We start from the raw sequence: 72089 nt of genomic DNA on the forward strand, positions 1-72089 counted from the left end.
AGGTGGCAGATGTTACAAGTCAGTACAAGATTTGTAACTATAATTATGCCCCCGCGGCCTCTCCTGAGCCTTATGTGCCTCCTGCCCAGCCCGAGCTCGAGGGTGAGATTGTTTTCAAAAGGCAGATCATTCCTGATGGGGAGGAGAGCTCAACTGCAAACGAGGAGGTTAAGGTGCTCGCTTGCCGCGACCTGCCTACCTCGCTGACTCAAAAACATCTGGCCGAGCACATTGAGCAGTTTCAGCTCGAGGGCCATATTGTCTTGCCCCTACCTCATATGAGATGTTATAGATTCAATCACTCGAAGAATGGAGGCAGGGTGCCTCGCATGGTCTTGTCCACCTTCCTATTAAGGCTGGGAATCTCCTCTCCTCTTCATCCCTTCATCAAAGATGTTTGCGAGTACTTCCAGCTCGCACCCCTTCAGATCAATCCAAACGGATACCGGGCCGCCCTCGCATTGTACATCATGTACCACAAATGCGGGTACCCTTCTCTAACCGCGAGGCAGCTGGGTTACTTCCTCCATTTGAAGCATTCTCCTAACGACTTTGGATATTTCTACTTCTCTGTCTGGCCGTGCTTCAACAAGAAGAACCTCATCCACAACGGGCCGAGCAACTCAGGGAAGTGGAAAAGCCCTTACTTCTATATCCACGAGGTGCCTCGAGTCCAGACTCATTTTTATTATAATCCATGTAAGTTTTCTCCTGCCCGCTCTCGTCTCTTCTACCATAGCTCTTTCCTTTTAACAAGAATTTCTTTCATCTCCAGCCACCCCGCCTCGCACTGTCCTTGTGGGACAGGAAAAGATAAACGCGGACAGTCTTCTAAACCTTCCTAAGGCGGACCGGGACATCCGAAAACTCATAACGACCTCCAATCTGGTCGCATGTGGGTTTTTGAAGGAAGGAGTGAGGCTGACTCCTCAGAAGAAATCTAGGAAGAGATCCAGAAAGGGTAAGAATATCGGGCCCGCACGTCCGGGCCTGGCTGCTCGCATGCGTGAGCTCGTGTGCTCACTTTTCCTGCATGCATCTTGTTTCACATCGCACTTTAATTCTCCGTATTTTTCACCTGCTCGCATTACTTCTTTCCTTTGCATCATGCTGCGACTAATCTATTGCTTTGTTGTTTTTTTTTTTTTTTTAGAAATGGCCATTTCCCCTATCCCCTTCATGGAAGAGGCTGAGCAGGCTGCGGCCTCGGGCCCAGTTCAGCCCGCAGCTGCGAGCACAAGGGCTCGATCTCAGGCCAATCCTCCGGCCCGCATGACTACTCTCTCCGAGCATCTCAAGGATTCAAGGCCCTCTCCTCGACTAAAGAGACATAGAGGTAAAGAAGGAAAAACTGGCGAGCCTGAGCCAAAAAAAGCTGCTCCCTCTGATGCTCCTCTTCCCTCTTCTTCTTCTGCCAATGCGGTTGCGACCACATTCGGCCGGCTCGCCCAAGGTCACATCAGCGAGCAGGATTTAAAGGATTGGTCTTCTTCTGCTCTCGAGGTTAACCAGGATGCACTCTCCCGAGCCGCGGCCGAAGTATACTATCGTCAGTTATCTAAGGCTCGAGAGATGCGAGCCCTCAGCCAGACCAACACAAAGCTCGAGGCTAAAGTCAAGTCCCTTCAGAGTAAGGTCGCTGAGCACGGGCAAGAGAAAGTTACGCTGGTGAACAACTATAATCAGAAGATAGTTAACCTGAACGCTGCTCACGACAAGGCCCTAAGGGAGCAGAAGGAGGCTCATGACCTGGCTGCTGAGGCATGTAAGAAGGAGAAGGATGCCCTCGAGGAGAGGGTGCTCGAGCTGGAGGGATCAGTTTCTGCCCTGACCGAGGGCCGTGAGGCCGCCCTCGCTGATGCTAGGAACCTGGGGGCCAGGAATTTCATGAAAGTCTTTATGAAGAAGGTTCCTGACTTCGATTGGGCGGCTCTGGGTGCGAGCACAGCGAGGCATGCTGACAAGTTGAAGCTGGAGATGGAGAGGGATGCCCAAATTACTGAGGAGGCTAGGCTCGCGGCCGAGAAGGCCCAGGTCGCTGGTGAAAATCGTGAGGGAGCAGAGGCTAATAACCCTTAATGTAATTTTGATTAGAACTAGACTTTTGACTGGGTAAGCGGGCACCCCTCTCGCCTCGCGCTTGTATTTGAAATATTCTGCCTCGGGGCATAACTTATTTAACTTTTGTTTGTATAAAATGTCTAAGTTTTTTGTGCCCGCGTATGTCTTTACGGTGCTAGCTGTTTTTTTTTTGTTTTTTACCATGCTTCTACTGACCAAAAAGTAATCATAACTCTGGCCGCTTATGGCGAGCGTTACCCCTTCACTGCGAGCCCAATTTATTCAGCTCGTGTCATTTGTTCAATCAAACAACCATTGAAAGAGAATGCCAAGTGGAACAAGCCCGCATCGACTCGCAGGTGTTATAGGTGTGCTCGCACTAGGAGCTTGCATGTGTCTTCTCCTCGCATCATGCGACTTTGAGTATGTTTGATGGAGGGCTGGGCCCCCTGGGTCGCATTTATGGTTTTGAGGGCCAGGGTATGGGCTCGCATCGCGGGCCTATATCTCTATCCACATCTTTTATCTACTATGTGTTCGTATTTGCCTAAGCGGGCCGTGGCCCGGCTCGTTTCATGTTCTTGGCATCAAGCGGGTCGGGGCCCAGCTTGATTTAACATGTTAATAAAACAACTGTTCTGTCCTCGCATGGGTTCCCAAGGATGGGGTCCTCTGCTGGGTATTTAATCTATTAACAGAAGTTAAAATATCAAGTGCACAAATAGAGATCAATCGTTTATTCATAGATAATGGGAAGTGAAAGGAATACATGCTTGTGGTCTCAGGGAGGCACCTATATGGCACTACCCCCCGAGACTTAGGAATATTTGAAGATAATACTAAGTCTGAAAAGAATAATATTACTGATAATACTTGCGAAGGTATTCCGCGTTCCAGGCTCTTGGGATCAACTTGTCTTGCATATCATTGAGGTGGTAGGTTCCCTCCCAGAGCACCGATTTTATCTTGTAAGGGCCTTCCCAATTTGCTCCCAAGACTCCGTGACTCACCACCTTGGTATTTGGCATGACCCGGCGCAGAACTAAATCTCCCACCTTGAAAGTTCGGGCTCGAACCTTACTGTTGTAATGCCTAGCTGTCCTCTGCTGATATGCCGCAATCCTGATCTGAGCCTCTTCTCGAGTTTCTTCGATCATATCCAAATAGAGCCGATGATTGACCTCGTTTGCCTCTGAGTCATAGTTGTCTCTTCGAAAAGATCCTGCTCCCACTTCAACGGGCACCATAGCTTCACACCCATACACCAGAGAGAAAGGGGTCTCTCCAGTTGTAGTTCGGGGTGTAGTGTTGTAAGACCATAGGACCTGGGCGAGTTCTTCTGGCCATGCTCCTTTCTTCTCTTCAAGCTTTGCCTTTAAGGTATGCTTAATGATTTTATTAACAGCCTCTGTCTGCCCGTTACTCTGGGGGTGGCAGACTGCGCTAAAGCTCTTCTGAATCCCCAGCTGCTCACAAAACTCTCGCATCTCCTTGCTATCAAATTGTTTCCCATTGTCAGATATCAGCTTGTAAGGGATGCCATAGCGACATACAATAGCCCTGTATACAAACTCCCTGAGCTTTCTCGCTGTGATAGTGGCTAGGGGCTCGGCCTCTGCCCACTTAGTGAAATAGTCTACCGCAACTACCGCATACTTGACGCCTCCCCTGGCCTTCGGGAGTTCCCCAATCAGATCAATTCCCCACATGGAGAAGGGCCAGGGGCTCATGAGGGATGTGAGAGAGGCCACGGGGTTGTTGTAATAATTGACATATCGCTGACACTTATCACAAGCTCGGGAGAATTCAAAGGCGTCTTTTTTCAGCGTTGGCCAGTAGTAGCCTTGACGGAGGATTTTCTGAGCTAGAGAGCTACCCCCCGAGTGATTGCCACAAATACCCTCGTGTACTTCCCTTAGGATGTAGTTGCATTCCTCCCCATGTATGCATTTGAGAAGAGGAACACTGAACCCTCTTCTGTATAGAATCTCGTCGTATATCACATAGCGGGCTGCTTTGTATTTTATTCTCCTTGCCTCGTTCTTTTCGTCCGGAAGTGAACTTTCTCTTATGTATGCTAGAATAGATGTCATCCACGTGGGGCCGAGCTCATTATTGAGGCTGCCCACCTCGTGCTCGGGCACACTAGGTTGCCTCTGTATATCAAGGGGCACGGTCCCTAGCAAAGTGCTCTCGCGGTGTGAGCCGAGCTTAGCTAGCTCGTCCGCGCCTTCATTCTGTCCACGCGGGATTAGTTCCAGCCTCACCTCGTTGAATCTTGCGATTATCCTCTGTGCGCACTTCAGGTAAAGCTCTGTTCTCGGCCCCTTAGCTTGATACCCCCCATTTATCTGATAGACCACAATCATGGAGTCACTAAACACATTCAAATTCTCGACCTTCATTTCTAAAGCTAGCTTGAGACCGTTGATCAGGGCCTCATACTCAACATCATTGTTGGTTGCATGAAAGGCCAGATGGGTCGCATGTCTGATTTTGTGAGCCTCTGGGCTGATTAGCTCGATTCCAGCTCCTGCTCCATCACCGTTAGAGGCACCATCCACATATAGGCTCCACCATGGGGCACTATTTTGTCTTTCCAGTCCAACTTCTTCTGTGCTAGGTATAACAATAAGGGCTCCCGGCTCCACTTCTTGATGTGGGGGAAATTCTAGCACAAAATCGGCCAGGGCTTGGCCTTTGATCGCAGTCCTTGGCTTATAATCCACCTCGAATTGGCCGAGCTCAACCGTCCACTTCAACATTCGACCAGAAGATTCTGGTCTATGCATCACTTGTCTGAGGGGGTAGGAGGTTCGCACTTCTATCTTATGTGCCTGAAAATAGGGCCTGAGTTTTCGGGAGGCCAGAATCAGAGCATACGCTAGCTTTTCGAGGCTTGTGTATCGAGTCTCGGCATCGGCTAGCCTTTTACTCACATAATATACCGGGAGCTGGACACCATCCTCCTCTCGGACTAATACTGCACTTATTGCAAAGTCGGAGACGGCCAAGTATAGGATCAAAGTTTCTCCTGCTTTTGGGTTGGACAACATGGGAGGGCTACTGAGATGCTTCTTTATGTTCTGAAAGGCTTCCTCACATTCTTCGGTCCACTTAAAGTTCCTCCCCACTCCTTTGATTGCTTTGAAGAACTCTTGGCATTTATCGGAGGATTTTGAGACGAAGCGGTTTAAGGCAGCCACTCGTCCCGTTAAGCTTTGAACATCCTTCACCCGTCGAGGGGATCTCATCTCGAGTAGGGCTTGTATCTTGGCTGGGTTGGCCTCAATGCCTCTATGGTTGACAATAAATCCCAAAAACTTCCCCGATTCAACCCCAAACACGCATTTTTGGGGGTTGAGTTTCATTCTGTACTCCCTTAGGATCTGGAACATTTCTGCCAGGTGGCGGACATGATCCCTCGCTTCTTTCGATTTCACCAGCATGTCGTCTACATAGGCCTCCATAGTCTTCCCCAATTGATGTTTGAACATCTTATTCACCAGCCTCTGATAGGTTGCCCCCGCATTAAGGAGCCCGAAAGGCATCCCGTTGTAACAGTAAAGGCCCCGATCAGTAATAAAGGAGGTGTGCTTCTGATCTGGCCCATACATAGGGATTTGGTTATATCCCGAATAAGCATCCATAAAACTAAGCAGCGCGTGCCCAGCCGTGGAATCAACCAGCTGGTCGATTCGGGGTAGAGGAAAGCTGTCCTTCGGGCAAGCTTTGTTCAGGTCGGTGAAGTCTACACATGTCCTCCACTTGCCATTGGGCTTCTTGACAAGCACAGGGTTGGCCAACCACACGGGGTAGAAGGCTTCTCTTACAAGTCCTGCCTCCATTAATCTATCCACTTCTTCTCTGAGGGCCTCTGCCCTCTCTCCACTAATCGGCCGTCTCTTTTGCCTAACCCCCTTCTTTTTCGGGTCCAAGTTGAGCCGGTGGCACATGACATTTGGGTCAATCCCTATCATATCGGAGTGTGACCATGCAAAGACATCCAAATTCTCCCTTAGGAAGCGGGCTAGATCCTCTCTCAAGTCAGGACTTAGGTTAGAGCCTATTCTGAGTACCTTGGAGGGATCATTTGAGTCTACCAAGATCGGGATTGTGTCCTCTGCGGCCCCGGCCCTCTCGACCATTGAGGGCATTCTCGGGTCTAGATCTGCTCGAGCCTCGCTAGTTTTTTCCATTTCCGTGATTTCCAAACCTTCCGCATCCTTGAGCTCGGTTTGGTGAGCTTGGGTCGGGTTTATCAAGCGTTCAGAGGTCGCAGTTACAGTTCTAGTGATTCCGTCGGGTGGGTCCATAGTGATTGTTGTTTCTTTGTGTGCCCACTTCCCTCTCCTAAGTGTTGCAGTGATTTGTTCTGGGCTCTCTTCTTCATCACTTGCTTCCTCTACAATCCCCTCTTGTATCAACATGATGGGCTGAGATGCTTCCATTAGTAAGGCCCCTGGGCGTGGTTCCACATGAATTCCCATGTGCTCGAAGTAGTTCTCGGGCAACTCCTCAATTGAAATCAAATTACAAGTCTCGTGGCCCTCAGAACGTATTCTTTTCCTGCCCTCTGCCTCTTCCATGGGGATGTCGCACTCACCTGCTTCAACTATCTCCCTTGAGGCATTTCTTGACTCGGCCGCTTTGAGTGCCTGGTTGTAGCAGACCCTGGATTCGTATTGACAGCTCTTCAAGATGCCTACCCCCGTGGGGGTTGGGAATTTTATCGTCATATGATGGATCGAGGTCACCATCCTCATTTCTCTCATAAGGGGTCTGCCCACTATAACATTGTAGGCACAAGGCTGGTCTACGACTGTAAACATAGCGATCTGGGTGGCCACATGAGGCTCCTCTCCTATGGTCACCGGGAGCCGAATTGTCCCTTTCACTCCGATCGAGTCTCCCGTGAACCCGTACAGGTGCCCACCTATTGAGGTTAATTCTCTATCCAATAATCCCAGTTTTTTGTAGGCATCATAAGTCAAAACATCAGCCGAGCTCCCGGTGTCCACCATTGCTCGGTGAACATTCACCGTCCCAATCTTCATTTTTATGACTAGGGCATCGGTATGAGGGTAATGCACCCATTTTGCATCATTCTCTTTAAACACGATATCATCGACCTCCCTTTCAAAGAGCTCTGGGGGCCTTTGGCTTAGATGATTGACATTGGTGAGCGGCTTGTCCTTTGCTTCCCGGGCATATCTGTCCATCGCCTTCCGGCTGTCTCCACCAATGTGAGACCCGCCTAGAATAATATGAATACTACCAGCCCGAGGGATCCTTTCTTTGTCTTCTGGGGGTGGAGGAGGGACGGTATGATAATCCGTCCTGTGTCTTCGAACCTCCTTGACAACCCACTCCGTAAGTTTCCCTTGTCTAATCAAAGTCTCGATCTCATCCTTTAGTTGTCTACAATCAGCTGTATCGTGTCCGGTGGCCTCATGGTATGCACAATACTTCGAAGTGTCTCTTTTATTGTAGTCTGTGAGAGGAGTTTCCTTCCTGAATACCCCCTTCCCCACATATGTAGCATATATGTGGTCGATAGAGGCTACCAGAGGGGTGTGTGTCTGCCATTTGCTTGTATAAGGTCTTCCCGAATCTTTAGTGGTCTCTTTGCCACGGGCAGACTTTTTCGGGCTCGAACTACGCCGATATGTCTTCCTCCTTTCGTCAGGGCTTGAGGATCGGTCCCTCTTGTCTCGATAGCTTTCGCTGATTTTCAGCTCTCTCATCGATTTCTCTACCCTCTTGAAGGGTTCGGCTTGCTCATAGAACTCGGCCAAGGTCCTCGGCTCACTCGCTTGGAGGCTCTTCCAAAATTTTGATCCTTCTTTCAGCCCTGCTATCAAGAAATTTTTGATGGTCTCCTCACTGGCTCCTCTCACCTTGGGGACCTCGGCGTTGAACCGACAAAAGTATTCTGCCAAGGGCTCCCCCTCCCTTTGCTTGATGTTGGCTAACGTGGCCACATGAGGCGAATAGTGGAGGGTCGACTGAAATTGTCTGACGAACAAGTCCTCTAATTGCCTCCACGTTCTTATGCTAGCCGGTCCCAACTTGGAGAACCATTGTTGGGCACTACCTCTGAGTGATGCCGCGAAGAGTCTGCAACGGGTCATCTCCGGCACCTGATAGACTTCCATCTCAGTGTTAAATTGAATAAGGTACTCCGCCGGGTCGGCTTCGCCGTTGAATAGAAGGTCGGGGTTGTGCCTAAACACCCGAGGTAGGGGGATGATCGGATAGCAGCCGTAAACGGAGAGGGGGCAGCAGAAGCAGGGGGCCCTCTCTTATCTTGCTCCATCTCATCTAAGATCCTTCTCAGGTCCCTTACTCTAACAACTTCTCCTTCTCTGTCACCTCCCGCATTACTCGAATGATGTGAGCCCTGAGGTCGTTCGCGGCGTCCCCCTCCTCCAGCTCGGTCCTGCGACTCCTCTTCACGATTGTATCTGCGTCTATGTCGCTCCTCCCTCCTGGGTGAGGTGTGTTGATGTCTTTCCGGAGGGGTCGTTGCCCGTTCCCTTTTTGAGCCTCCTTTATCCATGGGCTCTTTCTCTTCTCTCTCCTTCTTACAATTCTCCAATTTGAGCCTGAGGTCATGTTCGCTTAGTTTTCTACCCACTCGGTCTAGCACGCTAGTTGACCTTGCCTCAGATGAAGCTGGCTTCGGCCCCGATCTCGTAGAGATCTGGCTGCCCCGCTCATCATGGCCTTGGGGTATATCTTCCTTTTCGCGTGATGTTTCTTTCTTCTGTTTGGTCTCGGTTGCCACGTCATCAAAATCGTGGATCAGCTTCTTCTGAGGGCCTTTGCCCTTCCAGCTACGCTGTGAGACCTTGAGGCGGCGCGCCTTACGCTTGGCGTTCCGGACCGAGCTTCTTTCTACCTTTGACATTCGGGCATTGATCTGATTCATCTGATCGGCCAGCCCTTCGAGATACGTCATCACAGCCTGCCCGTCCACGGTTGCAATTGGTGGAGGTGGCGCCTGATTCTCTGGGGGCGTGTGTTCGAAAGTAGGGTCCTTCTTGCCTCCGCTCCCTGGTGTCGTCGCTTGCTTGCTTTCTTTGGTCATCTTTCTCCCTAAGATGAACAGCCCCTCCTTCTAGCGCCAAATGTTATAGGGAGAATTTCGTATAACAATGTTGTGGAGGTTAATGGGCGGAACAAAGATCAAGGACAGTGTTTGAGGGTGGAGGAAGGTTGTTTGGTGGTGGCTGAGCTTGTATGTGGACTCCTTAAGAAAGAATAGGGTTTGTTATTCTCTATCAAGTGTCGACTCATGTCTCATACAAGTGCCTACGTACCCTATTTATAGGGATCAAGCCTTACGTAGTTCTTGGGGAACAAGTCACGTAGGCTAGGGTTAGGACTCTTCAGCCCGTGCGGCCCAAGCCCACGATAAAGTCAGGCCTTCAGCCAATTAGTCACGTAAATCTCGATCGGCTCCACACGCTTCCTACAATCTCGCGGCATCTCCGCAATCCTTCCCGTGATCGTAGGAACAACCCGTATCGACCCCGAAATCTACGAGCAACTCAGTCATCTATGAGTCACTTTCCATGTTGCACACAAAGTCTTTCGATGCGGCCCGGCCTGGTCACCTCGGCCCGCACCGCCTTCAAATAATAAATATAATGTTACCTCTGTTTCTATAAGATGTGGGCTCATGAGCTCAGCCCGCGTATGGGCAGCTAAGCCCACCTCGCATGAAGGCACCTGAGCCCACCTCGCGTGGGCACAACCGAGCTCAGCTCGCATATGAGAGCCCAAATGACAAATATGAGCTCACCTTACATGTGTGAGCCCAACTCGCATGTCCTCACTTGAGCCCAGCTCGCATGTTTGAGCCCAGCTCTCATGTCATGAGCCCAGCTCGCATGTAAACTCAGCTCGCATGTTACGAGCCCAGCCCGTATGTGAACCCAGCTCGCATGTTGCGAGCCCAGCCCGCATGTGCTGGCCCAAGTCATATAAATCCATGGTTCTAGCCCACACACAAGAGTCCAGCTATTTAGTGCACCCACAGGGACCTGTTTAGGGCCCATGGCCGAAAGCGGGCATAACATATACACTTTGCAATGGAGAAGGCTGGTGGCAAGTCTTTGGATATTGTGGTTTCTAGTGTGGTTTCTAGTTTGTTGTTTTAGTTATTTTTTAGGTTGCAATGTTTGGCCCCACAGGGGTTTTTATTTTTCTGCATTGCAACCAGTTGCAACTTATTATGCAAATAAATATAATTTTCAAAAGATTTTTTTAAAGTTGCATTTCTGGTTGCATATATGGTTGCTAGCAGTTGCAGATATGGTTGCATATGTAACCACCGTATTTTTACAAATATTTTTTGGAACATAGTATATTTGCAATTTGTTTTAAAAAGTGACAGTATTTTTGCAAAAATTCTTTTAAACTTGGTTATTTATGAAAAAAGCCCTATTTAATGTAAGGGTTTGTCTAATTTTTGTGCACGTATATCATTTATTTTTTTGAATAAAACATACTTGCATTATTTACAGAATATCTGAATTTAATACATGATAAAGAAAATCAGGTGGAGTATTATCCTACTCCACGATGCCTGTCAAAGAATATGCGGCTTTTTCTAATACATGCGCCACATTATTCGCCGACCTTAAACGAGCTATACTAGCACGTGATCAGGGTGTTTCATTAATAAAATAAATCCCTAACTTTAATATAAAAATAAATTGTTCCCCAATTTTTATTGTCGGCCACAACAAGCTTCCTCAAATCTATCTAAAAAACACGATGATGAACCTTTAATTCCTTAGTCCAAGATAGAACCTCCTTCAGACTTAATGCTCATCCTTACTTGGATGCCAAGCCCCCTCAATCCGAATACATTTTGCCCATATGAACTGACCAGTGAAGTCACGCATACTAATTCCCACTCCAATGCAACCATCATGGAACGTGACAGCATCAACATTGATTTCACTCCACCCTACTGGTGGTTGTTTCCAAATCCTTGAACCTATGCTATCATGACTACTACGTACCATACCAGTAATTTGAGCTTCTCTTTAATCTCTCAATAAATTTATAGCAGCAGCCCACACACCAAAAACTGATCCATTTGCCTTATTCCAAACCCAATTATTTCGTCTATTCCATATGCTCCAACAAAGCATTCCAATCAACACACTATGTTCTCTCTGGTACCCTCTGAATAAGCTCTGGTCTATCATCTATTTATTATACTATTATCTCATATATTAAATACAAGTTTTGGTATGTTTCTTGTTTTTTATACGTTAAATTTACCAAATTGTCCTAATATATTTTTTATAAAAGTAATTTATTAGTTATAATTAATTGATTACCTATTACAACTACAATAACGATTACCTTTTCCAACTAGAACTTATTAACTTTTCTTTTATCTCAACTATCTAATAATAATAATATGGTTATTAATAGTTAACCAATTATCTTTTTGTAGTTAAAAAATATTACCTTTTTATTTTTTCTTATCAAATCTATCGTTCTTCTCTGTTAGGCCTTTAAATAGACTATAGAGGGGATGAATACAATTATAACCATCAAATCGAATTAAGTACTCAACAGTGAAGAACAATTTTTATATTAATTAATAAAAACTGATTACAATACTCTCTCAATGGATGAACAGATACTTGAGAGCTGCTAGGTTATATGTATGATAAAACAATATTCGACACATATAGTTCCCGTTTGGGAAATCTTAAAATAAGTAGATTATGACTTAAAATGAATAAGGGACTTATAAGTGATAAGTACATGGATATTTATAAGTTAAATAAGTGGCTGGTTAAATGTCAGAATTTTTTTAACTCAATTAAGCTAAAATAAATAAATTTTAAATATAATTATCTTAATTCGTAAATTTTAAATTAGAAATACATGTAAAAATATAAATTTTAAAACAAAAGTTAATAAAAAATGAAAAATCAAAATAAGTTGAGAAAAAGTACGTCGTTGCTAACATTCAACTTATCAGCTTATAAGTTATAAATTCAACTTATAAATTGGGTCGACAAACACTCGTCGATAAGTACTTACTAGCTTATAAGCGAATAAGTAACTTATCTGTGTGTAGCCAAACAAGCCCATAGTGTTAACCTAATATGTGCTTATATACTACAAAGTTACACAATCAATTAGTTGATATGATATACATGAATAAGGAATCCTAATATAAAGTTCTACATCAACACATCTCTGGAAATATATCTTCCTTCAACATCTCCTGATTTCCAGCTTGACAAATATTGATATGAACAAATGCTGATGTCAAGTTTTGATCAGCAAATACTGATGACAAATGTTAATGACGTCATCTTTCTCAAACTCTGATGACAAACTCCGATAGTTATATACTGATATCATCAGTTATATCTAACAATTTCCAAAAATAACATCGACAATGCTATAGAATAAAATAATAATCTTATAATTATTAATAAATCAAAAAAATTCAATTAAAACACATTATCAAAATCCAGTCAAATCAATGATATAATATAATATTAAAAAAATCAATTTAAATAAAATTAAAATATAGTAAAGAAAATTTGTGGATCGCATGGATTTTAAAATAATATTTATATTGAAAATAAACTTATCAAATGCATATGTTGCAGTAGATTTGTGATTGTACCATGTTTGATTATATACCGAACGAGAATTTTAGAAGAGTTCTCAGTATTGAGTCTAATTCTAAGAAACTAAAGTAGGGATGTTTACGTTGGTACGGGCATCTGAGACGAAGATGTATTTCAGCCTCGGTTCAACAAGTTAAAAGTATTTCAGTAAGGGGAAGAGAAAGAGAGGTAGACCGTGTATGACACATGGCAAAACCAATTAAGTTTGGATATGGCGGCTTTAAATTTCTTAGGTGATATATGACACTAGACAGTGCTCCTTGGAAAGAGCGGATTAGGTATCGTATGAATAACGCCACGAGTCAAGATATTGTCTTGAAGTTATCACATACTATTTAATGTGTTATTCATTAAGTCAGGGCCTTCACGGAAACAATCTCCCCTTACTTTATGGGTAGGGGCAGAGTTGCGTACATTTTGCATACATTTTATTTTTTTCAGACATTTTAAGCGAGTTATACTTATATGAGGTACCTTTGATTTGGTTTAATTTTATTACTGGAATGAAAAGAAAATAAAGTGATTGGAACCAAAATTTGGTAACGTGGCATTGCTGACAATTTAGTGTTGGCTCCAGCCCATGTGAAATTTTAGCGAGCCATTAAAATTCTATATATGATTTCCGCTTGTTACAGTTTAGCCCAGTTAAATATTTGAGAGGCCCCACTTATATAGGCACAAACTAGAAAAAAATACAGGCACACGTGCTGGGGTTACACTTATCATATTGTTCATTAATCTGATCGATTTTTCTTCTTTAATGATGTAAGTTATTTATTTATTTATTTGATCAGTTGGGTTGATTGATTTATTTTATTCCTTTTTTTGAAGTTATTTAGTTTTTTTTTTATATAATTGAAGCTAATGCAAGTGATTCAATGTGAGTATCAATATAACATTGAATTAAATATGTGTATCTTTTAATTTTAATGCACTTAATGAGTGTTATGTCAAATATTTATTTTTATTCTTACTAAATCTTACTTTATTTTTCCACCGTAAATTAGTACTTTATTACTTATATTTCTTGAACTCTGGGATTTTGCTTTTATATGTATATGCTAGTTTGCTTCCTTATCTTTATATACTGAATTATTATTTATTTTTTGCCTAATCCCCGGTAAGTTTAAAATCCTGGGTCCGTCCTGATCTCATCGAAAGGATGTTATTAGTGAAAATAATGTTATCAAGAAAATAATGGACGGGGAGGGGAGGGGAGGGGAAGGGAAGGGGAGGGGAGGGTATTAAAAAGAAAGCGAAACACAAGGCAAACGACTCGAACTACCCACATTTAGGAGTCTCCTTCGTTTCATGTTTCTTGTCTATAATCATTTTATTTATTTATTATTTTCCCCCTTCCCTCCTCCTCTCTTTCCATCTCTCTACGGTCACCATGAAAACATGATTAATTATTACGCTTAATTTCATTACACTTTCGTTTATTTATAATATGTTGAGAAGTACGTCGTCCCTCGGACATAAGAGATCCTAATCGAAATCAGTTTAGAGGCCTATTGTATATGCATGATACATATTTTGTATTTTTGTTCATTGGAGATTTGAAAAGGTGATCAATGTCGTGGTTAAAATCCGCGGTGACCAAAGCTGTTGCAGCTGGCGGCAATGCCGTTTTTGAAGTAACCAAAGCTGTCGAAGCTGGCGGCAGTGCCGTTATCCGCAATACCGTTTTCGAGGGCGGCAAGACTCTCCATGATCGCATTGTATGTTTTAAAAAGAATTATCGAATCGTTTAATCTGTTTTTTAATATTAATTTCCATTATGTGAAGGCGCTACATGAAAATCTCGTCCTACTTTTTACAGCATTTGTCGATAAATGTAATTTTATGTAATAAGTGTTTATGATGCCTCATGCTATATTTTGATACATTGAGTTTGTGATGCATAAATTATGTGTTTTGTATTTTATGTGCACTGTTCCGTTCCTTATAAGTTATAAGTAACTAATAAGTTAAAAAAATGTTGTGTTGGTTACGCGTACAGGGGCCTCGGGGTACCAGAGACTTTAAACAGACGGTAAAAAGATTGGAAGAACTTTCTGTGACAACTAGAGGGGTTGAAAGAGTTCAGTTACTTAGAAGATGGCTAGTTGCATTAAAAGAAACTGTAAGAGTATTCGAAGATTCTAAGGACTCAGAGTTGTCTGCTGACTTCAAATATTCTCCTACAAAGCCTACTGTGGTGAGTAAGTGAGTGAGCATAATCCTTTTATGGTGTAGACTGTAGATATTCTATTTCCGTTTATGTTTGGTTTGATTTTATGCAACCAATCGACAATCAAGTCTGTTGAAGAAAAATTTATTGGCCTTAGAAATATACTTGCAGGAACTGTATGTTGACCTTGATCATGGCGGAGAACTAATGAATTTTTATGATGTTTTCCTTTTAAGTGAAGCTCTTGAAGGCATGACGTTATCTATGGTAAATTGAACCTTTCTTTTTATTAATCTACGAGGTTCTATCTATCTCTTATAGCTTCAAACTTACTGAATATGGATGTTAGAGCAACCGACATCAAGCGTGTAATCTAATCAAACTGTTATTGTTCATCGTACATTCTGATCCATGGAGGTTAACCGCGGGTTAAATTTTTGTTTGGCTCAGATTATTGAAGCACCAAACCAGGAGGAAGTTTCATTACTTTTAGAGATATTTGGGTAATTCTTTTCACTTTTTTGGACGAACTTACTAAGGTTTTATTGGCCAAATCATAAATTTAATGTTTCAAATGATTGATTAGTTCTCTTTTGCTTTGTTTGTTTTTATTTATAGATATAATGATTAGTTACCAAAATTTAAGTACTCATACACTCATGTTTCCACAGGTAGTAAAACTAAACTCCTGTTAACAAGGGAACAAACAGGCTTAACTACAATGCTAGGGATCATATATAATTAGTTGATGATAATAGATATTTAAACCGGTTTGTCTGATGTTATCTGGTTTGCTTCAAGTGTAGGCTTTGTCTCGTAGGAGAAAGAGAAGTTCATGAGACAACAGTGAGAAGTATACTAATGTTAGCAAAAGATTTCTCAGGCTATGAGGAAGAAGTGATGGTAATAAAAATTGGATTTCTGTAGCCAAGATTTTATTTTTTACCAAAATGTACCCTTTTACATGTATGTGAATTTCTCATGAGTCCATGAACTATGATCATGTCTGTGGGGTCATTTCAGGTAAAGAGGGATGAACTGCTTCATTTTGCTCAACGTGCCATTGCTGCGCTAAAAGTTAATGTTGCTATAAAAAGGTTGTCAACTGTTTTATATAGCTCATTTGCACATGTCGGGTTTAAGAACTCCTAATATAGATGGATGATGTATTATCTGAGGCCCTTACAGGCTTACACTATACCTTTTTATTACTTATCGACGAACTAGTCAAGTTCATTAGCCTTTTTTCTTATTTTCAGATTCATTGGTACATGTGTTTGATAATTTTAAAAGCCCTTATCTTCAGTAAACTTCATTTGTATTTTAGAGAAACTTTTGATTGGGGAGTTTACATAGCTCAAAATAGATAAACTTGTAAATGTTACGGGCTTAATAGTCTTTTTCTTTGTTTGTTTCTAAAATGCTCTCAGAATAGATTCTGAAGTCTCAGATTTACATCAGAAATTGGTTGAAATAAAGAACTCGGAGAATTCAGTAAGCAGTCCTGATAAATCATCTCAAGGAACAACAGAACTCACGGCAGAGGTAAGACCTGTTTATGTATATTTCTTTCTCTGAATCTGAACTGCTTTAATTTTTTTGTTCATGTCTTAAAATCACGTAAAAAAGTCCAGAGTGGTCTTATATCTAGTTTCAAAAGAGATTAAAAATTCAACTGTTAAAAGGCTTTTTAATCATTCTTTACAAGAAGAGTCTATAGCTATTTTTAATTTTGGCGGGGCTGCCACATTGTGTACTCCATTTACTGTCTTTGGGGATTTTCTGGCGTTCCATGTTTTATGCGTTAATTATATTTTAGAAGGTTCTTTCTTAACTCTTATAGTGAAAGACGTAGGAGATCCACTGTATCTGTCCATATGCAAGCAGAATCTGATATATAAATGGATTCAAAATTCATTCGATGACAATTATCTGGATTGCTAATGTACATATTACATATAAGCTCCCAGCCTGGTCTGTCCAGGATTTAGGAACTAGACCATGTCTGCCTAAGAAAATATGATTGCACTGTTCTTGTAATTGATGAGTAGAGTTTAAAATGCTGATACAAAATTGTTTGACATACCTGCAGAAATTAAAAGAATTAATGAAAAATTTCCAACTTTGTTCCAAATTGGAGGCACTTTTACTGAGGAAGAAGCTCTTGAATAATGGGGACTCTGCAGAGATCCATGCTCAGAAGGTCTGGATTCTCTCTGAATACATTTCTGATTATATGTCTTTGAGGGTATAGACTGAACATCGTTTCACATTTACAGAAGTTTGGCAGAAAAGAGATATGTCTTGTTGGCTCTACAATTCCGTTTGTTTACCTGTTTATAAGTAGCGTGATATTTAAATATCGAATACTGTAAAAATTTTATTTACTGAAAGAAGTAAAGAAGACCTTGCTATTTTCAGAAATAAACGGGATTTTAAACACATAAAAGTTTTGAAAGCAGGCTGGTTTTGTATGGTGTTGTTATAGCATATAATGGCGGCTTGTTTTAATAATGAAAATGAAAAATATTTGCATCTTTCTGAGACAAAATTTCACCTGTTTCTTAGATTGCTTTCTTCTTTAAGCATACTATCAAAATTTTACCATGAGGAGCAGCTGAGTTGCTGAGCTACAATTTTTTTAAAATAAATTATCTTGTCGAATTAAGGACTTCAGAAGTAAATCTGCATTTGGCATTGAACTTTATATACACACAATCCTATCAATACCTTGCAAACGCCAATTCATGCATACAGTTTAGTAGAGATTGATCTTTTATACAGTACCTTTTACATTCTGCATTCTCAAGTATGATGTATTGAAAGACGTGCAGGTTGATAAATTGAAAGTTCTATCTGAATCACTTCATAGCTCTACCTCAAAAGCTGAAAAACGCATTCAGGAGCACAGGTGATTGCAACTTCTTTCTTTGCTCTTTCGTGCATCGTACTATGTTTTTTTTCTTTTGGATGGGGGGAGTGGGGAGGATCATTAAAAAGTAAACCCCTCAATTTTGTTCCACTGCATGAGATTATCTCCTGTCCTTTCTCTACGTAAATTCCCTCCATAAAGCCAATTTGCCACCTTTAAATACTATTAACCTAAAGCTGATAATAATCTATCGTCATCTTATCCTTCTTTAAATTGTTCGTGTAGAATGCAAAAAGAAGAGGCTCTGAATTTTCGCCTAAGCAAAACCACTGAAGTTACTCAGCTTGAGAAGGTAAGTTCAATCTGCAAAAACTGTTTCTAATTGGTAACCAAAAGATTAGTTACATAGAACTAATATAACCGTCGACATTGTTTTCTGAAAATGGTCAAAATGTATGATTTCACATTTAACTACCAACTTTTAGAGGAGGTCCATTTGTCAGCTGTGTATTCTGAACTAATTTCAGAAGAATTGTTATAAAAGCCACCCAAAGCTTCTTCTTATCAAATGTTATGCACATGTTCCCCCTGCTGTCTCATATTGTTGCTTCACGTTCTTATTTACTCCACAATTTTTTTTGTCCAATTTCTTGCTTAATGACCATATTTGAAGGACTGTGTGTGGTCTTTTTTCAGGATCTGGAAGCTGAACTTCAATCACTAGAAGATAGAAAACTTAAAATTGAAGCCGAGTTACAAAAGGTAAAGATATTTACTTCAGTACTTGTCTGATACTGAAAAACTGAAATTGCTTATCTGTTTTCCACTATATCTCATCAATCATGATGACATAATCACCTTGATTAACCATATCACATCGATCATGATGAAATAATCATCTTGACTAACCATATCAAGTCAAATGAACTTGCTGGTTAGGTAACTTCCTCGATGACTGTTACAAAGGCTCGTCTTCATAATGCTAGAGAAGAAAGGGAGCATTTTGATCAAGCAAGTAATCAAATTATTGACCACTTCAATGCAAAGGTAACATCTATCTGCTCTGCTCAGAATAATTTTCTGGGGGTTTAGGACTATCTTAGTATATTGTCTTGCAAGGCATTTTAACATATTCATTATACCTAACAATTTCAACTTTAGGAGGATGAACTCCACAGATCTGTTGCTTCATATAAAACAGAAGCAAGTGCCTGTAATGCATTTATTGCTTTCATGGAATCTGCATGGGAGTTTAATTGCTCATACCAAGAGCAAAAGGAATTACAGGTCAGGTACGAATTTGCTCGTTACATTCTTCTGGATACTGATTGCATGCAGCCGCAGGCAGCTTCTGTTAGCTATTTTGCTTAAAATCTTTTGACATAAACATTATGATATATACCAGGCCCTTCTCTTTATTATATCACATTCATAGATCATAGTCATATATATGGTTTTGCATCAGTCCATTAGCAATCTCATGAATTATGTACTATTTTTCAAGTGATGAATTGAAGAAACATGAAGAGTACTACATAGACCTGGCTGTTCTGCTTCTATCTGATTACAAGGTACTCCGATACCACTTGGTTTCTCGTAATATAGACACATGGTTGATGAATTTCACTTGCTTATCATCTAAATCATAACTTTGTACCATATTCTCATGTTTCATTTCTTCCTGGTTTAGGATAAACTGGGACCAGTTCTCACGAATATTAGGAAAGTTGCAGACAGCATAAAAGGGTACTTCTAATCCTTTCCTTGCATTGTTCATTTCAACTGTGGCAAGTTTTTAAATTTTGCATTGTGCCAGATCACAGACCACTGCTTCGGTTGGTGGAAATTTAAAGACAGATATAGGAAGGAAACATCTCGAAGAAGAATATTTGGAATTAGAAGAAAAGGTTTGATCATCTTTAGTTTGAGATCTTTTAAGAGGTGTTAATTATATATCAAACTTCTGGCCTTCATGCAGAACTTTTAATTTTATTTCCAGACAAAAGTAAAGATTCATAAGTGTTTTATCACGTTATGCAGGTTATTATATTGTTCGATGTAGTGGAGAGTATTAGCAAACATTTCATCACTAGAGATGTGCATAATGCTAGGTAAGCAACCCCTCTTGTTTTTTTTGTTTATGTTCATTGGCAATACTTTTTCCAAAATACATTTTCAAGTTTAGACTGTGCACAGAATTTTAATACCGCAATTTTTTTGGTTTAAGAAGTAACCATATAATTTAGGCAATGTTGAAAAAACATTCAGAAATTGAAGTTGATCCTTATAAGTATTGTTACAGAAATGTTCTAAGATTACTCACTTTCTTTGTTGGAACAGCATTGTGTTCAGTAAGGGAGATCACAGGATTCAAGAGTTATGGAATTCTCTTAAAAATATGAAGGAGGAATATGAAACCATGGAAAGACCAATGTTGGATATAGAAAAACCAGAGACAACAGTAAAGCAATTGCCTCCGAGGAGTTCATCTGCACGCATGCAATCTCCGCGAGAAATGTTTACCAGGTCTCCAAAACTCGGTAAATCTCTGTCCCTTAAGTTGATCTATGCGGTTCCTGAAAACAGGTCACTCTTGGGAAAGGGTGCACGTTCCCCAGATCTGTCCAAGTATAGGATGTCGTTTGACGCGGATAGCAGAGAAGGCTCAGTAATAGACGACAGTGACTGGGAATTCGATGATATCATGACACCACAAAGCTTTTCACCTTTGCCAAGATTGTCAATGGAACAGACATCATCGCCACTGGCAAAAATGGCAGCAGACCGTGCATTTTCACCGCTGGCAAAAGCATCAGCAGAACAGGCAGAATCAAAAGATAACTTAAACTGAATAAGACTTGTAAGTAGTGGTGCCTCCTAATAGGTATAAACTTGTAACTGTATTAACAAAAAAATATATGATCTTATACTCTGGTGATGATTCATTGTAAATCCACTACAAGTACTTCAATACTTTAACCGTAAATTTAGTAAAAATCCTAAACAAGATTCTTTGATCTTGAGTGTGAGGATCGAACCTAGGACCTGGGACGACAGAGGATAAACTCATAACCACTTGAGTTATCCAATTGTACTCACCCGAGTCTTTTTATACTACTGATGGAATGCGAAAATTTTACAGTAACATTCGAAACGAAGCTCTTACATTGACCAGGTCGAACGTGGAGGCCCATACCAGTTTTTGTGTATCGGTTTGGTTGATGATTATAAAATTGTGAGAGTGCAAAATACCAGGAGGCTGGGAATGGGCTGCTTTTAAAACTTGAATTTTTCTGCAGAGTAGAACAAGTTAGTGTTGCAGACTTGCAGGGCAAATGCATGATAGAGTCATTAACATTCAGATTTAAGTTAAAATAATCTTGGCTCTTGGGAGTTAATTAGTACTAAAACCACTATCACGTAGAGCTATAGGTCTACTATAGACTAAAGTAGAACTCAGCATCAAATAACAATATTGCTGTACTTATCTTAAATTCATATTAGTATGATATTGTTAGCTATGAGTTAAACAGACTAAAAAAATTTGGAACATCCCAAAATATCTTGTACTAAATCTGCCCCGCCCATAAATAATATGAAAAACTTTTCAACCAGTCTTACCTTTCACACATTGGGAGCGGCCAAATCTGTCACCATTATGTGTGATTTGCCTCTCTTTTGAATTTATACCGGAAGTTCACCTAAAATCCCTACATGCCTCCTCCGTAAGCCCAATTTGGTTATTTAATTTGTCTCTTCGAGCTTTCGGGTCCATTTTTGGAGCCCATTTGAGAATTGTTATGTACAATTATAATCACATTTGATAATTCTTGTTAAGCTTCCTAAAAACTTCCTAAAAACTTTAATTTCACATTATTATCATATTATATTGTCCGTCTATATAGATAACACCAAATTTATTTTTGGTCACGTTCCAAAAGTTCTCGCATACTAATTTATTGCAATTAGTACTCACAAACGCCCCAAACAATCTGGGACAACTCCAAGCAAATATGAATATCATATCTTGTGCTGATTACGTCATTTCTTTCTTCTCATCCTTTTTTTTGTTGCCAAAACTTGACTAACTTATTTTAGAATTAGTAATTAGATTGTCCATTTTACCTATGAGAATTCAACCAAAAAAATAGGAAAAAGAGGTAGCACAATCAGTCCAAACTTGATGTTCTGTTAAATCACATAAAACACTGGTGCCTTAAAAAAGCTGAAATTTCAAGAAAGTGAAGAGTATATATTCCACTTAACACTTTCATAGAAACTTATAAGATAGCATCTATTGAACCATCCGTGGCAATGCTGTCGGCACATTCTGGTATCACAGATTTACACATATATATCATTCAAAGATACTCATTGAACATACAAAAGATTTGGACTTTTGTATATGTACATTAGTAAAATTATAGCAATTTATAGAGGCTGTACTAGAGCAGGAAAATGAAATAATGTAGAGTTTAAATAGCAAATGCATTCTGTTAAGTAACGCGTTTCTCTGAAACCTTAAGATGGTAGAGGAAGACCCGAACACGATCTTATACTCTTTAACATGTTCAAACAGACAAATGAATAGTATTTTTTAAGATGAAAAAAAAAACAAATGGGAAGCCCATTCTATGTAAACCAATATTTTATATTCTTGAAGCATTCAAGACTTATTGGAAAAATCATAAAGAAATTACTGACAAATCTTTTAAAATGCTTTTCTACATTGCCAGTATGTGAGCTTTAAAGAAAGCTATTGTTCTCCCTCTCCATTTCCACTTACTCTAAGCTCAGCTTCCCATGAGTAATGAAGAGATGAAATCAATGGCTACAACTAATCTTACATTGTGCAGTAATGCAGAAGATGAGTACATTGATATGGAAGTAAGCTCTTCTTCTGCAAGTCCTTTCTTTTCATCTCCAAAAGCAAGAGAATTTGAATTTCAAATGTGTGATTCCATTCATCTTGAAAAAGAAACCACCACTTCTCCTGCTGATGAACTGTTTTACAAAGGAAAGCTCCTTCCTCTTCACCTTCCGCCGCGTTTACAAATGGTCCAAAAACTCCTCCAAAACTCAGCCACCAAATCTTTTAATCAAGAATGCAACATTGTACTTCCTGCTACTACTAGTAACACGCCATTGGATCAGTCCTGCAACATTTCTCCATCGGAGTCTTGTCGAGTCAGTTGTGAACTTAATCAAACTGGATACTTCAATTGGTCTACTGAACTGAGTGGTTTTGTTAGTGGGACTGATCAGCCTAAAAAGTCTTGGTCCAGGAATAAGCTCAGGCTAATCAAGCAATCTTCTTTAGGCCAAAAGCTTAGAGCTTCCCGGGCGTATTTCAAATCTTTGTTTTCAAAATCTGGTTGTTCTGATGAATCCTGCGCAAAACCAACCTGCAGAGTTGAAGAAACTGAGCAAATTTCAAATGGCAGCAGAGATTATTTCAGTAGGTACATTAAGGTAGCAAAAAATACAGCATCTGAGCAAATCGGAAAAGGGATAAAATTTCCAACATTAGCATTTGTCATGAATAGTTCTGAGAAAGATGAGTTCGATCAGGACAATTTCACAAGAACTCACAGAAAATCATTTTCTGGGACAAATAAGCGCCAGTCCACTATAAAATCCTCATCTTCATCTTCATCAGGTGCTTCATCTCTATCATCTTCGTTTTCATTAAACTCGAACGGGGTAAATGATTCGCAAATACTTAAGAGGAGCAGCAGTGCTAGTTCAGAGATTGATGGTTCTATTGAAGCAGCAATAGCACACTGTAAAAAATCTCAGCAGCTTTTCACCACAAAAAACACAGTAAATGAAGCTGGTTTTTGCTCATTTTCTGTTTCAAGACTTGCATCTTAGAGAATCCAATGTTTTATTATTAACCATTTCCTGCTAAATATTATATCTACTGATTTCTTACAATACCCATGTGATCTTCAGGCATTTGATGATAACTCTAAATGTCTGCATTTTCCCTGCAGACAAAATTATTACTAGAATATTTTCTCTTTTTAGTTTTTACTGTGTGACCAGGAGTATCATTATTAGATTGTCAGAGTAGATGAAATTATTTTAATTACATTTTCAGTAGAGATACTCATAGTCTGTTCTTCCCTGCTTCCTGCTGTTAGTTTTCTTACACTCCATTGTCCATACACAATATAAAGGGTCCCTGTTCCTAGCAAGTGTATGTTGCAGCATAATTACCACAGAGTATAATGTTTTTGTGTGTGAATACTTACGGCCGAGTCCCCGTGTCGGATACTCGGCAACTAACGGCCCTAAAATTAGGTGTTTTAGTGTAGATTATATGCATATGGTTTTTTTCTGCAAGTGAAACTGCACTGCTTGAGTTACCAACCATGAGTCAGCCCCCACTCATGAGTTTCAGTGAAGGTCTTCTTCTAACAGTAAAAAGTGGGAGTTGAAATTAGCTCATGGGCTCATAATCACACTAGTCTTTACAGTATCTTTCATGAGTAATGGCAACTGCACAAAGTGCAAACCAGCTAACAGTTTGCTTTAGAAACTATAGTATAATTACTACTAGTAATCTTCACCTCTGCTTTACAACAGAAAAGTGAGAGTCTCTTTTCAACTGAAGAAAGAAAATACTCCCCAGAAAGAAGAAAACTTCCTAGTCTTTTGCACAGAAGCCAAGGTTATCTTCACTTTTTACAAATACTAAGGTCATCTTCACCTTTAGAGTACTGTAAAAACAAGCAGCTTTTCATCACTAATTATAAGCCATAGGCACTACTTGAGGTTTCCACATTCAATCAGTGCAAGTCAAGAGCTGTTAGACTTGGACCACTGCATCAAAGTAGGGAACTTTCAATCTTTGTAGTCTTTGATGTGTGAGCATACTTTTAACAATAATGAAAAAATCTTTAAAAGATTGCAAGGGCCAAAGTTGTCTACTAGTGTGGTTAAAATACAAAATATAATTTTTTTTCCAAGAAAACAGATTTTTGTTTTGATAAATCATAATATAGATATTTTAATACAGACACACACGTGTAAGGATCAACACACTTGTGATCCAAGAATCTACTGATTTTTCAATATTGTTAGGTATGAACTACTAACATAATGGCTAATATTATATTATGAACAGATGAAGTACAAGACATAAGCATACAAACTAGTGAGTATTACAAGTCAGCATCTGGCCTGCTGAAAACTTACAAAAAAACCCCTATAACTCGGGTTAGAGATATTAAAATTATCTATCTATATACAGGAGTAATGTAGAGATTTGTAGTTAAAAAAACAGGCGTGGGGCTAATGCCAGGAGAATAGAAAGTGAACCTGTGGACTGGCATAATCAAATTGCATACAGATTCTTGTACTCATTATTTTCTGAATCTGATGTTACGTAATGTGAAAATGATCTCGACTTGCTACTCCTTGCAGACCTGCGAATGCTCCTCAAGTTAGAAGCCTCAATTCGGTGCAAAATAACCCAGTAACACATTGTCCCCAGTGTTGCGGCCATGATCAATGTCCCTACTATTGTTACTCCAAGTGCTAGCCAAAATTCGTCATCTCCTACAACAATGAAAGAAAGTGCAAAAAATGCCACTGAAATAGAAACACAAGCCAACCACATGAGCTTGTTAATGATTGCCATCATTTGCTTCTTCCCCTTCTTTTCAACAACTACGATCGAAGTTTGAACCACCACAACAGCCAATGAGATAAAGAGTGCAAGAGAGTCAGATATAAGGAAAATTGTGAACTGGGGCTTTGGGGCGATATTTGCTTGTCCTAGAGACATTCCAGGTTTCACATCTTCAGGCTTATCTACATATTGACCAGGGACAGTGAAAATAGCAGCAAATGCAACAGTGGCAATCAAAACAGCAACAACTGTGGTAGAGTTGATAGCATTGTTGAGCCCTTCCAAATGCATCTTGTTTATCTGCTTGCCTATTCCTTTCATCTGTTTTCTTGTCTGGCGTGTGTGCTCGATCTGATGGTGAACCTCATGTTTGATATCGCTTACTGTTTGTTTTAATTCCTTAGCAGCATTTATTGGTGGTGGTAGCTTCATATTTTTGGCACTCTGAACCCCATACTCTTGTAGGATACTTCCAATCTCCGAACGACCAGTTTTTTCAGCAGTGTCGAGAGCAGTTTCTCCAGATTTGTTTATTGCTTTTGTATCAAGAGTTTCTTTGTGGCTTAGTAGTGCATGGATAATCTGCATAGCAAAACTTGTGTTAATCAGAAGTATTTCAATTTTAATCAAAGAAAACGAGATACTGTCAATAACTTGCAGCCGAGACAAAATACATAGGAATGCCTACTCTAGAGATATAAATTATAGTAAAAACAAATGCATATGCAAATAGCAAATGTATATGCATAAAGTGGAATGCTTACTTCACAGAGATAGAAAGGATGGAGTGATAACAATTTTAAACTCTTTCCCTTAGTTTCAGGAATTTTCGAACTCTTAAATTGGACTGTGCACAATACCAAATTAATTTTATAAACTATCACTAGATTGTTATTATAACAGCTTAATAAATGGAACTTTCTTAGAAAAAAACTTAAGAGATTAATGAGCTTCCATGTAAGTAAGATATCGCTTGATTATAAGTAATGAACTTATTATTTCTATTATTAAGTTGATAGCCATTTTTGACAAGCTGAATATAAAGTCTGATTACCTTTGTGCGACCTTTGCGGGTTGCTATATGAAGTGCAGTATTTCCCTTGCCATCAAGCATATTAATCAGATCAGGTTTTGAAGATATAAGCTCATTAACTACCTCTACACTCTGACCTTTAACAGCCATATGAAGAGCTGTTTGGCCCTTCTTATCAGTCATTAAAGCAATCTCAGATTCTTTGCTCAAGAGGACCTTTACTACCTCTAAATGCTCATTTCTTGCTGCAGAATGCAAGGCGGTTTTCTTGTTACTTTTTCCTATGGTGACCAGATTGCCATTTTTCTCCATAAGAAACTTTACGACTTCAGTATGACCTTGTGATGAGGCACTATGCAACGCTGTGGTGTTGGATTGATCAAAAGTCAATGAAAGTTCTGGAAGAGCGTCCATCAGAATCTTCACCACCTCTACGTATAACAATCAAAAAATAAGAAAGAATGTCCATCTAAATCAAAGAAATTTTGTAGAATACACAAACTACGCTATAAAGGCTCTAAAACTTAAAAGATCGATCACATCAAATAAGCATCAATAAATTTGTCTGGAATTTAATTTCACTAGATTGAAACAAATCACAATCAACATCAAGTGTCTACCATTATCTGATGCCTTGAGAATTTAATAAAGAAGGTCGATATAACTACTAATACGTGTTAAATAGCGAAAGAACACTCAGATTACGGAATATATACCTAAATTTCCTTGCTTGGCAGCTATATGGAAAGCATCAGAGCCATTCCTAGCTTTAATACCAGCATCCCCAATATCGTAATACTTGATCATCTCCTTCACAAAGTCAACATATCCAAACTTAGCAGCAACATACAAGGCAGTTTCACCAGACTGATTTTGCTTGGACAACAATTCCTTCAGTTCCTTATCCTCACTTTTAGTAAGTATTTCCATAACCAATCCCAAATTCTCAGCACTAACTGCTGAATGCAACATCATATCGTCTCGTTTCTCCGTCGATTGCCTCATACTCTTATTCATCACTAAAACAGCTTAACTTCCTCTATGAAGCTCCCATCAAACTAAACCACAACAAAATCAAGATTCAAACTTCATTCACTTGCTAAATCTAAAGATCAAAACTTTACACATAAAAATCCAAAACCAGATCAAGAATCAATCATCACACAGACAAAATCATAACTACAAGGCAACATAATGAAATTCAGATAAATTAACATGAGGGTTAGTAGTTTCTTGTGTTCAATGATTATAAACAACATGCACTCAAGATTATGAAAGTATATTCTTTTCACATTAACACGCTTACAAATTATTATTATTTTTAAGAAACAAAATTTGGGGATTTGAAACAGTATCCACTCATTTCTTAGTTACCTCTATCTATCCACAACTTCATGTATGTCACTAACTTCTATAAATATCAAATGTAACCACTACAAATAAAACAAAGTCAACCATTCTAAAAACTTTTCTAACATCCAACAAAAACAAAATGGGCACAACATAGTAATAGTAATATCTTTAAATTTTCATTAAGCAAGTAATATAAAATACCATTTTTCTTACCTGGAATTTGAGTAACAGGAGCTGCTTCCTGACAGGACCGAGCCAAGATGGCTAACTAGTCTGAAATCCCCGACTAGCCTGCAAATTTTTGTAACAAATATTTTATAAAGTCACGATTTTTAGTTAAAAATGTGAAATTTTTTTACTTCAAGTCTAGTAACTTCAAAAAATTAACGATAATTTATTTTAGTCTCGACTGTTTTGCTACACAAGAATTGAGAAGAGGAGAAACTGGGAAGAGAAGCAAAAGGAGGATAGAGTAGCTAGTTTCTGGTTTCAGTTTTGGCAAAGGTTGCTTGTAATATATATATATGTACATGTAGCCTGTGTATACGTGACTAAAATATTAAAGTTTTCGTTAATATTCGTCAGGGATAATATACACATGAAATTTAGAGTAGTTTTGGACGTGTGCTATCGGTAACAGTCATTGCACATGCGGGACATGTATTATTTAATTAAATTATTCCTTGTCTAGTTGAATATTTTTTGTATAAATTATTATACAAATATTTTTGTATGTAGTTGATTTTTAACCAATTTCCCGAAATTGCTAGCGTCCCACGATGGTAAGGATATTTTCGAGAGGTTAATAGACAAATCACAAAAAAAAATCCGTTTATGAATCTTAACAATCAAGAATTATAATTATTCGTTTATGAAATTTTCGCGCATAAAATTAATGCGAAAAATTCATGTAAATGCAGGGTTAATGTCGCTTTTTTCGTATTTACATTTTCAAATTTATGATTTTTTATGTGTTCAAAAATTTTTCACTGAACAGATAATTTGTTGATAATGTAAATTATTCTTGTCAAGTTATATATTTTATAGAAATTGTTATTCGTCTATTTTTTTATGTTTGCATGACAATTGTTGTGTGCTTAGAAGGAGACAAAAATAAATAAATAATCCATTTGTTATCTATTTTGATTATATTATTGAATTTTAAAATCTTTGATATGAAAATTTAATGCATCATTTATTGTAATTCTTTTTCTACATAATTTCGGTAAGACATAGAAGAATAAAGATAACTGGAAGGTCCAGTGTTCGCGAAAGAGTCGTGTTATTATTGTATTATTATTATTGGTCACAGGCTAGTGACAATATGTATCTATCAATCAAATTATATAATACAGTTAATTGCATGTCTCTTTCTATTTTGTTTGTGTTCCTTTACTAGTCAAACTAATTATTTGATTTTTTTTTAACTTTAATTACCATTGGCTCAAAAACAAGATGGGTAAGTTGTTTGTTAATATAAGGTTGTGAGAGTATTTTTAAAATTATTAAATTAAATCAAACCCAACTTATGTCCCGTTTGGTATTGATGTTCCAGACAGTTACAACAGTTTTTTGCTGAAAAACTATCAAAAATGTGTTTGGTTAATTTTAAAAGCTGTTGTCTCGAAAAACGCTTTTGATCTAAAAACTGTTGTTAGCAAAATCATGTCTCTCATGTTTTGGAAAAAAGTTGCTTTCAACTTTTGCAGAAAGTAGCTATCAGTTTCACCATCAAACCTTCTCAAAAACATTATTTTTATATAATATATCTCAAAATATGTATAAATTAAAAAAATTACCAGACAGTCATTTAATTTTTCTAACAACACTTTTTCCATCAACACTTTTTCTCACAGCACAACAGTTTTTAACAGCACTCCCAAATAGAGTCGTAATCAGTTTAGAGCGGAGTCTTAAATGGTAAGTTAAAATACGAAGACTGTTTTTGTAAAAATCCCCGACTTGATATAAAAATATATATTAGTGTATGATAATCTATCTTTATAATATATATATTTTTATTATAAAAAAACCCGCAGCCGCTATCATGCACACTATGATTCGAACATGCGACCAAGAGGATAATTATTCCCTTTAAGCCAACTGAGTCAACCCCTTCCGGGTAGGCCTGTCAATGGATCGGGTTTTGACCGGATCGACCTAAATCCATATCCATATCCATTTATTTTTTCGAATTCGCATTCGGATCGGATCAGCTCCGGATTTTTTATAGGCCGATCCATATCCTAATCCTTTCGGATCACGGATTTCGGATCGGATATCCGCTCCATTTATGTATATTTATTTTTTAACTTAAAATATTACAATATGTATCTAAAATTGACAATTCCGAAAAATATTAAAGTACAAATAGAATACAACGAAGTCCAAAGATAAATTACGAACTAAAATACGCTTTTTGAAACAAACATACTATTGGGTTGTACAATATTTTAATTTTAATAATGAAAAAAATTGATGTTGCGAAATGAAAGTATTACATGAATTGAGATTTAAGTTATACGGCTCTAAAAGGTAAAAGAAACGGGGTTATAAATATGGATTGAACTATAAAGACTAAACCAAACGAAATATATATATGGGACTTCATTCGAGTATAATACGTTTAAAATTAGAATTATTAAAAAATATTTTTAGTACATTATAATATATATATAAATCGGATCGGGTTATTAACGGATCAGATCTGTTTAAATCCATATCCGCTTCATTTATAATCGGATTTTTCTTATCGGATCGGATCTCAGATCGGATTTTTAATAGGTCGATTTATATTCTCTAAAATGATCTCGGGTTGGATCGGATTTTCGCTCTATTGACCGGCCTACTTCCGGACTTGTAACAGATATTCGATGAAACAAATAATCATTCAGTCTTATATCATCCCCGAATGGCTCTTTTTGGCCATTAAATCCCTCTCAAAATTTACATGAACCCTATTTTAATCAATGAATAGTAAGTATTATATAGATAATAAGTAATAGATAGTATTTCTAAAAGATTTTTAACCGCATTTGAAAGTAATATAAAAAAAATTAGTTTTTAGTAAGATAATGCAAGGATATTTTTAATATTAATTTCTAAATTCATTTTTTATCTGATATTTTTTTAGTTTAACCTACATTTAAGTTTAAAAAAAGGAATGAGAGAGGGAAAAAAGTAAAAGAAATATTATAAAATATAACTTAAGAGTGAGTTTTGACTTTTAAAAAGATAGAAGATAATATGACCTTATTACTTACGAAATTTTTGAGTTTCAGATAGTGTTTCATATTTGTAAATCGGTTAATTTCGGGCTAAACTAAAATTGATACAAGTCGAGCTCCGAATCCAGTTGATTATCGGATTATATATGATATTACCGCTCTTAGCTCTAATAATCGAGTTATGCTCTAATAAATTATACAATTTTTAAAAAATCATATAATAAATTATAAATTAATATTTTAATCGGATAGTTTCGGTTTCCGAAATCTGCGTAAACAATTAATATACACTCGCCTATTCCGGTGAGAATCATACGTAGAAGCATAGGTATGACATGACGTGTAGGCATTAAACTAGTACACAACTGTAACAGCATTTATCAAAAGCACAAATTGATGCTAAAATCCAAGATGAACGAGGACAAGCAAGTTGCATCTGAAAGGCCTGCAGTAAATTTGTTCTTGGGTGAAATTAAGTCTCCGTTTGTTAAATCTTAAAATAAGTAATTTATAATTTAAAATGATTAAGTGCGAAATAAGTGATAAGTTGATAAATATTTATAAATTTTATAAGTGTTTGGATAAATTTACTTATAAGTCAGAAGTTTTTTTTACTTAAATGAATTAAAACAAATAATTATCAAATATAATTATCTTAGTTCATGAATCTTAAATTAGAAAATATTTTAAAATCAAAACTTTAGAAAAAAAGTGAAAAAATAAAAATAAGTTGGAAAAAAGTACGTCACTACCAACTTTTAACTTATCAGTTTATAAGTTGTAAATTCAGCTTATAAGTTGGGTCGACAAACACTCGTCGATAAGTTGTTACGGGCTTATAAATCATAAGTTGGTTATAAGTATATAAGCCAAACAGGGCCCAAGTCTTCAGGCTGAGAACAAAGTCAAGCCGCCCACCACGGCAGGTGTGGTCCCTCCATTCGTTCCACCCTTTACTTGCCACCTGCTTTTTAAATAATTGGTATTCGATTTTTAAGAACTTTTTTTTAGGAATTTTAACTGTATTCTTAAATTTTTTGTCAGTATAAATAGTTAAGTCGATACTTTAGTTCACAAATTAATGGTGTATATATCACGTTCAACAATTCATTTGTTTGACTGTATGTCCAAGAAAATGGGACTAATCAATTTTATAATTTATTATCTATTTGTTTAACTCGATAGTTTTTTAGATATTGCATGACTTTTTATAATTAAATTTATTTATCATTCAAAAAAATTATGTAGTCAAGACTAGGGATGGTAAATTAATCCGATCTGACGGATATCCGATCCGAAACCTGACATTTTGAATAATCCGAATCCGATTTTTTTGGATATGGATTTCATTTTTGTACACGAAATTTTTTGGATATTGCCATATCTAATCCGATATCCGATCCGAACCCGAAACCCTGAAAAATACATGAATATATATATATATATATATATATATTTATACATCATTAAATAAATAAATAAATATTTTTAAATTATAAAATATATTTGTCAGTTTTTTATTTTAAAACCCAATAAACCTAGTTGATCCTAACAAAAGAACAATAAAATTAGTAAAACACTCGAAACACAAATAGTCGCAGCTTAAGTTAGGGTTAGTCAGTAGTCAGTTCTCACTCGACCGTCGCCGCAGTATCAGGTATCACATGACCGTCGCCGCAGTATCAGGTATCACATCGCAAAAAGGTACAAGGCAGAAGCCAAGAACCCCATCAATCGACTCAGATTCAGTCACTAATCACTAATCTACTTGGTTAGTTTCAATATCCAATCGATTGATTCGTTTTTGCATAAAACCCTTGAATATATGATTCAAATAATCATAATAACCTAAAATTATAATTCATTTTTGTAGTATTTTTCCATTTACAAAAACCTAGAATATCATATGTTTCATTATTTTTTTTCCCTATTTACTTCTTTCATTTGATCAATTATTTTGTTATGTTTATACTGTATATTGTCATGTCGACTTCACAGTCGGCTCCCAATTCTCAGTCGGCTCCAGAAGAACGATTTGAACCATCATTAACACATGAGCTAAAATCATCCCCCACTGACAATATCAGCACTCCAAGTCAAGAACCCGATGTGATTATATTACTGATAATGAACAACAGGATAAAGAACTTAAAAAATGGAAGAGCAACATCTGGAATTACTTCGATAAAGTGCGAATTGATGGTCTTGTGAAGGCTATTTGCAAATATTGTCACGCCAAATTTAGAGGTGATTCTTTTAAGTAACCAGTCGCACTACCCGAGTCCATCCTAAACCGAGCTCTGATACCATGTTAACTTTAGAGATTAATACGAACGTAAAACTTTATTACAATCAACGCAGAATTTATAATACATGTCTGAACTTATATAGAAAATCAATATAAGCTAAATACCAAAAATATCCTAATATATATATAATAATAAATATAAATATATATATTCTAACAATTCTACAGCCGATACATCTCATTTAAGCACTCATTATAAAACAAAACATCACAACAAGAGTCAAAGTAGTACAAGGCAAAAACTCCTCGAGCAATTTCAACAAAGACCATTCAAAATTAGTTTCTTATAATTTCAACCACGAGGGAGCAAAGAAAGAGCTTGGTAAGATGATATTATCACAGACTTGTAGATCATATTGGGTTCAAGAGATATTCATATTTCTTTCAACCATTGTTCAAAGTGCCATGCGGAAACACCATCATAAAGAGCGATATATTTCAGATTTATGAAGTTGAGAAGGCAAAAACTATGAGTTTATTGGAGAGTAATGCAAGTCGGATAGCTATCACCACTGATAAGTGAACTGCAAACAACCAAAATAAGGGATACATGACCGTTACTGCGCATTATATTGACACTTCTTGGATTTTGCAAACTCTCATTATGAGGTATGCTTATAATTTATTTAAGTTGAATGTTAGTTAGTTGATGATATTTGTTTGATATTTGTTAGTAATTTGTTTATTTTACTTTTAGGTTCATTTATGTTCCTTGTCCACACACAAAAGATGTACTATATGATCACATGTTTGATTGTTTGATGGATTGAAATTTAGATAGAAAGATATCATGTCTCATTGTTGATAATGGCACAACTAATGATGCCATGGCTGCGAGTTTGTTGGAAAAGTTAGACAATTCTTCACTTATTGCCGGCGGCACTTTATTTCATATGCGTTGTTCTACACATATTCTAAATTTAATTGTAAAAGAGGGATTGGAAGTGATAAAAGTCGAAGTTGAAAAAATTCAGGATTTTGTCTCCTACTGGACAACAACACCTAAAAGGGAATTTTTTTTTTGAAGAAATGGTTCAACAGTTGCGTAATATGAATACTAAAAAGTTGGGTCTTGATTGTGCAACTAGGTGAAATTCTACTTATTTGATGCTTGAAACTGCTTTGTTATATAAGGATGTTTTCACTAGATTGGTGAGAAGAGAGGATAAATATTAATGTCTTCCTTCTAAAGAGAAGCGAAACTTTGCTCAAAAGATGTGAGGCCTTTCTTGTTGACCTTCGAGGCGGTGAAATCCATACTGCACCTCAAGATTAAATTTCCAACGGAGAAAGGGGCAGGAGAGATGCGGGGTGATCAGAAGACCGCCCGAATAATAATGCTGGAAGACTTGGAGAAAGATCAAGCCTATGAAAAACCAGACGAGACTGGAAAAAGAAAAAGGATCGAGACTGAATCCAATGGAAGCCGAGAGACTCTGAACATTGAACTGGAGAAATTCGGGGCGGACCTCTCAAGTTCGATCACCGAGCCAACCGCCGAGGTTGAAGAAGTTGAGTTATATGTTGGGTATTCGGGCAAAATGGTTCGGATTGGGAGAAATATGAAGAAGTACCTGGAGGAAAAAGTTATTACGATTATTCGACAGTATCATGATGTGTTCGCTTGGGGCTGAAGGACATGCCCGGTTTGGATCCCAGACGGCTAAGCATTGCCTAAATGTACGGCCCAAGGCCAAACCGGTCAAGCAGAAAAAAGTGGACTTTTGCAGCCGAACGATAGAAAGTCATTGAGGCCGAAGTGGAAAAGCTGTTGGAAGTCAAGTTTATTGAAGAAATCGAGTATCCTGACTGATTGGCTAATGTGACGGTCATAAAAAAAATCAACGAAATGTGGAGAATATACGTAGACAACACGGATCTCAACAAGGCTTGTCCGAAGGACCACTAATGTAACACCCCCAAATATGGGGTCGGGGATCTGGGTTGTCACGAGTTCCATTTCCCTTAACAACACTTAATCTAAATAAACAACCAATTACTGCGTACCGTGACCCCACAATATACACACACCACAAGTTATAGTCTCAAAGATGAATACCAAAAATAACACAAGTCATTTTATTCCATAATTATAAACCATTACACCTTAAAAGGGTTTCTGAATAAATTTATATTTTCCTTGCCATTATTACAGTTCATAAATATACATCAGTCTTGTACATCAACAGTTGAAAACCTAGCCTATTGGTAGTCCCTACCTCAGCTACAGCGTCATCCACGCCTACAGGAAACTGTCAAAACGTTTCCTATCCGCTTGCGAATTGGGAGCTTAATCCTGTTTATTTTGTCTATTTGTTATTGTGTGATGAAAGAAAAAAGCAAGGGTGAGCAACAAGCCCACCAAAATGATATGTATAATGATTAACAATATATGAGCATTCCCATCATAATACTCATGAAAGTCTTGGTCATGCAGATATGAACCAAGTTTGATATCTTAACGCGACCAAGTCGCAAAATATTCAGTATATATGTATATATACATTTCAAAATCTTGGAAGTCCTCTTCCATGCATAATATACACAGAGTTCCAGTTTATAACTGTATAAAAATATCGTTGCAAGGTGATCTCATATATCTAACCTTGTCTCAACGTTTTTATGAAAATCTTTGTCATGCATAAGATAATCATTTACTAGATAGAAGTTGAAAAGATGAAGTTACTAGATACTCCAATATACTTATGTCTTTTCCCGAATACGACTTGAACTACCACCGTTCAAGGTATAATCAGTTTCAAATGTTCATCACATAGATGAGACTACAATATAAGACTTGAATAAATTCAATCTTTGAAATATCATTCAAAAGAAATGAAGTTACGAGATGCTTCATTAAGTCCCGATATATATATACACCTATATATATATCATACATTCCCTGAAAACCTCTATCATGACAAGTATAAACAGAGTTGTCATATCCAATGAATTTGGAAAGAAGAGAAATTTGGCATAAATCGATATCTCCCTGATCAGGCAAAGATACCCATTAAGTAACCTTTTGTACTGTAGATGGATGAATTTCTCCCCGGTCATCACCCTGGCCGCATTAGGACCTCGCGCTAGACCGTTACCCGGCCACTCACGCATGGATGGACTGTCACCCAGCCTCTTACACATTCATAGACCGTACCCCGGCCTGTCGCTTATGCCGACTCAATTACATGGACTTACTTCCCGAACATTGGGCAAGTAATCAAATTATTTTCTCAAAACAGTAACCTCGTTGCGAATATAAAATACATCACATAGCCGGATCCCTTCGATTTTTGAGCGAGTATTCAAATCCCCTTCAAAAGGAAGATCTTAAACTTTGAAAACGAGTTTTGGGATCCGCTCTAACTTTTGAAATCATTTTGAAGACTCGAAAACATTTTAAAGAATGTTTAGAGTAATGATGATTTAATAAAATAAATCAGTCCCGATATATTAGAAAATATCTGAATATTATTTAAAATAATATTCCCCTAAGGACAATCTTTATAAAAATAATTGAAGTAGAAGTTTTAAAACTCATACTTGAAATGAATAATAAATAACAAAAAATATACTTATATGAAAGTACGATCTTTATTTGAATAATCAAAAATAAGTTTAATTATTATTCAAAACTATCATATATACCTTATCCGATTAATAGTTATAGAAATATATATATATATATATACATATATTATACTCGGGAACATCGACTACCGGTTTAGAAAAATATTCACCTTTGGGTCCCCTATACTAAGGGTATATGCAACTACTGATTATCTCTAGCATAGGTATTATGCAGTTATAATCAATTGAATTGATAACAAGATATCAAGATTACGAAACAGACATGCATATATGTCATATCAACATGCTCCAAGATATCGCAAGATTTGTTAATAACAATCATGCACTTATCGCAAGATAATGCATCAATATATTTACATCACAATAATAGTATAACGGGTAGAAAACTTGCCTGAGCGACTGGGGGTGGTAAAAGGCCTGGGGCGAGTCTGGTAACCTATAAATAACATATAAGTTGGAATTAAACCACGGTCGCTTAAGAAACTAGTCTTTAACCAATTAGACCCTAACGTTCGCTTTTGCGCTAAACGATTCACATAAGTCATTCGAGTACCCGTTCATAATACCATTCTACTGTTACTCTCTAGCATTCTATAACCTTCTATTAATTTCGTCGACCTTAGTACCAGGAACACGTTTCGATTTCGGAGATAATGTACTTACAATACTCCTTTTCTAGCTGCTTCTATCTTTAGAAGCTTGATCAATCATATTGAAGTAAGAAAATTTATTGAGAGATCACTACGATCAAGAACACTTGTTCTATTGCATATTTAGTACAGAAGGTGGCCATCCTTTAGTACTTGACAAGCAATTAAACAACGTGTGGTATCCTACTAGTCCTCTATCACACAAATAGATAGTCATTCGTCAATACCTCCCCTTCTGGATGGGTTGTTCTTCTCAGTTTACATGAAAATGAAAAGAAGAGAAAAGAAAGAATTTAAGAGAATTATATAAAAATATTGCCATAAAACATCTGGCTTGGAGTCTACCTCTGAACTATAGAGGTTTATCACAAGAGAACAAAACATATATATGTATATATCTCAACATCCAGTATTATAGCATCGCAATTCATGTTCCTGAATCTTTCCCTACTTTGTCCATCATTCTATGGACCCATGCTCTTGCTCGAGCTTATACACAATCACCTTCGAACTCCCTCGACATCGAAAATCGAATCTGGGATTTCATTCTAGACATTATCGTTACTAGAATTCTATGCTTGCACCGCAACCTTCCTCGTATAGTAATACGACTCTCTATTGATAAGAAGGAATAAATATTCAATAGGTAGATAATCCACTAGTTAATCTATCAATGATAACTTATACATCACCATGACCCGATTAGTGGTACTCAATCTCGACATCCATTAAAATACAACTCTCCCGGTTGTTATCATCTTATTATCCACAGAATCATTGTTGCATACTATAGTCCACCGCGAACCTATGATAGTCATTCGTTTTCCTAGGAATCTTAATAGCTATCCATACGGAGTCCATACTTGTCATATCAAATTCTTCTAAGAAAGTAACATAATCACCATTCACGATTCATGAAGAACACTCTTGATCCTGACGTACATACATGACATGAAGCTAGAATAAAATTGCATAAGAGTTTCAATGAAAGCAATGATAGCAAATTAATACCATTATTAACCATATGTTTTTGTTAGGAAACATGAAGCTCAAAGGTTCATTTAGTCCTCTCATAACATGGTCCTGGATTATCTCAAGATAGGACCTTCTAAGATAAATAGCCCGCTCACGACGATTACATGAATTAAATTTTTACCACTACTATTACGGTTGAGTATCACACAATCATCAGAAGGAATGTCAATCTTTTAAACCATAATACAACCTTCACGGCTTTAACCATCATCATTGTATTCCTCTGGCACGAGCACCTATAATTGCTCTCTTACACTTAGAGTGTCAGCGACCTCATTGACAATAGTTCCTTATAATCAATGTCTTTTAAATGATCTTCAACTAAATTTTCTACCTCATTTCCAATCACTGCCTGTGTGAAAATGCTCTTCCTTATGTTTTGGTGAAAAAAAAATATCACCATTTTTCCATAAGTTATTGCCTCGGTCTTTAGAGGGTAACATTGTCACGATTGACGCTCGATCATACTTAGGACGTCTCTTACCTTGGGTCCTTCTCGTTTTCACCAATCTCGACCTTCATTGGGTCGATCTATACTTTCTTATGGTCCAACACGTGCCTACCTGACATTATTATAATTACGTCATATTTCCTTATCAAAATTTCTATTCTTCAGAACTTTGAATATTACCTTTCTCCTTGTAAGACCTCTAAGGTTATCCTCGAATCGTTCCTCCTGTATTCCCTTAATACAGGGCATATCAAAATACCATTTACTAATACTAGGACCATTGTCTATATACTTCTAAAAAAAAATCTCCACTGATCCTTAATGGTTGTTGTTACCTTAATCCTTTCCAATTCATACTGTCAAAACTCATACTGTCCCTATTAAGGGTGAAATGCCAACCTTTATGCATTCCCCTAGGATTCATCTCAAGTTATCGAGGTTCTATCCTTAATTCCACCTTTAAAAAGGTACATGCATCCTTCCATGGATAAATCAAGTCATATATCCTTGATAGATTATCTTATTCAATCATTCCCACCTCGATAGTATATACCAAATTTCACAATAGCATCCTTATTCAAGCCGAGGTCAATCCATATGGCCTCCAAAAGATAACAATGGTTATCCGCTGTTCTTTCTTGATTTGGTAATGATAACAGGGATGTTCTGGAAGATATTGGTCGTGTTCAACGTGAACTTATTTTTACTAAAACATTCTTGAAGGTCACTTCCCTCATCCCATTTCTTAATTTCTTGATTTCCTGTCTCCTCAGTCCATCCGTGTTCCCTTATTAATCCATCGATCTATCTCGGAGTTTCATCGAATACTCCCAACTTAAAGGGGATACTATATATATATATATATCATTTATGACTTCAATCATCAACTTTAACTCATGGTGAATCACCCTCATCCTAATGATCACATAATTTTCTATTTCTATTACTACGAGTCTTTAGGATTTCCTCATACTCAACTCCCTTATCATTCCGCAAACTCTATTGCCTTTATATTCCTTTCCATTTCAGTCTTTTTTTATTTTTCTTTCTATTACAATTATTTCATGAACCCACTAATCATTGACTTCAAACATCACGTCATTCTGGGATTCGTGTCCTCAAGACGAATCTTGCCAACTTTTACAACTTAGATTTATAATTCATCATACTCATCGGCCTTTGTTCTGGCTCTAAAGCTTTTACCCTATCTCTACAACCTTGGGAAGTACTTTCCCGAAAACAATTGACCGAGCTTTAATCGGTTTATTATAACCTCTGGCCCCATGTCTTTCTTGGCCTTTCACCAACGGGTATCCTCTATCTTAGGAAGGTCAGTGACAAAACAGTCTTTTGCGCTTCATCAATCATTTTAAATCTCAAATGATTCCTATCTTTCCTTTATCCAGGATCTCACCTCGACCGGGTCAGCTTGTTCGTTGGAACTCTGAGAGCTAGCGACTTAAAGGTCTTGAAAGAATTTTCCACCGCACTGTTTCCTCAGGGTGGTGGTTGGGGATAAAAGTGTAAGTTTTGTTTAGGCAGGTCAATGAATTTCCCCATAGGAGTACCGTCCTGGTTCTCCCTAACTTGCTCGATTTCTCTTTCTCGGTATGAAATGTTTCATCCTTTTCCCATAATTGGGGTTATCTTATTCGTTAAAATCCTCATTTTTCACTTCATTATATTATGGGTTCCTTACATCTTGATTGCGACATCCCTGATTATCACATTCAGGGTTTACCCCAAATCTTATTCCTCGTGGGGGCATCATGCTTAGAAAGAAAGAAAAAAATTTGAGAATCTCTTTATATTTATCTTACTTACTTTGCTTAAATCTTTGCCTCGTATAGTTCTTACATGATCGTAAATAATGAATTCTCAAGTTCTATAAACTCCATGACATCCTTTAAGTGTTAAGAGTGCAATTAACAATATGAATTTATCACAAGCAACTAATCTGAACTGAAACAACGAGCTTGGTTAGTTTGTGAGGCCCTTCCTTGATTCTATCAACATATTTTGGATTTGTAGCTTCCAGAAACATAGTCATCTGCACCTTCCATATGGGATATTCAGATGGTCTCAATATGGAAACTCTAATAGCCTCATATCGGCTATGGATTTGTGTCTTTGGAGATTCTTCAGTTTTGGTGGGCTTAGTTGGAGTTTCTACTTCAGACATGATTGTTTTTGGATCTTAAACTGTTTGTATGTTAACAGATAGGCTCTGATACCACTTGTTAGGTCACACACACTGTAGAGGGGGGTGAATACAGTGTATAGCACAAACAAATCGAATTCTAATAACACAAGTAACAGAAAACAGACTTTATTCAAAGCAATAAATTCTGTTACAGTATGGAACTGTCCTCTCTTAGTGATGAACAAATATCACGAGAGCTGCTAGGGTTACAATGAATAATCTTCTCGATAATGATAACACTTATAGTATAAAACCTATGTCTGTGTTTATATACTATACAGTTACAAGATAATCGCTAATTGATATGGAATATAATTCTGCTTCCTAAATATATCAATCAAAAATCTTTTCTTCCAAATATTCTATTCTTCATAGAATTCCTTCTTCATGCATATCTCTTCTTACGTTTATCTTGATCTTCTTTTCCTTTCAATCAGCCGCCTTCCTTATCTGAACGTTTCCTTTAAGTCCTGATATTATCTTCTGATAAATATCTCCTGAACCTTAAGTACTGATGACTTAAGTTCTGACTTCAGTATAAGTGCTGATTTCAGTTAAGTACTAATTTGTCCTGTTTAAGTAAGATCTGAAAACTAAACATAAATCATATTAGACATGACATTATCAAATATATCTAACAATCTCCCCCAACTTGTAAATTAGCATAATATACAAGTTAACAGATATTTGATGATGTCAAAAACATTAAATACAAATGCATGAGAATTTGACTAGATAACTACAACTTATAGTCCTTAAAGCTTTACCAACTTTAACTTCTGATAACAACTTCAGTCTGTATTCATATCAGAATTTGAGCAGTTGTAGATCTTGACTTGGCTTCACTTTTTGAGCTCTCTGATGTCAGGAGTTGTTCTGAGATAGTTCTTTAACAAACATCTCTCAGCATATCTGAGTTCGTCAATCATCCTCATTTTAGCATCTTTAAGTTTTGCAGAATCTTCACCAGTTTGAAAGATTGCAGCCCTGAGATCATTAATTTTAGCTTTCCTTATGTCATGATCTAGTCTGATCAAATACGCCTTGTCAGACTCAAGATTGAATTCCACAGCCTTGTAACCCAGAAAGGTAGTTATAATCTTAGCAGAGTTAGGCTTCATCTCAACAATATTACCCTTGTGATCTCTGTACTTTGGAAGATATGTGCTATCAGACTTTACAGAATAAAACCTTTTCTGTCTCTGAATTTGACTCGTCAAATAGTTTGTAGCACTTTCTGTTATTTTATCATTCACTTGAAGTAAGAATAATACATGTTCCAATTCTTCAAAATACTTCAGTAGAATGACATTTTCCCTTATATGATAAACCCTACCATCTGTCATGAAGTACAACAAGATGTGTTCTCTCAAGTAGGTATGGTAAACCATCTGTACAGATTCTAGTTGAATCAATCTTTCAGGAGTTACTCCAATACCTGGTTCACTTAAGGAAGTTGGATCATTGGTTGTGTTCTGTATTCTTCTTTCATCAGCACTACCCAATCCAGATTTATCTCTTGCTTCCTTTTCAGTAACCACTCTTGCTTCAAAACCACTTACAACAGTCTTCAAAGGTTGAGTCTGTTTGGCTTTGGTGAATCCTGGTAGGAGTAACTTTGAAGGTTTAACATGAGCAATGTCAGAGGTTTCCTTTGATTTATCTTCTGATATCAAGTTAACTTGAGCTATGTCAGAGGTTACTTGCTTCTTTGAGATATCAGAACTAACTATATCTTGACTCTGAACAACTTGAGCCATGTCAGAGGTTGTCTTAGAAATTTTTCTTGAGGACAGAGCAAGATCAGCATCTTCAACAGTAATTTCTTCATCCACAGGAGGCACATAAACCTTGATAGGTTCACCAACTTTCTCTTTGCCCTTGGACCTTGGATCTATCTGCAATTGTGATTTAGCCTTGGTTGCTTCAGGATTTGTTCTTTCTTTTATCACAATGCCTTTGGCCTTTGGAAGTTTCTTTTTACCAACAGAAGCTTCAGATTTAGATTTGACTTTTTCTGACTTAAGTCTAGCTTCTTCTTCCATCGGACTCTCAAAGTCCATTCCTGGATTTTCTTTCAGAAATAGCTGTCTTGATATTTCTTCATCAAGATCCAAAAATTCATCAGGACTTATCCTTTTACCAGTAGCAGAAGTAATTTTTTTTCCAGCATCAGAACTTGTCTTGTGACTTGTAATTTCAGCTCTTCTTGATGAAAAACTTCTACCTTGACCATGACCTCTACCCATTCCAGAGTTTCCCTGGTCATCTTTTTCATCATCCTTCCCATTCAGTGTCTTAACAGCAGTTTTGCATTTGGACTTAATTACTTTCTCCCCCTTTTTGGCATCAGCAGGTAAGAGAAGAGAGACAAGCAATTCCACTGAGGCTTGGATTTCATCGAGTTGAGATTGCTGAGAAGCTTGATTTTTCAAAATATCATCAATCTGAGACTGTTGCTTCTCTTGGGTCTTCTCAATATAAGCAACTCTGTCAAAGGTAGGTTGGAAGAACTTTTTCTTATCAATTTTTTGAGCATTTCTTTCTTGAGCAATTCTTCCTGAATTTTATGTAACTCTGCATGAGTTGTTGAATGGAGACCTTGAAGATGTCTAGTACTCAATGCAGTGACTTGAAGCTGTGTCTTGAAATCATCATTAATTAACATTTCATCAGCTTTTGCCAAGTGCTCAGCAAGAATCTTTTCAGATGGAACAAAGGTAACTGAGTTCCATTCCATATTCCACTCCTATCCTCTAGGAGTTTCACTCCAAGGTACTGGTGCTGCTCTTGTAACAAACTTCTTAACTAGTTCAGATTTATGAACAGTTGTTGAGGTGCATGTCCTGAAGGACCAGCTTCATCAGCATCTGCATTAATAGCAACATCACCAGTAGTATCAACATTTGAAGGACCAGAACTGACAGAATCAGCATCTTCTGATAAAACAACAGTTTGAGAAGCAATTGAGGCTTCATCATCATCCTCTAAGTGCTGATCTGTTTCCAAGTTCTGATCAACAGCCATATCCTGATGCTCACCTATATTCTGATCATCAACATCTAGATGCAAAGAAGGTGTTGTAGACAATTCTGGAGTTTGAGTAGCATCAGTAAAAGGTGTTGTTGATGGATTAATTGCTGTTGGAGCTTCTAAGTAGAGAACCTCAGGCACAACCAGGTTGTGAATATCAATTTCAGCACTTGTGCCTGGGTCTACAGGAGATACAGTTTCATGTACAGGAGACACAGTTGGTGTGTTTGCCTTATCTGTAGCAGCTTCCTGAGTTGGGGATAATGGAGAGGGAGATGCAGTAGCTTCAGCAAATTCTGGTTCTTTTGAGATCAGAGATTCCTGATCTCCTTCCTTAGCTGCTGCTTCCTCATCATCTGAAGCTGGCCTTTTAGCTCTCTATTTCTTGTATCTCTTTGAATGTGGGGATTCCTTGGGAGGTTCAGCATAAGTCATTCTTCTAATCCTTTTGAGAAGCTTAGATCCCCCAATTACAGAATCCTTCTGAGAAGGGACCTTTTCAGCTTCTTTAACAACAGGTTCTGATGCAGAAACCTGTTCCTCACTATCAGACTCATCTCTCAGAATAATCCTCCTTCTCTTCTGTGGTGTCTGAGGGACAGTCTTTGTCCTCTTGGGCTTGGAAGATGAAGGCTTCACAGTATGTGCTGATGATGAAGGTTGAGCTATCTGTGAAGGTTTGAGATGTGTTCTGATAGAGGATTGAGGTATAGATGTATGAGTGGTATGTTTTGATGGTTGTTGTGGTGTTTGGGATGTGGTGGTAGGTTGTACATCAGGATAAACAGATCTATAGGTTTGAGGATCAGCATTTACCAGGATCTGTTTTACAGACTGAGGAATCTGTAAAGATCTAACCACCGTTTTCTTAAGGTCAGCATTTACCAAGTCATTAAAAGCCCGTTTTGCAAGTTTAAAAGGTGGAAATAAAGAACTGGCTAGTTGAGGGTCATTAGCACAGCAAAAGGTATATATAAGCTGACAGTATCTAGCAAAGTAAACTACATTTCTATCCTCTGTCATCCTATCCCCAATAAAGCCTAGCATAGCACTTGTAAAATCAAAATGAGTTTGGTTAATAATAGCATACCCGATGTGCTGACTCATTATTGGAATGGCATCAAAGTTGGAACACTTATTCCCGAAGGCTTTAGTGATGCAGTCGAAGAAAAAAGCTCCATTCCTTTCTGATATGTGCTTGTTTCAACTGTCCAAGCTTAGCCAAACTCTTCTCATACCCCAAATTGGCCATGAGCTGCTGTAGAACTGGTTCCTCAGGTGTTGAGAAAATGCAGCCTTCTGGTAAATGTAGAGCTTTATGAACTGTTCCAGGAGTTACCACATGTTCAACATCATTGACTTCAAAAACAATGCTGGGAGTACCAGTAGCACCACCATTATCAAAATGCCTAGTCCGCCAAAATGTCAAAACTTGTTGGCTGGAAATGACTTGAGGCTGGGTCAATGCATACCCAATTTTACTGTGTGCCAGAAGATCTTGCACAAAGTGCAACTTAGATGGAGCTTCATCATGATTTAGGATTGCAGCATAGTTGTTTGGAACGAACTTGGCTCCATCTATAATCAAATCCTTAGGTGCCATGAGAAAAAAATTGAGAATTAAGGTTTCCTATAAGGTATTTGATAAATTGTCTGTATGAAAACCAACGTCAGGAGATGAGAGAGAGTAAAAGTAAAGAAAGAGAGATAAAGTGTAAAAGTAAATAAAAGATTGTATAATATTCTCTCTCTCTTACTTATACATGGTTAAAAAAAATAATCGTTGGACACCTGTCAGACATGCAGCAATAATGAATAGTTAATGGGCACGGGAAAACAGTAATCATTACTTATCACATGCAGTTTTTCAAGGAAAAACCGTTCCACTTACCAAGTAATCCCATTAATTGAGGTAATTCAGTTTTAATTCAAAATTTAAACTGTTCCCACTTATTTAATCATTTTCACTGTAAAACCAATATTCTGTAAAAATATTCAAGTGTAAGAATGACCAAAAAAATAAATTAAGTAAACAAGTACTAATATTTTAAAATCAGAACTTAATTTATATCAGTAAGTAAAATGGTCATCAGAATATGGATATATCAGGATTTAAAAATGCAGCAAAATTTAAAACATCTCAGAGACAAAATCTTGCAAAAATATAAAATTTCATTAATATATTAAGAGAATACATTCATGAAATTGAAATTTACATCAGAACATTACAAGACTGTCCTAAGCTACAAACTCCAACATTAACAGCTTTTGTCCTTGGCTAAGAAGCCGGACAAAGCTGACGATGAAGAAAAACAGGAAGAAGAAAACAAATTATTTATTCTTCCGACTCTCTACAAAAAGAATAGCGAGTCGAATGATTCGCTCTTGTTGGCGGAGAGCTTCCAGCCTTTCTTCTTCCAATCGCTCCAGATGGCGATGGTAGTCCATGTAAAAGAACATGAGGTGTGTGAGAACCTCCTGGGGAACCGAGTCCCAAATCTCATCAGGAATGACAGTTACGTGCCATTCCTGCTGCCAGTCCTCACAGCTCAACTCCATGTTGAAGGTCGCATAGTTTAAAAACATATTAAAGTTGACCATGATTGTGTTGGTATGAAGGAAAAGAGAGTGAGTATGTGAGAAAAGAAATGATGTGTAGGCTGATTTGAGGTGTTGGTTTATATAGGCAATAGAATGCCAGGAGACGCAAGGAAATTTAATGCTGACAGGTAGAAATAATTCTACCTCATCTCCCTAGACTGGGAAGAAGAAAAACAGTCATTGGAAGTGTAAAACAGGGTTTAATGCGCACAAAAAACAAGTAAATATTACTGTGCATGTACGTGTTCCACTAAACCTAATTGTATTGACAGTTAATATCTCACCCGTACATATTCTGATTTAAAATAAGACTGTTTCAAATTTTAACCACAAATAAGTCAAATAGAGGATCAGAATTTAATATCAGCACTTAGACTTATATCATAACTTAACAGTCATCAGAACATGATTTCTTAACTCGAAAAATGAATGCCTATCTCTGTGATTCTTCACACAAATTCTGATTTCGGTTCTTCAAAACTTATTAATCAGAACTTGTCCTCAGAATTTATGCAATCTGACACATAAACTGTTCATCTAAAATAACATTGAACGCCACAGTAATTTTCATCATTCATATGGAGTGTAAGTGTGTGCATTAACCAAAATATCAGACAAAGAGTAAAGTCTGATTCACTTCAGTACATCTTAGAAATAAGGCATAACTAAGAACTTTACTAAAAATCTATCATTATTCTGAAGTTTACTTTTGAATGAGTTCATGCACGAGTCCACCTCAACTGTTTTGTGCTTATTTTATGCATCTTTTAAAATTCCATTTTACAGTGACTTCTCAGTGTAAGTGAGTCACGACTGCTTATCAGAATTTATGCTATTATAAAAGTATTTCTCCAGTAATCATAGAGTGTGAAAAGTCACCAAGAAAATAATTATTTGCTTTTCTGATGCATATTACTTAATACCAGCAATGCACTTGGGTCGTCCCTTCCACATTTTTACTCTAGATCTCAAAGGAGTACCTGTTTTTATTCCCTTTTCTTTTACTTTTTCTTTTGATGAGTGAGGTTTATCAGCACTTAGTACATCCATCAGATTTACTAACATCAGAACTTAACAGATGAGAAGCATTATTCTAGTTTTTGACTTAGTAATAAGATAGACAAAGTAAACGTGACTAAGCTCAATATCAGAATTTGCTTGTGTCAATAGATTTCCACATAAATAATTACTTCTAACATGGGATCTCTAGTATGTTAAAGACTACTAGGTCAGCATCTAGCCCGGTCATCCTCATAGGATTGAATAGTCACAGAAATAGTCAGTTCACTATCAGAGTTTAGAAATTCACATCAAACAACAATCAGTACTTTAGCAATTTTCAATTAAGCACAGAATACACAAAGAGAGTAATTTCTGTAAATACTGATCATAAAGTCTGATGCATCAGAACAAAAGCTAAGCAGATTTAGAGAAAGAACCTGAAACTATTCCAAGTTCATTTACCAATCTTGTAAAAGTAGCTTCACACAGTGGTTTTGTGAAGATATCTGCTAGTTGTTGATCTGTTGGAACAAAGTGCAATTCCACTGTACCTTCATCCACATGTTCCCTTATGAAGTGGTACCTAATGCTGATGTGCTTTGTTATTGAGTGTTGAACTGGATTACCTGTCATAGCAATAGCACTTTGATTATCACAGTAAATAGGGATTTTAAAATATGTTAACCCATAATCCAGTAACTGATTCTTCACCCAAAGAATCTGTGCACAGCAGCTTCCTGCAGCAATGTATTCTGCTTCTGCAGTTGATGTGGAAATTGACTTTTGTTTCTTGCTAAACCAAGAAATCAATCTGCCTCCAAGAAATTGGCAGCTTCCACTTGTGCTTTTCCTGTCAATTTTGCAACCTGCAAAATCTGCATCTGAGTAACCTATTAGTTTAAAATCTGATTCTCTGGGATACCACAATCCCAGATCAGCTGTTCCCTTAAGATACTTGAAAATTCTTTTCACAGCTGTTAAGTGAGGTTCTCTTGGATCTGCTTGAAATCTTGCACAAAGACATGTATCATACATGATATCAGGTCTACTAGCAGTTAGATAGAGTAGAGAGCCAATCATACCTCTATAATCAGTAATATCTATTGATTTACAAGTATCCTTATTCAGTTTTGTTGCAGTGGCCATGGGAGTGGATGCACTTGAACAATATTGCATTCCAAATTTCTTCAGCAAATTTATGATGTCCTTGGTTTGACAAATAAAAGTGCCTTCTTCATTCTGCTTGACTTGAAGGCCCAGAAAATAGCTAAGTTCCCCCATCATACTCATTTGAAATCTTGACTACATCAGTTTGGCAAACTTCTTGCAAAGTCTGTCATTTGTAGAACCAAAGATGATATCATCAACATATATCTGAACCAGAAGTAAGTCATTTCCATGGTTAAGGTAGAACAGTGTTTTGTCTATAGTTCCTCTGTTAAATCCACTATCCAGAAGAAACTGAGCTAAAGTCTCATACCATGCTCTTGGAGCTTGCTTAAGGCCATAAAGTGCTTTATCAAGCCTGTAGACATGATTAGGATATTTGGGATCTACAAAGCCTGGAGGTTGTTCAATATATACTTCCTCCTCCAATTCTCCATTGAGAAAAACACTTTTCACATCCATTTGAAAGACATTAAACTTTTTGTGAGCAGCATAAGCCAAAAATATCCTTATGGCTTCCAATCTAGCAACTGGTGCAAATGTTTCATCATAATCAATTCCCTCATGTTGAGAATATCCTTTTGCAACCAACCTTGCCTTATTCCTTGTAATTATGCCATCACTATCAGTTTTGTTTCTGAATACCCACTTTGTACCAACAACAGATCTGTTCTTTGGTCTTGGCACTAGGGTCCAGACTTTATTTCTTTCAAATTCATTTAACTCTTCCTGCATTGCTTGTACCCAATCAGCATCTTGAAGAGCTTCTTCCACTTTCTTTGGTTCAGTCTGAGAAAGAAAAGAATTGTAAAGACATTCACTCGAAGTAGCTATTCTAGTTCTGACACCTGCATCAGGATTTCCAATAATTAAGTCAGATGTATGTGATTTAGTCCACTTACTTGTAGATGGAAGGTTTTCTCTAGAACTGGATGCTCCCCCATGATCCATGCTATCTTCATCAACATTTTCTAATGCTCCCCCTGAAAATATGCTCTATGAGTTAGATCCTTCAGAATTTAAGTTTTCAGAACTATCAGAACTTGGCTTATCAGAACATGACGAATCAGAACTTGAAGAGCCAATTGTATGTTCTAATGCTTCTTGAGATGTGGTTTTATCTTGAGTATGCTCTCCCTCCATAGGTGCATCTTCTTTTGGCGTAGTCACCACAGTTTCAATAACATCAGAGTTTAATCCATCAGAGTTTGCAATATCAGGATTTAGACTGTCAGGATTTTCAATATCAGAATTTAAGTCTTCATTTTCAAATCTCAGCTGATCATGATCATTGAAATCTTCAAGTCCAGTAATTTTCTTATCATCAAAAGAGACATTGATAGATTCCATGACCACTCTTGTTCTCAAGTTATAGACTCTAAAGGCTTTTGTGGAAAGTGGATATCCAACAAAGAGTCCTTCATCAACTTTTAGATCAAATTTGGATAGCTGTTCAGGGTGAGTCTTAAGAACAAAACATTTGCATCCAAATACATGAAAATACTTCAGATTTGGCTTCTTTTTCTTCACCATCTCATATGGTGTCTTTCCTTGCTTGTTAATGAGTGTTGCATTCTGAGTAAAACAAGCAGTCTGCACAGCTTCAGCCCAGAAATAGGTTGGAAGCTTTGCTTCATCAAACATTGTACGTGCAGCTTCAATGAGAGTTCTATTCTTTCTTTCAATAACTCCATTTTGCTGTGGAGTTCCAGGAGCAGAAAATTCCTGCTTGATTCCATGGTTTTTGCAGAACTCTTCCATTATCAAATTCTTGAACTCAGTACCATTATCACTTCTTATTATCTTCACAGAATCTTTGACCAATTTATCCAGTTGCCTGACATGATCAATCAAGATAGATGCAGTTTCACTTTTTGTGTGCAAGAAATACACCCATGTGTATCTGGTGAACTCATCCACTATGACCATATCATATTTCTTCTTTGCAATAGACATGACATTTACTGGACCAAATAGATCAACATGTAGTAGGTGATAAGGCTCAAGAATTGATGATTCAGTCTTGCTCTTGAATGAGGATTTCCTTTGTTTAGCCTTCTGACAAGAATCACAAATGCCATTAGGAGCAAATACTGACTTTGACAATCCTATCACAAGATCTTTCTTGACTAGTTCATTTATATTGTTCAAATTTAAATGAGAGAGTTTCTTGTGCCAATTTCAGCTTTCTTCAATTGATGCTCTACTCATCAGACAGATTGCAGAACCATCAGTACTTGTTGAAAGCTTGGCTTCATAGATGTTACCAGGCATGTATCCTTTCAGAACAGCTTTGCCTGTAGATTTACTAATAACTTCACAGTGTTCTTCAAAGAAATCCATATGATAACCTCTGTCACAGATTTGACTAACACTCAACATATTGTGTTTAAGTCCTGAGACCAGAGCTACTTCTTTAATGATGACATTCCCAAGATTGATATTGCCATATCCTAACATTTTTCCAATGTTGCCATCTCCATAAGAAACACTTGGGCCAGCCTTCTCCACAAAGTCTGATAGCAGGGCTTTATTTCCAGTCATATGTCCTGAACATCCACTGTCCAGAACTAGGATGTTTTTTCTGTTGCCCTGCAATCACAAAGACCACTAATGATTAGTTTTAAGGACCCAGACTTTCTTGGATCCTTTGGCCTTATTAAGTTTGTTAACATTTGTAGCGGATTTAGCATCCGAGTTTATGTTAACATTTTTCTTATCAGAATTTACACTATCAGACTTTGAATCAGAACTTATACTAGAAGGAACAATGCTAACTTTCTTTAAAGAAGGTTTTATTTGATAATAATCATAGTACAGACTATGATATTCCTTACAAGTATAAATGGAATGCCATAAACTACCATGAAAACAAGGATTTTGTGGCTTATATCTAACAGACTGACTCTTAACTCCTGACTTTGAAGGTAAGGAGTTTATGTTCTTATTCTTCCTGCAAAAAGAAGCCAGATGGTTAGAACTTCCACAGTTATGACACGTTTTTCTAGGAGCATCAGGAACAGGCTTATAATTATTGCTTTTATTCACACCTTCCTTTCTATTCCTATTTTTCCTAGGTGATTTTACCTTGTTTGCATTCTTAACATCTTTCAGCTTATGCTTAAGCTGCTTTGTTAGATATATTTGATAATGTCATGGCTAAGATGATTTATGTTTAGTTTTCAGATCTTACTTAAACATGATAAATCAGTACTTACTGGAAGTCAGGACTTAAGGAAATCAGTACTTATATTATCAGGAGATAATTATCAGAAGATGGATATCAGAACTTAAGTACTGAAGGACGATCAGATAAGGACAACAGCTGATTAAAGGAAAGAAGATCGAGATAAACATTAGAAGAGATATGCATGAAGAAGGAATTCTATGAAGAATAGAATACTTGGAAGAAAAGATATCTGATTGATATATTTTAGGAAGCAGAATTATATTCCATATCAATTAGCGATTATCTTGTAACTGTGTAGTATATAAACACAGACACAGGGTTTACACTATAAGTGTTATCATATTTGAGAAGATTATTCATTGTAACCCTAGCAGCTCTCATGATATTTGTTCATCACTGAGAGGTAACAGTTCCATACTGTAACAGAGTTTATTGTTTCAATAAAGTTTGTTTTCTGTTACTTGAGTTATTAAAGTTCGATTTGATTGTACTTTACACTGTATTCACCCCCTCTATAGCGTGTGTGTGACCTAACAAGTGGTATCAGAGCCTATCTGTTAACACACATACAGTTTAAGATCCAAACACAATCATGTCTGACACAGAAACTCCAACTAAGCCTACCAAAACTGAAGAACCTCCAAAGACACAAATTCAAAGTCGGTATGAGACCATCAGAGTTCCCATACTGAGACCATCTGAATATGCCACATGAAAGGTGAGGATGACCATGTTTCTGGAAGCTTCATATCCAGAATATCTTGATAGAATTAAGGAAGGACCTCACAAACCAACCAAGCTCGTTGTTGCAGTTGCAGGTGAAGCAGCAAAGACTGTACCAAAGGAGAATAGTGATTATACTGCTGAAGATATCGCATCAATTGCTAAGGATGCTAAGGTACGACACTTACTACATAGTGCCATTGATAATGTAATGTCAAACAGGTTAATTAACTGCAAGACTGCAAAGGAGATATGGGATGCTCTGGAAACAAGGTGTCAGGGAACTGATACAATTAAGAAGAACAGGAAGACAATACTCACTCAAGAGTATGAACACTTTGACTCAAAGGCTAATGAGTCATTGACTGATTTATATGATAGATTTGTCAAACTCTTGAATGATTTGTCACTGGTTAATAAGGAGTATGATCTTGAAGATTCAAACCTTAAATTCCTGTTAGCTCTTTCTGAATGCTGGGATTTGAAGGCAACAACAATAAGAGACAACTACAATCTTGATGAAACAACTCTTGATGAAATTTATAGAATGCTCAAGACTCATGAACTTGAGATGGAACAAAGAAGCAAGAGGAAAGGAGGAAAGTCAAGGACAGTTGCTCTTAAGGCTGAAGAAGAATCCCCCAAGGCAGCTACCTCAAGGAAAGACAAGGGTAAAGCCCTTTTCACAAAGTCTGATACTGAGTCATCAAGTTCTGAAAGTGATGATGACTCAGATTCTGAAAGCTTGCCTGAGACTGATGCTGATGAGGAGATGATGAAGCTGTGTGCTCTTATAGTGAAAGGGATCACAAAGATTGCATACAGGAAGTTCAGGAAGGGATAGAAGTTTTCCAGGAAAGGCACAAGTTCTGATAAGAAGAATTTCAGAAGATCTGAGGGCAGAGGAGGAAAGTCTGATAGAGGAGATGATACCAATGTCAAATGCTATAACTGTGGTGAGAAAGGCCACATATCTCCTGATTGCAAGAAAGTGAAGGGTGACAAAGGCAAGGCTCTTGTCACAAAGAAGAAAAGCTGGACAGACACCTCAGACTCTGAAAGTGAGGAGAATTATGCTTTGATGGCAAATGCTGATAAAGCAAGTGCTGAAAGCAATTCTGAAGCTGCTGAATCAAAGGTACCTCAGACTACTTATGCTTTTCATACTGATGATATTAATGAGTTGAGAAGATATCTTAAAACCATGTTTGTTAGTTATAGAGATCAAACTTTAACATGTGAAAGATTAACTTCTGAAAATCTTATTTTTAAGAAAAGAAATGATTTCTTAGAAAAAGAGTTAGTTATGTTCCATCAAACTCAGAAGGATATAGATGATGCTTTTTATATTAGGGATGAAGTGCTAAAAATGAATGAATCTCTAAAAACTGAGTTAGAAAAGGAAAGAGAGATTATCAGGACTTGGACTAACTCTGACAGAACAACTCAAAATTTGCTAAGTAGTGAAAACTGGAAAGAGGGCTTAGGTTATGGAGAGGATAAGAATGATAAAGGAACTGTAGAAATTAAGCCTGTTGTTAAGCAAAAGCCAAAGTTAAAACCTGTTAAGTTTGTAACTGTAAAGTCTGATAATGAGAAATCAGAAGTTAAAGAGGGATTAACTTCTGACAAACTTAAACAGGAAAAGACAGCTGAAGTAAACATAGATTTAATGACTAAGAAGCAGCTTAAGCATAAGCTGAAAGATGTTAAGAACGCAAACAAGGTAAAATCACCTAGGAAAAATAGGAATGGAAAGGAAGGTGTGAATAAAAGCAATGATTATAAGATTGTTCCTAAAGATCCTAGGAAAACGTGTCATAACTGTGGAAGTTCTAACCATCTGGCCTCTTTTTGCGGGAAGAATAAGAACATAAACTCCTTACCTTCAAAGTCAGGAGTTAAGAGTCAGTCTGTTAGATATAAGCCACAAAATCCTTGTTTTCATTGTGGTAGTTTATGGCATTCCATTTATACTTGTAAGGAATATCATAGTTTGTAATATGATTATTATCAAATAAAACCTTCTTTAAAGAAAGTTTCCATTGTTCCTTCTAGTGTAAATTCTGATTCAAAGTCTGATAGTGTAAGTTCTGATAAGAAAAATGTTAACATAAACTCTGATGCTAAATCCGCTGCAAATGTTAACAAACTTAATAAGGCCAAAGGATCCAAGCAAGTCTGGGTCCTTAAAACTAATCATTAGTGGTCTTTGTGATTGCAGGGCAACATGAAAAATATCCTAGTTCTGGACAGTGGATGTTCAGGACATATGACTGGAAATAAAGCCCTGCTATCAGACTTTGTGGAGAAAGCTGGCCCAAGTGTTTCTTATAGAGATGGCAACATTGGAAAAACATTGGGATATGGCAATATCAATCTTGGGAATGTCATCATTAAAGAAGTAGCTCTGGTCTCAGGACTTAAACACAATCTGCTGAGTATAAGTCAAATCTGTGACAGAGGTTATCATGTTGATTTCTTTGAAGAACACTGTGAAGTTGTGAGTAAATCTAAAGGCAAAGTTGTTCTGAAAGGATACAGGCGTGGTAACATTTATGAAGCTAAGCTTTCAAGAAGTACTGATGGTTCTGCAATCTGTCTGATGAGTAGAGCATCAATTCAAGAAAGCTGGAATTGGCACAAGAAACTCTCTCATTTAAATTTCAACAATATAAATGAGTTGGTCAAGAAAGATCTTGTGAGAGGACTGCCAAAGTCAGTATTTGCTCCTGATGGCCTTTGTGATTCTTGTCAAAAGGTCAAACAAAGAAAATCTTCATTCAAGAGCAAGACTGAATCATCAATTCTTGAGCCTTATCACCTACTACATGTTGATTTATTTGGTCCAGTAAATATCATGTCTATTACAAAGAAGAAATATGCTATGGTCATAGTGGATGAGTTCACCAGATACACATGGGTGTATTTCTTACACACAAAAAGTGAAACTACATCTATCTTGATTGATCATGTCAAACAACTGGATAAATTGGTCAAAGATTCTGTAAAGATAATAAGGAGTGATAATGGCACTGAGTTCAAGAATTTGATAATGGAAGAGTTCTGTAAAAACCATGGAATTAAGCAGGAATTCTCTGCTCCTGAAACTCCACAGCAAAATGGAGTTGTTGAAAGGAAGAATAGAACTCTCATTGAAGCTGCACGTACAATGCTTGAAGAAGCAAATCTTCCAACCTATTTCTGGGCTGAAGCTGTGCAGACTGCTTGTTTTATTCAAAATGCTACACTCATTAACAAGCAAGGAAAGACACCATATGAGATGGTGAAGAAAAAGAAGCCAAATCTGAAGTATTTTCATATATTTGGATGCAAGTGTTTTGTTCTTAAGACTCATCCTGAACAGCTATCCAAATTTGATCTAAAAGCTGATGAAGGAATCTTTATTGGATATCCACTTTCCACAAAAGCCTTCAGAGTCTATAATTTGAGAACAAGAGTGGTCATGGAATCTATCAATGTCTCTTTTGATGACAAGAAGATTACTGGACTTGAAGATTTTATTGATCATGATCAGCTGAGATTTGAAAATGAAAACTCAAATTCTGATACTGAAAATCCTGACAATCTAAGTCCTGATACTGCAAACTCTGATGGATTAAACTCTGATGTTATTAAAACTGTGGTGACTATGCCAAAGGAAGATGCACCTATGCAGGGGGAGCATACTCAAGATCTTTCCACATCTCAAGAAGCATCAGAACATACATCTGGCTCTTCAAGTTCTGATTCGTCAAGTTCTGATAAGCCAAGTTCTGATAGTTCTAAAAATATAAATACTGAAGAATCCAACTCAGAGAGCATAGTTTCAGGGGGAGCATCAGAGAATGAAAATGAAGACAACATGGATCATGGGGGAGCATCCAGTTCTAGAGAAAACCTTCCATCTGCAAGGAAGTGGACTAAATCACATAAACCTGATTTGATAATTGGAAATCCTGATACAGGTGTCAGAACTAGAACAGGTACTTCAAATGAATGTCTTTACAATTCTTTTCTTTCTCAGACTGAGCCAAAGAAAGTGGAAGAAGCTCTTCAAGATGCTGATTGGGTGCAAGCAATGCAGGAAGAGTTAAATGAATTTGAAAGAAACAAAGTCTGGATCCTAGTGCCAAGACCAAAGAATAGATCTGTTATTGGTACAAAGTGGGTATTCATAAACAAAACTGACAGTGATGGCATAATTACAAGGAATAAGGCAAGGCTGGTTGCAAAAGAATATTCTCAACAGGAGGGAATTGATTATGACGAAACATTTGCACCAGTTTCTAGGTTAGAAGCCATAAGGATATTTTTGGCTTATGCTGCTCACAAAAAGTTTACTGTCTTTCAAATGGATGTGAAAAGTGTTTTTCTCAATGGAGAATTGGAGGAAGAAGTATATGTTGAACAACCTCCAGGCTTTGTAGATTCCAAATATCCAGATTATGTCTACAGGCTTGATAAAGCACTTTATGGACTTAAGCAAGCTCCTAGAGCATGGTATGAGACTTTAGCTCAGTTTTTTCTGGAAAGTGGATTTAACAGAGGAACTATAGACAAAACACTGTTCTACCTTAACCATGGAAAGGACTTACTTCTGGTCCCGATTTATGTTGATGATATCATTTTTGGGTCTACAAATGACAGACAGTGCAAAAAGTTTGCCAAACTGATGCAGTCAAGGTATCAGATGAGTATGATGGGGGAACTTAGCTATTTTCTGGGCCTTCAAGTCAAGCAGAATGAAGAAGGCACTTTTATTTATCAAACTAAGTACACCAGAAACTTGCTGAAGAAATTTGGAATGCAAGATTGTTCTAGTGCATCCACTCCCATGACCACTGCAATAAAACTGGACAAGGATACTGGTAAATCAGTAGATATTACTGATTACAGAGGTATGATTGGCTCTCCACTCTATCTAACTGCTAGTAGACCTGATATCATGTATGCTACCTGTCTTTGTGCAAGATTTTAAGCAGATCCAAGAGAACCTCACTTAACAACTGTGAAAAGAATTTTCAAGTATCTTAAGGGAACAGCTGATCTGGGATTATGGTATCCCAGAGAATCAGATTTTAAACTAATAGGTTACTCAGATGCAGATTTTGCAGGTTGCAAAATTGACAGGAAAAGCACAAGTGGAAGCTGCCAATTTCTTGGAGGCAGATTGGTTTCTTGGTTTAGCAAGAAACAAAAGTCATTTTCCACATCAACTGCAGAAGCAGAGTACATTACTGTAGGAAGCTGTTGTGCACAGATTCTTTGGATAAAGAATCAATTACTGGATTATGGGTTAACATATTTCAAAATCCCTATTTACTGTGATAATCAAAGTGCTATTGCTATGACAGGTAATCCAGTTCAACACTCTATGACAAAGCACATCAGCATCAGGGAACATGTGGATGAAGGTACAGTGGAATTGCACTTTGTTCCAACAGATCAACAACTAGCAGATATCTTCACAAAACCACTGTGTGAAGCTACTTTTACAAGATTGGTAAATGAACTTGGAATGGTTTCAGGTTCTTTCTCTAAACCTGCATAGTTTTGTTCTGATGCATCAGACTTTATGATCAGTATTTACAGAAATTACTCTCTTTGTGTATTCTGTGCTTAATTGAAAATTTGCTTAAGTACTGACTGTTGTCTGATATAAGTTTCTAAACTCTGATAGTGATATGTTTGTTAATGTAACTACTCAATCCTATGAGGATACCTGTGCTAGATGCTGACCAAGTAGTCTTCAATAAACTAGGGATCCCATATAAGAAGTAATTATTTCTGTGGAAATCTATTGACACAAACAAATTCTGATATTGAGCTTAGTTGAGTCTACTTTGTCTATCTTATTACTAAGTCACAAACTAGAATAATACTTCTCATCTGTTAAGTTCTGATGCTAGTAAATCTGTTGAATGTACTAAGTGCTGATAAACCTCTCTTATCAAAAGAAAAAGAAAAGAATCAAGGATTAAAATTCAGGTACTCCTTTGAGATCTAGAGTACAAATGTGGAAGGTACGACCCAAGTGCATTGATGGTATTAAGTAAATATGTATCAGAAAAGCAAAATATTTTCTTGGTGACCTTTCACACTCTATGATTACTGGAGAAATACTCTGATAATAACATAAATTCTGATAAGCAGTCGTGACTCACTTACACTGAGAAGCCGCTGTAACATGGAATTTAAAAAGATGCACAAAATTAGCACAAAATAGTTGAGATGGACTCAAGCATGAACTCATTCAATAGTAGGTTTCAGAATAATGACAGGTTTTTAGTAAAGTTTTAGTTATTCCTTATTTCTAAGATGTACTGAAGTGAATCAGACTTTACTCTTTGTCTGATATTTAGCTTAATGCACACACTAAACACTCTATATGAACGATGAAAATTACCGTGGTGATCTATATTATTTTAGATGAACAGTTTCTGTGTCACATTACACAAATTCTGAGGACAAGTTCTGATTGCATGTTCTGAGGATTAAGTTCTGAAGAATCTATATCAGAATTTGTTTGAGGACTTGCTAAGATAGGCATTCATTTTTCGAGTTAAGAAATTATGTTCTGATAACTGTTAAGTTCTGATATAAGTCTAAGTTCTAATCTTAAATTCTGATTCCTTCCTTGACTTATTTGTGGATAAAATCTAAAACAATTTCATTTTAAATCAGACTATGTTTGGGTAGAATATTAACAGTCAATATCATTAGGGATAGTGGTTCACATACACGTACATTAATTTTTACTTGTTACTTGTGCGCATTAACCCTGACTTAAACTTCCAATGACTGTTTTCCTTCTTCCAAGTCTGGGGAGACGAGGTAGAATTAATTCTACCTGTCAGCATTAAATTTCTTTGCGTCTCCTGGCATTCTTTTGCCTATAAAAACAACCACTTCACATCAGAACCTATTGTTAAAGAAGCTGAGAAAGTTACTTCTCAGAAGGATTCTGCAATTGGGGGATCTAGGCTTCTCAAAAGGCTTAGAAGAATGACTGTTGATGAAACTCCCAAGGAATCCATATCTTCAAAGAGATACAAGAAACAGAGGGCAAAAAGGCCAGTTTCAGATGATGAGGAAGCAGCAGCTAAGGAAGGAGATCAGGAATCTCTGATCTCACAAGAACCAGAATCTGCTAAAGCCACTGCTTCTCCATTAACTCCAACTAAGGAAGCTGCTACTGAAAAGACCAAGACACCATCTGTGTCTCCTAAGGCTGTATCTCCTGTTCATTCAGGCATAAGTACTGATATTGATATCCAGAACCTGGTTGTGCCTGAAGTACTTTACTTAGAAGCTCCAACAGAAACTAATCCATCAACAACACATGTTACTGATGCTGCTCAACCTCCAGAGTTATCTACTACACCTTCTCGGCATCTAGTTGCTGATGATCAGAATATAGGTGAGCATCAGGATATGGCTGTTGATCAGAACTTGGAACCAGATCAGCAATTAGAGGATGATCCTGAAGCCTCTATTGCTACTCATACTGTTGTTTTATCAGAAGATACTGATTTTGTAAGTTCTGATGCTGTAAATGCTGGAGATACTGGTGATGCTGCTCTAACTGCAGATGTTGATGAAGCAGGTCCTTCAGGACATGCACCTCAACAAACTGTTCTTAAATCTGAACTTGTTAAGAAATTTGTTACAAGAGAAGCACCAGTGCCTTGGAGTGAAACTCCTGCGGGACATGAGTGGACTAAGGAATGGAACTCAATTTCCTGTGTTCCAAATACAAAGCATCTGGCTGAGCACTTGACTAAAGCTGATGAGATGTTAATTACTGATGATTTCAAAACACAGCTTAGAGTCACTTCATTGAGTACTAAACATCTACAAGGTCTTCATTCCACTACTCATGCAGAATTATATAAGATTCAGGAAGAATTCATTAAGCAAGAACAAGTTCAGAAGATTGACAAGAAAAAAAATCTTCCAACCTACCTTTGACAGAGTTGTTTATATTGAGAAGACTCAAGAGAAACAACAATCTCAAATTGATGATATTCTGAAAAATCAAGCTTCTCAGCAATCTCAACTTAATGAAATCCAAGCCTCAGTGGAATTGCTTGTCTCTCTTCTATTATGTGCTGATGCCAAAAAGGGGGAGAAAGTAATTAAGTCCAAATGTAAAACTGATAAGACACTGAACGGGAGGGATGATTAAAAGGATGACCAAGGAAACTCTGGAATGGGTAGAGGTCATAGTCAAGGTAGAGGTTTCTCATCAAGAAAAGTTGAAATCACAAGTCACAGGACAAGTTCTGATACTGGAAAAAGAATTAGTTCTGCTACTGGTAAAAGGATAAGTTCTGATGAACTTTTAGATCTTGATGAAGAAATGTCAAGACAGTTATTTCTTCAGGAAAATCCAGGAATGGACTTGGAGAGTTTAATGGAAGGAGAAGGCAGACTTAAATCAGAGAAAGTCACATCTAAATCTGAAGCTTCTGGTAAAAAGACACTTCCAAAACTCAAAGGCATTGTGATAAAAGAAAGGACAAATACTGAAGCAACATTGGCTAAATCACAACCGCAGATAGATCCAAGATCCAAGGGTAAAGAAAAAGTTGGTGAACCTATCAAGGTTTATGTGCCTCCTGAGAATGAAGAAATCACTGATGAAAAGGATGATCTTGCTCTGACTTCAAGAAAAGTTCTTAAGACAACCTCTGACATGGCTCAAGTTGTTCAGAGTCAAGAGACAGTAAGTTCTGATATTTCGAAGAAGCAAGTAACCTCTGACATAGCTCAAGTTAACTTGATATCAGAAGATAAATCAAAGACACTCCTACCAGGATTCACTAAAGCAAAACAGACTCAACCTTTGTAGACTGCTGCAAGTGGTTTTGAAGCAAGAGTAGTTACTAGAAAGGAAGCAAGAGATAAAACTGGATTGGGAAGTGCTGATGAAAGAAGAATACAAAACACTACCAACGATCCAACTTCCTTGAGTGAACCAGGTATTGGAGCATCTCCCGAGAGATTGAATCAACTGGAATCTGTACAAATGATTTACCATACCTACTTGAAAGAACACACCTTGTTGTACTTCATGACAGATGGTAGGGTTTATCATATAAGGCAAAATGCCATTCCATTGAAGTATTTTGAAGAATTGAAGCATGTACTATTCTTACTTCAAGTGAATGACAAATTGACAGGAAGTGCTGCAAACTATTTGAAGGATCAGATTCAGAGACAGAAAAGGCTTTATTCTGTTAAGTCTGACAGCACATATGTTCCAAAGTATAGAGATCACAAGGGTGATATAGTTGAAATGAAGCCCAACACTGCTAAGATTATAACTACCTTTTTGGGTTACAGGGCTGTAGAATTCAATCTTGAGTCTGATAAAGCTTATTTGATCAGACTGGATCAGGATATAAGAAAAGCTAAGATTAATGATCTCAGGGCTGCAATCTTTCAAATTGGTGAAGATACTGCAGAGCTTAAAGATGCTAAAAGGAGGATGATTGATGAACTTAGATATGCTGAGAGATGTTTGTTGAAGAACTATCTCAGAACAACTCCTGACATCAGAGAGATCAGAAGATGAAGCCAAGTCAAGATCTACAACTGATTAAATTCTGATATTTGTACAGACTGAAGCTGTTATCAGAAGTTAAATATTGGTAAAGCTTTAAGGACTGTAAGTTGTAGTTATCTAGTCTAATTCTCATGCATTTGTACTTAATGTTTTTGACATCATCAAATATCTGTTAAACTTGTATATTTTGCTAATTTATAAGTTGGGGGAGATTATTAGATATATTTGATAATGTCATGGCTAATATGATTTATGTTTAGTTTTCAGATCTTACTTAAACATGATAAATCAGTACTTACTGGAAGTCAGGACTTAAGGATATCAGTACTTATATTATCAGGAGATAATTATCAGAAGATGGATATCAGAACTTAAGTACTGAAGGACGATCAGATAAGGATAACATCTAATTAAAGGAAAGAAGATCGAGATAAACATAAGAAGAGATATGCATGAAGAAGGAATTCTATGAAGAATAGAATAGTTGGAAGAAAAAATATCTGATTGATATATTTTAGGAAGCAGAATTATATTCCATATCAATTAGCGATTATCTTGTAACTATGTAGTATATAAACACAGATATAGGGTTTACACTATAAGTGTTATCATATTCGAGAAGATTATTCATTGTAACCCTAGCAGCTCTCGTGATATTTGTTCATCACTGAGAAGTAACAGTTTCATACTGTAACAGAGTTTATTGTTTCAATAAAGTTTGTTTTCTGTTACTTGAGTTATTAAAGTTCGATTTGATTGTACTTTACACTGTATTCACCCCCTCTATAGTGTGTGTGTGACCTAACATGCTTCTTTGTCATTAAGCCTACGTTTACTTCAGTTGTCTTTTCCTGTTTTAGTTTGTCAGAAGTTAATTCCTTTTTAACTTCTGATTTCTCATTATTAGACTTTACAGCTACAAACTTAACAGGCTTTAACTTAGATTTTTGATTAACAACTATAGGCTTAATTTCTACAGTTCCTTTATCATTCTTATCATCTCCATAACCTAAGCCCTCTTTCCAGTTTTCACTACTTAACAAATTCTGAGTTGTTCTGCCAGAGTTAGTCCAAGTCCTGATAATCTCTCTTTCCTTTTCTAACTCAGCTTTTAGAGATTCATTCATTTTAAGCACTTCATCCCTAACATAGAAAGCATCATCTCTATCTTTCTGAGTTTGATGGAACATGACTAACTCTTTTTCTAAATAATCATTCCTCTTTTTGCAAGCAAGATTTTCAGAAGTTAATCTTTCGCATGTTAAAGTTTGATCTCTATAGCTAATGAACATGGTTTTAAGATATCTTCTGAACTCATTAATATCATCAGTATGAAAGGCATAAGTAGTTTAAGGTACATTTAACTCAGCAGCTTCAGAACTGCTTTCAGCACTTGCCATATCAGCATTTGCCATCAAGGCATAATTCTCCTCACTTTCAGAATCTGAGGTGTCTGTCCAGCTTTTGTTCTTTGTGACAAGATCCTTGCCTTTGTCACTCTTTACTTTCTTGCAATCAGGAGATATGTGGCCTTTCTTACCACAGTTGTAGCATTTGACATTTGTATAATCTCCTCTGTCAGACTTTCCTCCTTTGCCCTCAGATTTTCTGAAATTCTTCTTATCAGAACTTGCACCTTTCCTGGAAAACTTCTTTCCCTTCCTGAACTTCCTGTATGCAATCTTTGTGATTCCTTTCACCATAAGGGCACACATCTTCATCATCTCTTCATCAGCATCCGTCTCAGGCAAGCTTTCAGATTCTGAGTCATCATCACTATCAGAACTTGATGACTCAGTATCAGACTTTGTGAAGAGAGCTTTACCCTTGCCTTTCCTTGAGGTAGCTGCCTTGGGGGATTCTTCTTCAGCCTTAAGAGCAACTGTCCTTGACTTTCCTCCTTTCCTCTTACTTCTTTGTTCCATCTCAAGTTCATGAGTCTTGAGCATCCCATAAATTTCATCAAGAGTCATTTCATCAAGATTATAGTTGTCTCTTATTGTTGTTGCCTTCAAATCCCAGCTTTCAGGAAGAGCCAACATGAATTTAAGGTTTGAATCTTCAAGATCATACTCCTTATCAACCAGTGACAAATCATTCAAGAGTTTGACAAATCTATCATATAAATCAGTCAATGACTCATTAGCCTTTGAGTCAAAATGTTCATACTCTTGAGTGAGTATTGTCTTCCTGTTCTTCTTAATCGTATCAGTTCCCTGACATCTTGTTTCCAAGGCATCCCATATCTCCTTTGGAGTCTTGCAGTTTATTACCTTGTTTGACATTACATTATTAATGGCACTATGCAGTAAGTGTCGTACCTTAGCATCCTTAGCAATTGATGCGATATCTTCAGCAGTGTAGTCACTCTTCTCCTTTGGTACTGACTTTGATGCTTCACCTGCAACTGCAACTGCGAGCTTGGTTGGTTTGTGAGGCCCTTCCTTGATTCTATCAAGATATTTTGGATCTGTAGCTTCCAGAAACATAGTCATCCTCACCTTCCATATGGGATATTCAGATGGTCTCAATATGGGAACTCTAATAGCCTTATATCGGCTATGGATTTGTGTCTTTGGAGGTTCTTCAGTTTTGGTGGGCTTAGTTGGAGTTTCTACTTCAGACATGATTGTTTTTGGATCTTAAACTGTTTGTATGTTAACAGGTAGGCTCTGATACCACTTGTTAGGTCACACACACTGTAGAGGGGGGTGAATACAGTGTATAGCACAATCAAATCGAATTCTAATAACACAAGTAACAGAAAACAGACTTTATTCAAAGCAATAAATTCTGTTACTGTATGGAACTGTCCTCTCTCAGTGATGAACAAATATCACGAGAGCTGCTAGGGTTACAATGAATAATCTTCTCGATAATGATAACATTTATAGTATAAAACCTATGTCTGTGTTTATATACTACACAGTTACAAGATAATCGCTAATTGATATGGAATATAATTCTGCTTCCTAAAATATATCAATCAGATATCTTTTTTTCCATGTATTCTATTTTTCATAGAATTCCTTCTTCATGCATATCTCTTCTTACGTTTATCTTGATCTTCTTTTCCTTTCAATCAGTCGCCTTCCTTATCTGAACGTTTCCTTTAAGTTCTGATATTATCTTCTGATAAATATCTCCTGAATCTTAAGTACTGATGACTTAAGTTCTGACTTCAGTATAAGTGTTGATTTCAGTTAAGTACTGATTTGTCCTGTTTAAGTAAGATCTGAAAACTAAACATAAATCATATTAGACATGACATTATCAAATATATCTAACAAACAACTAAACACATGAAAGAGAATTACATGATTTGATCTGATCGCTTCTATCCCAAAAGTACTACCACATATAATCATCTAGTCATTAAAACTAATCATTCATAAATTAGGCTAATCCTCAAAAATGGTGTTGCAAGAAAATTCTTTTCTAATTGCTCCGGCTCTGTACACTATTATGGATCAAGAAATACGGGCACGTATGACATCCCTAACCTGCTCCATCAAAGATGTGATGAGGTCTAAGATAGTCGCAAGTAGAGCTGGATCAATCTGACCCTCAAGATGGCCTCTAGCTGTAATTCGGGTGGTAGCCTCAATCCAGTCCATGCTATAAGCTAATCCTGCCGGAAGTACCCCGCCCTCATTCCTTGGTGTAGTAAGTCGATCCAACAGATTACTCCTTACATTACGGGTCTCAGATAGGCCACCCAAAGTCATATAATAATCAGCGATAAGAGAAGCCTGAACGGTAGCATCTAGCATTCCATGGGGTGTAGGAGGTGCAGACCCAGGAGATCCAAATGGATAACCAAGCCCGGTATCAGGTGACAATGGTGCGGGCGATAAAGGTGGCATTTCCTCAGTAGGTGTTGGGCTCTATATAGGGGAGGGAACATGAATTGGTGGAACCTCATGGATGTCTACAGAAACCTCCTGGAGAGGTTCGGATACTGGTATAACTGGTGCCATGGAAGGCCCCGCTCTATCTGCCCTCACTTTTCGTTGTGCCCTTAGTAACTCTCCATACTCTCGTGCCGCCCTTGCGACCATCCTAGCTCTGGTAGTTTCCCTGACTACGATCCTCAATTCCTCAACGATCATCTCTTCAGTCTTATCAGGATCCTCCACGAGATCCTCCTCAACAACAATCCCTTCTGGGATAACATCCTCAACCGCAGCATTCTCAATATGAATCTCATCCGGTCCCTCGTTAGGGTATCATATCGGATTCACAATATGATCCCCAATATGTAGTAACACATCCTCATGCTGATGCTACTGAACCTCAGGGTTCGGTGCCCCGCTGCCCTATACGATAACGAACTATGTTACTATCATGGTATTTATAAGGTTTCCCATAAGGGTTTTAACTGTCAGTACTACATTAAGTAGCCCGACTATGAACTTGGAAAAAGTTCTTATTATCTTAGTGAACTTATCATTTTAACGACGCATCATCTCCGAGGTTTGTAACTCTGGGCTCTGATACCATTTCTGTAATACCCCCAAATACGGGGTCGGGGATCTGGGTTGTCACGAGTTCCATTTCCCTTAACAACACTTAATCTAAATAAACAACCAATTACTGCGTACTGTGACCCCACAATATACACACACCACAAGTTATAGTCTCAGAGATGAATACCAAAAATAACACAAGTCATTTAATTCCACAATTGTAAACCATTACACCTTAAAAAGGTTTCTGAATAAATTTACATTTTTCTTACCATTATTACAGTTCATAAATATACATTAGTCTGGTACATCAACAGTTGAAAACCTAGCCTATTGGTAGTTCCTACCTCAGCTACAGCATCATCCACGCCTACAGGAAACTGCGGAACGTTTCCTATCCGCTTGCGAATTGGGAGCTTAGTCCTGTTCATTTTGTCTATCTGTTGTTGTGTGATGAAAGAAGAAAGCAAGGGTGAACAACAAGCCCACCAAAATAATATGTATAATGATTAACAATATATGAGCATTCCAATCATAATACTCATGAAAGTCTTGGTTAAGCAGATATGAACCAAGTTTGATATCTTAACACGACCAAGTCGCAAAATATTCAGTATATACGTATATATACTTTTCAAAATCTTGGAAGTCCTCTTCCATACATAATATACACAGAGTTCCAGTTTATAACTGTATAAAAATATCATTGCAAGGTGATCTCATATATCTAACCTTTTCTCAACATTTTTCTGAAAATCTTTGTCATGCATAAGATAATCATTTACTAGATATAAGTTGAAAATATGAAGTTACTAGATACTCCAATATACTTATATCTTTTCCCGAATACGACTTGAACTACCACCTTCAAGGTATAATCAGTTTCAAAGGTTCATCACATAGATGAGACTACAAGATAAGACTTGAATAAATTTAATCTTTGAAATATCATTAAAAAGAAATGAAGTTACGAGATACTTCATTAAGTCCCGATATATATATATATACACCTATACATATATATATATCTCATACATTCCCTGAAAACCTCTGTCATGACAAGTATAAACAGAGTTGTCATATCCAATGAATTTGGAAAGAAGAGAAATTTGGCATAAACCCGATATCTCGCTGATCAGGCAAAGATACCCATTAAGTAACCTTTTCTACTATAGTTGGATGAATTCCTCGCCGGTCATCACCCTGGCCGCATTAGGACCTCGCACTAGACCGTTACCCGGCCACTCACGCGTGGATGAACTGTAACCTAGCCTCTTACACCTTCATAGACCGTACCCCGGCCTGTCGCTTATGCCGACTCAATTACATGGACTTACTTCCCGAATATTGGGCAAGTAATCAAATTGTTTTCTCAAAACAGCAACCTCGTTACGAATATAAAATACACCACAGAGCCGGATCCCTTAGAATTTTTGAGCGAGTATTCAAGTCCCCTTCAAAAGGAAGATCTTCAACTTTGAAAACGAGTTTTGGGACCCGCTCTAACTTTTGAAATCATTTTGAAGACTCGAAAACATTTTAAAGAATGTTTAGAGTAATGATGATTTAATAAATAAATCAGTCCCGATATATTAGAAAATATCTTAATATTATTATTTAAATAATATTCCTCTAAGGATAATCTTTATAAAAATAATTGAAGTAGAAATTTTAAAACTCATACTTGAAATGAATAATAAATAACAAAAGATATACTTATACGAAAGTACAAACTTTATTTGAATAATCAAAAATAAGTTTGATTATTATTCAAAACTATCGTATATACCTTATCCGATTAATAGTTATAGAAAACTATATATATATACATATATTATACTCGGGAACATCGACTCCCGGTTTAGAAAAATATTCACCTTTGGGTCCCCTATACTAAGGGTATATGCAACTACTGCTTATCTCTAGCATAGGTATTATGCAGTTATAATCAATTGAATTGATAACAAGGTATCAAGATTACGAAACAGACATGCATATATGTCATATCAACATGCTCCAATATATCGCAAGATTTGCTAATAACAATCATGCGTTTATCGCAAGATAATGCATCAATATATTTACATCACAATAACAGTATAATGAGTAGAAAACTTACCTGGGCGATTGGGGGTGGTAAAAGGCCTGGGGCGAGTCAAGTAACCTATAAACAACATATAAGTTGGAATTAAACCATGGTCGCCTAAGAAACTAGTCTTTAACCAATTAGACCCTAACGTTCACTTTTGCGCTAAACGATTCACATAAGTCGCTCGAGTACCCTCGGCTCCACCATTTTTAATAAATTAACCATTACGAATTTTAAGGCGACGCTTTCGCGAATACTCTACAACTGACCCTTTAACCTTACATAATTGTTTCTTACTCCAAATAGTCATTTAAGGACCTTAACCAAGGTTTCAAAGTTAGGCGAGGGGAAATAGTTCGTTCGCGAAACGCCGTTACTTAAAACCGTCGTTTCTCCTAAACCGTACATCGGATTCAAGCGAACCACATATCAAAACGAAGCTTACGACACAATCTAGCTAAACATGGTAAAGTCACAGATTCAACAGTTAGCTCTCTGTCCCGAACACTAAGAACAAGCAGTTGTATGAAAACGGGCATTACGACGGCTATGTTTACGCGATTACCAAGTCTTAAACCATTCCAAACAACCACAAGTCAACTCACAACCACCATCACAACCAAATTTTACCCAAACCTTACTACATCAGTCCCAAACCTCAAGATTTTCCAATTCATTCGACCACAAACATGAACTACTAACTATACTTAAGTTTCATTAACTATAAACAAGATTACATCATCCAAATCACTACAAATCCAATCCAAACTTTAAACACACAAGCATCATGCTTCTCATTTACTATAAAAATCAAAATCATTCCTAATACTCAAAGTAAAGTTAGGGTTTGAAGTTTTATACCTTCTTGAAGCTTCCTTACACAACACAAGAGCTTTGAATGCCTTAAAGAACCTTGATCCTTGCTTGTATAATCTTAAACTTTCATAAAAAATCAAGAAAACTAAAGTTATTTCTTGAAAGTTACTATTCACCATCTTCTTCCTTGATTTATTGGAAGAGATTCATGAAGAATTGGAAGCTTAAACTCCTAGGATATGTTTATCTAATCATCAAGAAGCTAAGGAATTTACCTTGGATTTGTTTATGAATTGAAGCTTAAATTCTTGAAATTTTTCTTCCTTGGAATGAAGAAAGCCGAGAGCAATGTTCTTGGGAGGGTGTTTTTATTTGTTGATTGTGGTGGAAAATGGAAGTTGAATGAGATATTTGGGTGGTTAATTGGATGATTAAAGTGAGTGGAGTGTGATTAAGCATGACATCACCTCGGTGACTTCAACATTTGCCACTTGTCATTACTTGGTGGTGGAAGCATCTTTTATTCTAATCCTTGATTAATTGCTTGATCATCATCCTTAATCCTTGCACTAATCTCTCTTGCATTACTTGTCGTTTAATTGTTTTACGACTCGTAAATCGTTTGAGGGATCATATCCGGGATCTTATTACTTGGGTTCACCTAAACCTTTCTCAATATTTTATATTCCTTTTATGATCCTCTCTTATAATCCTTGAATTTAAATCCTTTTAATCATGTTACCTTATACTCAATTCTTTCGGTATCTGGTAGATTTTCGGGAAAAATCAAAGTGTTCGAATTTGGATTCTGACGATCTTTACATACACTTATATACCATATGGAGTACTAATAAGATCTCAGAATAACAATAAAAGAAATCCTACATAGTGTGGCATAAAAAGTTTTCTTAATCAGCATAATCAGCAAAAATTCCAAAAATTGGGGTTATTACAGCTACCCTCTCCCCATCATCGACCAGTTAATAGACGCCACGGTCGGATACCAAGTACTTAGTTTTCTTGATGCTTTTTCTGGTTATAACCAAATTGCTATGAATGACAAAGATGTGTCCAATAAAGCGTTCACAACTCTGAAGGGAACCTATGCATATATTAAAATGCCCTTCGGACTTAAGAACGCTAAAGTCACATTTCAACGAATGGTGAACAAACTGTTCAAGGAATAGACAGGACGAAATATGGAGGCTTATGGGGATGATATGATCATGAAATCTTTGTTCCAAGACTATGCCGAAGACATGAGAGAATGCTTTGAGACTCTCCAAAGGAATAACATGAGTATTAATCCGAAAAGTTTCCATTCGGAGTGGAAAGTGGAAATTTTCTGGGTTACACGGTCAGTACCCGAGGAATAGATGTGAATCATGAGAAAATTGAAGCTGTTATCAATATGAAAGATCCAAATTACATCCGGGATATCCAGAAGCTAGTCGCCCGAATGGCATCCCTTCGGCGATTCATCTTCAGGTCAGCCGAGAAAGCACTCCTTTTCTTCGCCGTACTCAAGGGGTCGAAGAATTTTGAGTGGGGGCCTGAATGTCAAAAGGCATTTGAAGAAGTAAAGGAATATCTCACCAAGGCCCCACTCTTAATGAGACCTGATCCGAAGGAAACTCTTCGGCTCTACCTAGTTGTGTCCGACCGAACACTTGGAGCAGTTCTATTGAAAAACCATGAGGGAAATCAACATCATGTCTTCTACGTGTCCCATATCCTTAAGGATGCGGAAACAAGTTACCCCAATGCCGAGAAATTTGCATATGGGTTGGTCATGACCTCCCGAAAGTTGTGACATTATTTCTAAGAACGAATAGTTCAGGTCGTCACTGATAAGCCATTAAAAAAATTCTAACAAGGCCAGAAGTCTCGAGAAGGGTTGTAGCTTGGTCCATCGAGCTGAGAGAATATGACCTCGAGTTCATTCCCTGAACGGCGATCAAAGCTCAAGCACTGCAGATTTTATGGTCGAATGTACGTTCACAGGACCGAAGGACCTTGCACCTAAGAAACAACTCATTCGGATCCCGGGAAAATGAAAGCTTTTTATGGATGGTTCGGTTATCGGAAAGAAATGCGTGGCAGGCTTAATCTTCTTTAGTCCTGATGAGTTTGAAATATGCCAAGCT

At 37.3% G+C, this 72089-nt stretch overlaps 3 protein-coding genes across 5 annotated transcripts; 2 read left to right on the forward strand and 1 right to left on the reverse strand.

Annotated features, from left to right (window-relative positions):
- Positions 1 to 14070: 14070 nt before the first annotated feature.
- On the forward strand, positions 14071 to 20761 carry LOC141711135 (uncharacterized). 2 transcript variants are annotated; one of them, XM_074513567.1, is made up of 18 exons: positions 14071 to 14464; positions 14746 to 14943; positions 15088 to 15183; positions 15367 to 15419; positions 15723 to 15819; positions 15940 to 16013; positions 16347 to 16461; positions 17009 to 17119; positions 17751 to 17827; positions 18074 to 18140; positions 18485 to 18550; positions 18728 to 18835; positions 18950 to 19080; positions 19293 to 19359; positions 19479 to 19534; positions 19605 to 19695; positions 19829 to 19899; positions 20129 to 20761. In XM_074513567.1, exons 1-18 carry the CDS (start codon positions 14318 to 14320, stop codon positions 20637 to 20639), a joined length of 2136 nt encoding a protein of 711 aa, XP_074369668.1. In that variant the 5' UTR covers positions 14071 to 14317; the 3' UTR covers positions 20640 to 20761. The 2 variants fall into 2 exon arrangements, with proteins under 2 accessions (XP_074369668.1, XP_074369669.1); XM_074513568.1 differs by lacking the exon at positions 14071 to 14464 and having other exon boundaries at positions 14860 to 14943; positions 15158 to 15183.
- A 1685-nt stretch (positions 20762 to 22446) lies between these two features.
- On the forward strand, positions 22447 to 23905 carry LOC141713608 (putative membrane-associated kinase regulator 4). Its single transcript, XM_074517105.1, has one exon. It carries the CDS (start codon positions 22592 to 22594, stop codon positions 23660 to 23662), a length of 1071 nt encoding a protein of 356 aa, XP_074373206.1. The 5' UTR covers positions 22447 to 22591; the 3' UTR covers positions 23663 to 23905.
- Positions 23906 to 24880: 975 nt separating this feature from the next.
- On the reverse strand, positions 24881 to 28314 carry LOC141713607 (ankyrin repeat-containing protein At5g02620-like). 2 transcript variants are annotated; one of them, XM_074517103.1, is made up of 4 exons: positions 28027 to 28314; positions 27177 to 27518; positions 26482 to 26891; positions 24881 to 26009 (listed from the first exon to the last, which is right to left on the reverse strand). In XM_074517103.1, the coding sequence occupies exons 2-4, from the start codon at positions 27475 to 27477 to the stop codon at positions 25131 to 25133; spliced, it is 1590 nt and encodes a 529-aa protein (XP_074373204.1). In that variant the 5' UTR covers positions 27478 to 27518; positions 28027 to 28314; the 3' UTR covers positions 24881 to 25130. The 2 variants fall into 2 exon arrangements, with proteins under 2 accessions (XP_074373204.1, XP_074373205.1); XM_074517104.1 differs by lacking the exon at positions 28027 to 28314 and adding an exon at positions 27835 to 27853.
- Positions 28315 to 72089: the final 43775 nt, after the last annotated feature.

Source organism: Apium graveolens, chromosome 3 (genome assembly GCF_009905375.1).
Source record: "Apium graveolens cultivar Ventura chromosome 3, ASM990537v1, whole genome shotgun sequence".
NCBI classification, from domain to species: domain Eukaryota; kingdom Viridiplantae; phylum Streptophyta; class Magnoliopsida; order Apiales; family Apiaceae; genus Apium; species Apium graveolens.

Bases quoted from the DNA above. Each gene is read 5' to 3' on its own strand.
- LOC141711135 (XM_074513567.1), top strand. From the start codon at position 14,318: ATGTCGTGGTTAAAATCCGCGGTGACCAAAGCTGTTGCAGCTGGCGGC. The intron at 14,944-15,087 runs GTGAGTAAGTGA...ATATACTTGCAG, and splicing joins CTCCTACAAAGCCTACTGTG to GAACTGTATGTTGACCTTGA. The intron at 19,535-19,604 runs GTACTTCTAATC...GCATTGTGCCAG, and splicing joins GTTGCAGACAGCATAAAAGG to ATCACAGACCACTGCTTCGG.
- LOC141713608 (XM_074517105.1), top strand. From the start codon at position 22,592: ATGAGTAATGAAGAGATGAAATCAATGGCTACAACTAATCTTACATTG.
- LOC141713607 (XM_074517103.1), bottom strand. From the start codon at position 27,477: ATGAATAAGAGTATGAGGCAATCGACGGAGAAACGAGACGATATGATG. The intron at 26,892-27,176 runs GTATATATTCCG...TGTTATACGTAG, and splicing joins TGCCAAGCAAGGAAATTTAG to AGGTGGTGAAGATTCTGATG. The intron at 26,010-26,481 runs GTAATCAGACTT...TTTGCTATGCAG, and splicing joins CCCGCAAAGGTCGCACAAAG to ATTATCCATGCACTACTAAG.